The 70,748-nt window shown below is 39.6% G+C and overlaps 1 protein-coding gene across 4 annotated transcripts; it reads right to left on the bottom strand.

The window, feature by feature from the left end:
- Positions 1-26,327: 26,327 nt before the first annotated feature.
- LOC149770072 (uncharacterized) lies at positions 26,328-55,510 on the bottom strand. 4 transcript variants are annotated; one of them, XM_089949431.1, is made up of 5 exons: positions 54,816-55,510; positions 36,455-37,965; positions 32,252-32,323; positions 29,612-29,701; positions 26,328-28,691 (listed from the first exon to the last, which is right to left on the bottom strand). In XM_089949431.1, exons 2-5 carry the CDS (start codon positions 37,520-37,522, stop codon positions 28,563-28,565), a joined length of 1,359 nt encoding a protein of 452 aa, XP_089805557.1. In that variant the 5' UTR covers positions 37,523-37,965; positions 54,816-55,510; the 3' UTR covers positions 26,328-28,562. The 4 variants fall into 4 exon arrangements, with proteins under 4 accessions (XP_089805557.1, XP_089805556.1, XP_089805558.1 ...); XM_089949430.1 differs by having other exon boundaries at positions 54,839-55,510; XM_089949432.1 differs by lacking the exon at positions 54,816-55,510 and adding an exon at positions 51,857-52,143.
- Between the last annotated feature and the right edge of the window lie 15,238 nt (positions 55,511-70,748).

Genomic DNA, 70,748 nt, shown 5'->3' with positions numbered 1-70,748 from the left:
GTCTTTGTTTCGGAAGCAATAAAGGTAATTTCTAACCAAACACGTTCGTTCTCCAGTAGGGAATTTAAATGTTACATACTGTAACTGAAACGTCAGAGTTTGTCTAGATGTTTCGTCTTTTTCTAAGCAGATTCCATGTAACAAATGTTGGTAATCCTTTAACTCGTCTTCCTCAATACGTTGCAGTAAGTGAATCTCCAAGTAACCAAAATTACGAACGTCTAGCCCATCATCATTCATATACTGAAAGTATTCAACAAGGTCTGACCAGTGAAAAAATTTCTGACGAATCAGTCCTCTTATACCATTCAGGTACCAGTGGTTAAAGATCTGGTGACGTAACGGATGCAATTGTTCTTTACGTTTCACTTGTATTTTCACCAACTCTCGATAAATCCTTTCTCTCAACTCCTCAGGCAAGCCCAAAATGTTCTCTTGTAAAGTATCCATAAGTATATACACTGTTTTTGGAATCGCTGGGTGGTGGCCAATAGCCTCGTTTAACTTTGTGCCTAATGTAATATCCACTCATAATCAGTCTTCTTGTACTTTGGAACATAGCATAATTTAAAAACGGACGAATCACTTTGAGTTTGCGTTTCACTTGTATTTTGATCAGTTCTCGGTAAATGCGTTCTCTCAACTCCACAGGCAAAGCACGAATGTTCTCTAGCAAAGTATCCATGAATAGGTCATACTAAATCCTCTTTGGTCTGACACAAGAAATGTACTCTTTGCACAAACATGGTTTTACTTCAGTGTCGAATTTAAATCGTTGAGTCACTAATCTACACATTACAATTCGTTCAGAAGTTTTCTCTTTCACCAAGTTGACATTGTGTTCAAGATGTTGGTAATTCGTTAACTCTTCCTCTGGAATTCGATGCAGTACGTTTACAATGATGTAACTACAATCGTCCATACCAAACCAATCCTTTTTAAAACTAGAGGATCGTTGATCAATGTCTGTCCGATGGAACACTTTCAATTGAATCAATCCTTGTATAGCCTTCAGGTACCAGTGGTTCAAACACCGGTGACGTAACGGATGCAATTGTTCTTTACGTTTGACTTGTATTTTAACCAGTTCTCGATAAATGCGTTCTCTCAACTCCACAGGCAAAGCACGAATGTTCTCTTGTAAAGTATCCATGAACAGATTATTATGGTAAGAAGTTACTTCAATGTCTCGGTCCCACTAAGGGTAAGTAATGACAATTCGGTGACCATCGAGCATGTTCAACGTAGGCCGAATCTTGCGGTTCCCAGTGGTGAAGTGACACACCGCAACTGAAGCACTTGACTTTATCTCCTTCGCCCAAGTAGAAAAATCCGGCTCTGGCTAATTCTTCGGGGGTCGGTCCTCCCAGATACTTAGGCCATTTTCCTTTGAACGATTGAAGACGATTTTCAAAGTCGCAGTATTCCGACAAACGCACAGGAAACGAATATTCGTCTTTCACAGGTTCGTTTCGATGAGGGTTGGGTGACAGGAACAGGAGTTTGCTCAGGGCTGGATGACATCCGTAGGGGGGTAGACGTGAAGGTGAACATTCCCCTTTAAAACGAAACCCAGTAAAATGTCCAAGAGGACGAGCAGCATCGCTTTCGCATCCCACAGGTTTGACACGCACAGCATCACTTTCCATGATAGGGATAGGGGCACTAAAGTTCCCATGATGCTTTACGGCATCGCTCAGGTCACAAGGTACAGCATCGTATCCATCGCAAGGCTCACAATCGCACTCGTCTGCAAACTCCGTTACGCAATTACAATGGTAACCACATGGACAATCGCAGTTTCCTTCCGGACATTTTCCGTCGCAATGTCTGGGTCTTATCCATCCAATATTAGTCACACTAGAGGAAGATACAACTTTTTTACAATCCCCAAACTGGAACGATGTCTCTTTCAAAGTATTCATCTTGTTCGCTCGGTCTTGGTAGTCCCAATGAACTATCGATCTTGTCTAGGGTTCCTTTTTTATATACAGACCAATACCGACGTGACCGTACGGTAAGGTGAAGTGATTGGGAAGTCGCACTCGCTTCTGGTATACAATTTGATAGACTTTTTCCAAGGGTCGACTGACGATGTGGTGAGTGGGTAAACGTACAATCTTGTTCGGTTGATAGGTGGTCACTTTAAAGTTTCCATCCTCTCCCGATTGCAAGGCTTCTTTCAATACCCCAAAGTTGACCACTCGACTGGTACGATAATTCAGAGTCAATCCTTTCACTTTGCATGTCGTCTGCACTTCTCCTTGTTTGTCCCGGTATTCGTAGCCGTAATTTTTGGGACCGCCATTGACGAAACTTAGAATCTTGTCGTCGGGATGCTCGTCTGTCCAGGCTCCTAAACGGTCTCCTTCGATGCTAGGGTGATGTTGAATCGGGTGATGGATGTAAATGCAACTGTCCGTGTCAAAGTACAGGACGCGTTCTTCTAACAGTTCTAAAGCTTCGTACAATTTTAAGCGAGCATGAGCTGTCACGTAAGCCGCAATGATGACATTTCCAAAAGGGTCGTCTTGTACAAAGTCCAGATCTTCTTCGTAATTGACCAAGATCAAATTCTCTCGAACGACGTCCACGTGTTTCATGTATTTGGTTTTGTCGTGAATCATCTGGAAGTAGCGGGAAGGTTCTGTCAAATATTCCGTCTTGGGTAAACACGGTCGTTGTGCCATTTTACCCCACAAGCAATTTAACATCACTTTGGCAAACGATCGCCTGCCTTCGTTTTTCTCGATGTGGTCTAAAGTGATGCCTTCTTGTTCGTAGTATTTCTCTTTGAATTTTATTTGGTCTTCGGGAGTGTGACACCAGGAAGGATAGCCGCTGGCTTCTTGCTTCAGTTTCAAAAAGGCATCCACGTAGTCAGCGAAAATGCCTTTCTGACTGGGATCACCCTTGTGGTATTGTTGTGTCTTGGGAAAGTGACAAATTTCGTACACTTCTAACAGTTGGTATCCCATGTCCAGAGCTTTGAACAATTCTACGCTGACCCAGGTTCCCGTCAAGGCCCGTTCTTCCTGGCTGTGATGACAAGGCTGGTCTTGGTTGCACGTTTCGGCACAAGTACGGCTCAAGGGAAACATCAGTTTGCCTTGACAATGGTGAGGTAAGACGGGATGGTATAGGTTCGTGGGAGGCAAAACTTTACACTTGATCAAGCCTTCGTATTGTCGAATGTTTTTCAGGTCGATGTGTTCCGTTAACAATTGTGGGTGCCCTACAGGAAAGCGACAATATTTGCACACGTAGGGATACAGCGAACACACGTCCAAGTATTTGATTTCTTCTCCTTTCTCTTCGTCGGCTTGGTACAGCAAACAGGTGGCATTGGTCCTTCCTCCGTACAAACTATCCCTCGGGTTCAGCGGGTCCATGAACTGGTAACTTTCCACGAGGCGTTTAAACTCGGGATCGGTTTTCATACGGTGATCGTACTCGTGTTCCCACATTTCCACCACTTGGTATCCTTCCTGTTCCAACTTTAGGCGCCGCTGACAAGTGTCCTGGTACAAGTCTTCCATGGTTCGTTGTAAAAACAGATTTTTAGTGCTACGATCAGGGTAACAGACGGGACATCCGTGAAATAAGCAACCGTTAAACTCGTACACGATCTTCGGGTTTTCTAAGTCCCAGCCATCGACCGAATACGTTCCGATGGTCTTTTCGCCCCCTCCGTTGCGGGCATGCTGAATCCACTTGTCTTCCTTGTCGCACAAGTAATGTAACCAACGTAGGGCTTTGACCGAGTATTGACGTTTGACAAAGTTGGTCGTTTGAGGGCTGATGACAGCCACGGTGTTTTCAGGCATGAATCGTTGTCGATACACTAGGGAACACGCTTTGGCAATGGTGCAAGCTTCTTTCAAAGGATCGACCCCTCCGTGTTCCATGAACAGTTCTCGAAATTTTCCACAGCAACGCCGTAAAATGTCCACGTCGGAACGACAATACTTTAGCATTTCTTCCTGAAAGTCGAAAGGGTCCGAGGCGTGAATCTGGTACCAAGCGTAGAAAGCTTCTCGTTGTTCGGTACGCATGTTGTCGGGGTCGTAATAGTGAGCCTCTGGTAAATGAGGTAGAACGGCATGTTGATTGGCTTCCGCATTGAAAAAGTGTGGAAAGTACCCTTTAGCCATTTCTGTCATTCCAAACGTTTTAGGCATTCGACTCAAAGGCATGGCCAAATAGCTCATCGAATCTTTAAACTGTACTTGTCCCACTTGCATGAAAATGATTTTGGCTCCGTTCAAAGTGACTTTAGGACGTTCGGTGCCTTGTTCCGTATAGTATCTGAGAAGAAACTGTCCATCGTATCCGGAGAAATTGTGAGCCATCACCGTGGCATGACGATGACAATCTCCGTAACGTTCGATGTCCTCTTGGCTCCACGTCTTGTCGATGGGGTCTAAGACCCATTGGGCAAAATCGGCTAACGTGTTCGGTCCCCGAAAGATTTTTTCACGCCCTCCGGGAATCTTGCTGCAGTGAGGGCAATGACTGAAGATAGGTTCTTGAATGCACTTCTCGCACGCTCGATGAGCCACGCAGAAATTAGGAATGTGAATGCCGGTCTCTTGCATGCATTCGAAATCGAAAAAGATGAAATTGCCTTTCTTCTTGTGACCGTCCTCTTTCTCTGGTGGGGGTTGGTATTTTTGCACGTAACATTGGTGTTCCAAGTCCACGATGTGGTGACAAATGTGACATTTTTTCTTTCCTCGACATACGTGTGCCTTGGCAGCATTGGTACATATGACTTGTTCACACGTAGGGCACAATCTCAGGAGTTGACAAGCACATTTCTTCTGTGAACCTTGCGTTTTCAGATGTTGTTGGTAACAGGTAGGGCTGACAAACGTGCGCAGACAAGTTGAACAAGGCACTGGTTCTTCGCTCAGACAGGGTGAAGAGGCCAAACATCCTGAGCATTTCGATCCACAATGCTTGTGTTGCTCTCGATTATTATAACCATGGTCACATTTCTCACAATAATAAACATATCTCAGGAATCCAGTGATACTGGTAATGGTATCGAAATGTTCATCGTGATGATAAAGGTGAATGTATTTTCCATCCTTAAAATCTTGGCCTCGAAACAACAGAGGTCCGCGCACTTCTTGAGGGTGCACTTTCAAGGTGTAGCGTGGAGCTAGGACATCTTGCAATTTTTGCATCTCAGGAATGCCACAGGGTGTGTCTTTGGACAGGCCAGCTTGTTGCAACAGGAGTTCTGCTTCGTTTCGTTGTTTGGCTCGGTCGGATCGTTGAATAGTGTTCCAGGTTCTTTTCCATTCTACCGTGTCGTTCTTGTTGGCATAGGTTCGTCCCACCACGATGGCACGGGCTAAACACATCTGGTCATGAGGGTTGTTAATTCGGACGAGACTCGTTTTGGTGTTGCGAAGGTCGTCCACCAATAACATCTTTTTGCGTCCTGTCCCTTGAGGAGGAGAGACGTGGGTCATGTCCAGTGTGGCTTTACCATCAGTGATGTCAAACTGATCATTAGATTGTTGTACGTGTTGAATCTTGTCCATGACTTTGGAAGCAGTCAATTCTGCAGGGGTGCTAAACTCGATCCAAACAGGGGATTTCAAACCGTCGTGTTGTATGGAAAGTCTCAAGCGATCGTCTTCTTTGGGTTGACATTGTCGCTTGAGTGCAGTGAGCAAAGAATCCCACACCTCAGTGATGAACACTTCTGCTTTCTCTAACGGCACTTCAGCCTTGAAATCTTTAAACTTCACTGTGTATTTGTAAGCCGTGGTTCTAAATTTTCTAGAGGAGCGCTTTTCCGTCTCTCGAATGGAATAGTAATTTTCAGGGTTAACTAAGGGTGGTGAACTTGGTTTAGAGGGTTCGGATTCTGGTTCACTCATGTCCTCTTCAAAATCACTGGCATGAATTTGTGCCAAGATTTCAGCCCTGGTACGAGGCGATAGATCACATTTCTGCCTCTTACTTTCTTCTTCTTTCTTCTCGAATGAATGGGATCGTTTCATCTTGAAAGCAAAAAGTCAAATGACTCAAGTTCAAACACCATAAACTACTTTATAGTCATGGCAGACCAGCGTATATAAAAGGGTGTGTGTCTTGTCCTTTCACTATTCATTTCACTCTCAAGCCGAGCACAACGATGGAAGAGACTAACCAGATGGAACGTTTCGTCAGAGCTTTGCGAGGGGTCATTAGAAAATTCTCTTCAGACCAGCCTACGGACTACTCTCCTTCCTTTAGAGATAAAAGTCAAGATACTTGCTATATCTGTCAGAAGAAAGGGCATTGGTCTTCAGAGTGTCCAGACCGTCAAAAAAGAAAAAAAACAGGGGATAAAAAAGACAAAAGTCAAGATACCTGTTATTATTGTAAAGAAAAAGGACATTGGTCTCCAGATTGCCCAAAAAAGAAACAAGAGGAGTCAGAAGAAAAGAGGAATTCTTCAGAAGAAGAGAGGGATTCTTCAGAGGAAGAGAGGGATTCTTCTGAGGAAGAAAGAAGACAGGTGAAGAAAAAGAAACAGGAGAAAAAAAGAAGAAGGGAAGAAAGCGAGGAGGAAGAAGAAGAGGAAAAGAGTGTGACGGTGAAGAAATTCAAAAAACGGAGAGACTAAACAAGGAGAAATCAATGAACTTTTTATTAAAGTGTTGTGTTGTGAATTGTGAATTGGATTGTAAAAAATGGAGAAAAGAATAAATGAATGATATAAGGTAAGAGTCTTTGAGTTTTGATTTTAAAATAAGAAGCTACACTCACGCACTCATACACAAACACGTACTATAAGGGTAACATGGGTGAGTTTTTTTTTTTTTTTGAGTTATTGGCAAATTGAAATTGTATTTCTTTTCGAGAAATGTGGGTGGCCCTGAAAAGGGCCTTTTTTCTTCATGGTGTAGGGGTGAGTTTAAGCAATCAATTTTAACTGCCTTAAGCCTTTGCCACGGCCAAGGCCTACTTCTGGACTGCGTAATGTTGATGATGATGATTGGGTTGAAATCACTAAGGGTGGTACGGTAGGCTTAGTCACAGGGTTGACGTGTTTGGCTCGGGAAGGTCGTATTCTCTTCGGTCGTGATAAAGAAGTCTGATACATTTGTTTCAGACTTCTTAACTCCGCTAAAATGTCCAACAGTACCGTGACCGTTTGATTTTCACCCTCTTGTTTCTTTGCTGCTACTTCTTGCTGTTGTTTTTTTCTTACCTCTTCTTCTTGTTGCTGTTGCTGTAGGAGAAAAGCCTGTTCCGCTTCCTTTTGTCGTTGTATAAATTTCTCCAATTCTTCTTTCTGTCTCTGTCTAAAATTCTCCACTTGCGGTAATGAAGAAGGTAACGAAGGTTCCGGAACAAATTCTTGCGAGGAGAGAAAATCCACAAAATCCCAATTCACCTCTTCTGAAAGTAAGTCAGGGTTCCCTTGGGCGGTCTCCCCTACTGGTGCATCCCACTGGATCGTTTTCTGAGTTTCCGTCATGTTGAATCACTATCGCATAGATTGACTGCACACAAGCGCTAGCGAATCTATATTGACTACGTGACGTCACAGACTGCTCTCTTCGGATTGGATGCGGGCTGACTGAATTCTGTAACGCGTGTTCGGATTGGTGAATGAACTCAATCTGTTTCAATCCTTTCTGTCCCTATAAATAAGCGCAGTTCACTGCATTGATTCACCTATTCTCAGAGCCTCAACATGTGGACCGACGTTGAATCTTCAACCCTTGTGTCAACAATGATGTTCAGGACGGACATGCTCATGTATGTCCGATCCAAGTGGACCGTTGTCCACAGGACCAACAGCAGCCTGTGGATAAGAAGAGTCTATATAGAGAGACAAGGTTGCCTCAAGAGGACTCTGATGTATGGCCCTGCTGTAAGACGAAGTTTGAGGAAAAGAAGATGTCGCAAATGCCCTTTATGTTAAGGGCATATTAACATAAACCAAAGGCCCTTTTCAGGGCCAGCCATATTTCTCGAAAAGAGATAGCCTTTCCATTGCCTACCCCTTTTTAAAAATTTTTTTTTTAAATTTAAAAAAAAAAATCCCATGTTAAATTCCCCTTGTACGTAGAGTGACCCACGATTTATTCCCATGTTAAATTCCCCTTGTACGTAGAGTGACCCACGATTTTTCGCCATGTTAAATTTCCATTGTACGTAGAGTGACCCAGGGGTCCCTGTAATGCTAATTCCCATTGTACGTAGGGTGCCCCTATTCACTACTAATATCTCTTTTCGTATGCCGACAAAGCAACCTTATTTACCGCATATTGTCTACTCCATGATGGTACGACCGTCTTATAATACTTTCTTGATAATTTACAGCCAGGTTATAAAGATAATCCCTGTATATCTAGTATTATAAGTTCATTTTTGATCACGTGTTTCTTTATCCCCTTGAAGCTGTTTATTGCTACCACACATTTCATCTTTGCAAAGACGGGAAACGTACTTACTCATTTCAGGCACACTAGATATATTATATTTTATGTAATAGCTGTGTCATAAAAGTGGACGGTGTGTGATTTCAAAGGTTATCAGTATCATCAAGAATGCTTAAGGAATCTGTAGGTCTCAGTAAGAACCCCGATGTATTATAATATACTTCCTTTAGTGTGTTCGAGTAATATTCACACGTTCACTTCTTTGATAACTCTAACACTGTAAATCCCCCTAAACTTGTTTGTTAATTTTATTTTCTTGTTCGTTTAACAAATTAACATAAAATCTGTATATATGAGTGTTTTAATGCAAGTGATAAATCTATTGGTATTTGTAAACCTTCTTTTCACCAGTGCATAATTTTATATTAATTCTTTTGCGCTGATTTTTTTCTTCGTTTCCCCAACACAGAATTAATTGTGAGATTAACGAATTCTCTTCAAAGTCATTGGTTGCTTGTTTGTTTTGTTTTCTTTCACATAGTCGGTACAGTTGGCCTATAGTATGTGCAGTTTCATATTTTTTATATAACAGTAGTATATGGGGCCACCCTAGCGACAATGGGAATTAGCATTACAGAACCCCTTGGGCCACTCTAGCGACAAGGGAAATTTAACATGGAGAAAAACCCTGGGTCACTCTAGCGACAAGGGGAATTGAACATGGAAATTGAACATGGGAATGTCACCTGGGGATCAGTGGGAATTAAACATTGATAACGTCATAGGTTTATAGGGTCAAAACCTTTTATAGGGTGAATTGTATTTGTAGGGACAAAGGGTTGATAGGGACAAACATAGACATACAGAAACAAACAAATACACATTCAAACACACAGAAAAGAGGACAGAAATATTCTAAAGAAAGACTCACAGATAGAATAGAGACTCGATAAAGAAAAGTCTGTTGTATGGGTTCAAAACATTTATTCAAGTACATATATACATGGGCTTTCTGGCCTGTGCTTTGGTCTAAGCACTATCCATTAAATACATAAACATTTGAACATAAAAGAAACATATTTACGAGTTGTTTAGTTATTGACTCTAGTAAACTAATGTTTAAAATTAACGTTCACTCCTTTCTAAAATCACTTCATATGCAACGAATTTACATTAAATGTTCGTTTATAAGAAAAAGTTAAAACAAAACAAGTAACAAACAATCAAATAAGAGAAAGATCGTGTTTGTCTCTCTATCCGTTACACACGTTGTTTAAAATCTGGTCAGCTACCACTTGTGTCCCAGCAAAGATGTTTCCGATCTCGTATTCCCTGTCAGTCGTAAATCTGCCGTTACGTTCATCGTGCTAGGTACACTTATCGGTAAGCAGATCAAGAGCAGTGATCGTCTTCTTCCCATGGAGGTACAACATATGCCATATGAATAGTCACTTTTCCATCGGTGATGTCAAATTTTTCTCTCACCGACCGCACATCTTCAATAGCCCTCAAAAGTTTGGAAGAAGTTATTTCTGCAGGTGTGCTAAATCCGAGACATACAGGCGAGTTCAAACTGTCGTGATACATAGATAGGCTCAAACGACCTTCATCTTTGACTTGCCAATGACATTTGAGTTCCTCTAACAGTGAGTCAAGTAGATCCGTAATGAAACCTGATACTTCCTCGGCTGGAACGTCAGACGCGAAGTCTTTAAATTTCACCGTGTAGGTGTAAGTTGTCGTTCTAAATTTTCTCGAGGTCGCTGTCTGGGTCATTTGGATGCTAAAATACTCCTTTAGGTCTATTGAATCCTTTCCCTTCTTGAACGCACTTTGCTGTGACGGTATGGTGGTGAAAGAGGTCAATGATGTTTGTTCCTTCTCTTTTTTCTTCTGCGTAGAGTTATTCATCTTTCTCGTAGCTTGTCCTCGCAATGAAGTGTCGTTCTTGGAAGTCGTCCCTTTTTATACTGGGTGATATCAGCATGTCCATAAGGTAAAGTTTTGTGGTCTGGAAGTTTCACTGGTTGCACGTAGTTTGTCATGGCATTAGTACATAACAACTAAGATGTGGTATTGCATTGGTGATGTGATCGTGAGGCATAGAATCACACCCGAGTTTCTCGTTGGACTTGAGTCTTACGCTCTGTACTTGCTGTTTGAAAGGATTCATTTTTGTCGATTGGTCTTGGTAGTGACAATGAACTATTGGTCTTGGACGTTGTCCCTTTTTATATGCTGACCAATATCGATGTGACCGTACGGCAACGTAAAGTGATTGGGAAGTCTCACTCGCTTCTGGTACACGATTTGATAGATTTTTTCCAGGGGGCGACTGACGATGTGGTGAGTGGGTAAACGTACAATCTTGTTCGGTTGGTGAGTGGTCACTTTAAAGTTTCCATCCTCTCCCGTTTGCAAGGCTTCTTTCAATACCCCAAAGTTGACCACTCGACTGGTACGATAATTCAGAGTCAGTCCTTTCACTTTGCACTCCGTGTGCACTTCTCCTTGTTTGTCCCGGTATTGGTAGCCGTAATTTTTAGGACCGCCACTCGCGAAACTTAGAATCTTGTCGTCGGGGTGTTCGTCTGTCCAGGCTCCTAAACGGTTTTCTTCGATGTTAGGGTGTTGCTGACCCGGTCGATCGATGTAGATGCAACTGTCCGTGTCAAAGTACGGGACGCGTTCCCCTAACAGTTCTAAAGCTTCGTACAATTTTAAGCGAGCATGAGCTGTCACGTAAGCCGCAATGATGACATTTCCAAAAGGGTCGTCTTGTACAAAGTTCAGATCTTCTTCGTAATTGACCAAGATCAAATTCTCTCGAACGACGTCTACGTGTTTCATGTATTTGGTTTTGTCGTGAATCATCTGGAAGTAGCGGGAAGGTTCTGTCAAATATTCCGTCTTGGGTAAACACGGTCGTTGTGCCATTTTACCCCACAAGCAATTTAACATCACTTTGGCAAACGATCGCCTGCCTTCGTTTTTCTCGATGTGGTCTAAAGAGATACCTTCTTGTTCATAGTATTTCTCTTTGAATTGTATTTGGTCTTCGGGAGTGTGACACCAGGAAGGATAGCCGCTGACTTCTTGCTTCAGTTTCAAAAAGGCATCCACGTAGTCAGCGAAAATGCCTTTCTGACTGGGATCACCCTTGTGGTATTGTTGTGTCTTGGGAAAGTGGCAAATTTCGTACACTTCTAACAGTTGGTATCCCATGTCCAGAGCTTTGAACAATTCTACGCTGACCCAGGTTCCTGTCAAGGCACGTTCTTCCTGGGTGAGCTGACAAGGTTGGTCTTGGTTGCACGTTTCGGCACAAGTACGGCACAATGGAAACATCAGTTTGCCTTGACAATGGTGAGGTAAGACGGGATGGTATAGGTTCGTGGGAGGCAAAACTTTACACTTGATCAAGCCTTCGTATTGTCGAATGTTTTTCAGGTCGATGTGTTCCGTTAACAATTGCGGGTGCCCTACAGGAAAGCGACAATATTTGCACACGTAGGGATACAGCGAACACACGTCCAAGTATCTGATTTCTTCTCCTTTCTCTTCGTCGGCTTGATACAGCAAACAGGTGGCATTGGTCCTTCCTCCGTACAAACTATCCCTCGGGTTCAGTGGGTCCATGAACTGGTAACTTTCCACGAGGCGTTTAAACTCGGGATCGGTTTTCATACGGTGATCGTACTCGTGTTCCCACATTTCCACCACTTGGTATCCTTCCTGTTCCAACTTTAGGCGCCGCTGACAAGTGTCCTGGTACAAGTCTTCCATGGTTCGTTGTAAAAACTGATTTTTAGTGCTACGATCAGGGTAACAGACAGGACATCCGTGAAATAAGCAACTGTTAAACTCGTACACGATCTTTGGGTTTTCTAAGTCCCAACCATCTACCGAATACGTTCCGATGGTCTTGTCACCCCGTCCGTTGCGGGTATGCTGAATCCATTTGTTTTCCTTGTCGCACAAGTAATGTAACCAACGTAGGGCTTTGACCGAGTATTGACGTTTGACAAACTTGGTCGTTTGAGGGCTGATGACAGCCACGGTGTTTTCAGGCATGAATCACTGTCGATACACTAAGGTACACGCTTTGGCAATGGTGCAAGCTTCTTTCAAAGGATCGACCCCTCCGTGTTCCATGAACAGTTCTCGAAATTTTCCACAGCAACGCCGTAAAATGTCCACGTCGGAACGACAATACTTTAGCATTTCTTCCTGAAAGTCGAAAGGGTCCGAGGCGTGAGCCTGGTACCAAGCGTAGAAAGCTTTTCGTTTTTCGGTACGCATGTTGTCGGGGCCGTAATAGTGAGCCTCAGGTAAATGGGGTAGAACGGCGTGTTGATTGGCTTCCGTATTGAAAAAGTGTGGAAAGTACCCTTTAGCCATTTCTGTCATTCCAAACGTTTTAGGCATTCGACTCAAAGGCATGGCCAAATAGCTCATCGAATCTTTAAACTGTACTTGTCCCACTTGCATGAAAACGATTTTGGCTCCGTTCAAAGTCACTTTAGGACGTTCGGTGCCATGTTCCGTATAGTATCTGAGAAGAAACTGTCCATCGTATCCGGAGAAATTGTGAGCCATCACCGTGGCATGACGATGACAATCTCCGTAACGTTCGATGTCCTCTTGGCTCCACGTCTTGTCGATGGGGTCTAAGACCCATCGAGCGAAATCGGCTAGCGTGTTCGGTCCCCGAAAGATTTTTTCACGTCCTCCAGGAATCTTGCTGCAGTGAGGGCAATGACTGAAGATAGGTTCTTGAATGCACTTCTCGCACGCTCGATGTGCCACGCAGAAATTAGGAATGTGAATGCCAGTCTCTTGCATGCATTCGAAATCGAAAAAGATGAAATTGCTTTTCTTCTTGTGACCATCCTCTTTCTCTGGTTGGGGTTGGTATTTTTGCACGTAGCATTGGTGTTTCAAGTCCACGATGTGATGACAAATGTGACATTTTATTTCCTGAACATACGTGTGCCTTGGTACTATTGGTACGTATGCCTTGTCCACACCTAGGGCACAATCTCAGGAGTTGACAAGCACATTTCTGCTGTGAACCTTGCGTCTTCAGATGTTGTTGGTAACAAGCAGGGCTGACAAACGTGCGCAGACAAGCAGGACAATGCAATGGTTTTTGCCCTTCGCTCAGACAGGGTGGAGAGGCCAAACATCCTGGGCATTTCGATCCACAATGTTTGTGTTGCTCTCGATTATTATAACCATGGTCACATTTCTTACAGTAATATCTGTATCCCAGGAATCCGGGGATGGCGGTAATGGTATCGAAATGTTCATCGTGATAATAGACATGAATGCATTTTCCGTCCTTAAAGTCTTGGCCTCGAAACAACAGAGGTCCGCGCACTTCTTGAGGGTGCACTTTCAAGGTGTATCGTGGAGCTAGGGCATCTTGCAATTTTTGCATCTCAGGAATGCCACAGGGTGTGTCTTTGGACAGTCCGGCTTGTTGTAACAGGAGTTCTGCTTCATTTCGTTGTTTGGCTCGATCGGATCGTTGAATAGTTTTCCAGGTTCTTTTCCATTCTACCGTGTCGTTCTTGTTGGCATAGGTTCGTCCCACCACGATGGCACGGGCTAAACACATCTGGTCTTGAGGGTTGTTAATTCGGACGAGACTTGTTTTGATGTTGCGAAGGTCGTCCACCAATAAGACCTTTTTGCGTCCAGTCCCTTGAGGAGGAGAGACGTGGGCCATTTCAGTGTGGCTTTACCATCGGTGATGTCAAACTGATCATTAGATTGTTGTACGTGTTGAATCTTGTCCATGACTTTGGAAGGGGTTAGTTCTGCGGGTCTGCTAAACTCGATCCAAACAGGGGATTTCAAGCTGTCGTGATCTATGGATAGTGTCAAGAAATCGTCTTCTTTGGGTTGACATTGTCGCTTTAGTGTGGTGAGCAAAGAATCCCACATCTCGGTGATAAACCCTTCTGCTTTCTCCAATGGTACGTCGGACTTGAAATCTTTAAACTTCACCGTGTAGGTGTAAGTCGTGGTTCTAAATTTTCTAGAGGGTCGCTTTTCCGTCTCTCGAATGTGATAGTACTTTTCAGGGTTAACTGGTGGACTTTGGTTTGGAGTGGGCTCTCTATGTCTGGTCGCAGACGTGGAAGGTGTTGGTTCAGGTTTGCTCATGTCTTCGTTTTGAGCGAACACTTCTTTTCGTGTGTGAGGCGATACGTCACTTCGCTGCCTCTTACGTTCTTCTTCTCTCTCACTGAAATCGTGCGATCGTTTCATCTCGATTGCTGATTCAGAAATGATTTAACCAAGTTCATTCTCTCCATATATACCCGCTCTACCTCTTGTTGTGACAATGACTTGGTATATTTCACAAGGGCAAGTGAAAGCCAAGCATATAGGAGCCCAACGACAGCGGTGCGTCTTAAACACCTCATGCATCTTGATGACCCTTCGATTCAAACCCTACCACGAAAGAAAAAAGTTGCAAGAAAAAAACCCAGACAATTGGTGTCTTCAAGAGAGCTAGAGACGCCGGCACTGTGTCGCTGGGACACGTACGTACTCCAGAAAACTACGCCACCCGACAACGTTGTCTCCTTCTCTCAGTCACTTCTACTTTGTCGCTGAATACATTCTACCAACCCTGTTTTAACACTCGTTTCTTCATCTGATATTTTTTAAAAATATACTAAACGCATTTTTAAAAGAACTACCCTTTTTCGACAGCAGTGACGGCGTCTCCTCCTGCTGTTACCACTGTTGCTGCACAAAGATGATCTTTCCTTAAGATCAAAATATGAGACAAAGCAAGTAAGTTGTGAAGTTGAGCGGAGGTGTCTAAACAACAACTGTCAAGCCCCTATGTTCCATTTCTGTTTGTGATAATAACTTGTGATACTTCACATTTTCTAAAGTGGAAATCTTTACAAACCGTACAAAAGTTATATGACTTTGGCTTCTGACAGTTGTACAGACTCTTCACTTTATAAGTGTCACGAGAAAATAGTGTATCCAAGTTTTACCATTTTCCAAAACACCCACACACTTGCAACGTGACCAGAATCTGTACTTCTTTATTTGTGGATATCCAACAGACCCGTCCCAGCATATATAGCTGGTTAAGAACTGTAGGAATATCACCTCATTTTTTTCAGAAATATCAAAGCTTTTATGTGTATCTTCCCTGTTCCACCCTTTATTAGTGCTTAGGTATATTCCCTAAAAACACAAACAATTTGGAACAAAATTAAATTTTGAATTAAGGTTTCTCTCTGTTTATACATTTTTTTTCAAGTTGTTGGTACATGGCATATGACATCCAAATACTTTCTCAAACTGAGAGGTATTTCTACACATGTCATTGCCTTTGTTTAATTCGGTTTTGTTGGTTAGTCATCGTTAATCTTTAATTCTATTTTTATGATGTATTTCTTTTTTGCTAGAAGATTTAATTTATTTATGTTGTTTAGTCTGTTGCTGCAAAAAAGAAAATGCATGTATCTATAGCAAAGTGTTTAAGTTTGTTCAGTTTTTTATTTCAAGCTCTACAAAAGGTACCAAGTTTGTCTTGCAAGGGGATTGAAACTTTAAGTTACGCGGACGTGAAGGAAAACATACCTTTGTTACTACAATTTGCTGTCTTTGTGTTCGTTCTAATCATGCTTGCCTTATATCTTTTTGTTTTAGGATCATATTTCTTCTGATGTAAATACATACATCAATGGATAGACAGCTTGGGTTATCATCCTTGAGGTTCACTGTACTTTTAGTTTCTTTACTTCATACAAACCCCAAAATCACTAGCTTGAAGGGAAAAAAATAACAAAAAACTGACACCTGGTACTGTAACACATCTGTCTCTGTTGATGTGAGTGTGCTTGACAAAATGTTTGAGTAAGATTAAAAATGTTTGTCTGTTTCAAAACTCGAACCAGTACTGTGGCCGTTTAATATTTTCATGTGGCAAGAAGAAATGGTACAATACGCAACAAAGGGATTGTACATTTACATTCCAATCTGTCTGCACTGCAATGGTAACAACGCTCTTGCGTTGACATTATTTTGCCACACTACCTAAGAAAAAAACCCAGACAGTTGGTGTCTTCAAGAGAGCTAGAGACGCCGGCACTGTGTCGCTGGGACACGTACGTACTCCAGAAAACTACGCCACTCGACATGGGCGACTCATGGAAATTATGTTAGTAAAATCACTGAAAACATAAAAGAACATATAGAACATAACAATCACATCCATAGAAAAAATACACCCTTTAAAAAATATCACAAGAGTGAACTGAAGACGCATGTGATTAAAGAGTGACCACAGAAATGTACATCCAAACAAGTCGTGATATATTTCTTAACATGACTAACATAATTTCCATGAGTCGCCCATGGCGTGATCATTTGTGAGACTGGCATTCACATTCCTAATTTCTGCGTGGCTCATCGAGCGTGCGAGAAGTGCATTCAAGAACCTATCTTCAGTCATTGCCCTCACTGCAGCAAGATTCCTGGAGGACGTGAAAAAATCTTTCGGGGACCGAACACGCTAGCCGATTTCGCTCGATGGGTCTTAGACCCCATCGACAAGACGTGGAGCCAAGAGGACATCGAACGTTACGGAGATTGTCATCGTCATGCCACGGTGATGGCTCACAATTTCTCCGGATACGATGGACAGTTTCTTCTCAGATGCTATACGGAACATGGCACCGAACGTCCTAAAGTGACTTTGAACGGAGCCAAAATCATTTTCATGCAAGTGGGACAAGTACAGTTTAAAGATTCGATGAGCTATTTGGCCATGCCTTTGAGTCGAATGCCTAAAACGTTTGGAATGACAGAAATGGCTAAAGGGTACTTTCCACACTTTTTCAATACGGAAGCCAATCAACACGCCGTTCTACCCCATTTACCTGAGGCTCACTATTACGGCCCCGACAACATGCGTACCGAAAAACGAAAAGCTTTCTACGCTTGGTACCAGGCTCACGCCTCGGACCCTTTCGACTTTCAGGAAGAAATGCTAAAGTATTGTCGTTCCGACGTGGACATTTTACGGCGTTGCTGTGGAAAATTTCGAGAACTGTTCATGGAACACGGAGGGGTCGATCCTTTGAAAGAAGCTTGCACCATTGCCAAAGCGTGTTCCTTAGTGTATCGACAGCGATTCATGCCTGAAAACACCGTGGCTGTCATCAGCCCTCAAACGACCAACTTTGTCAAACGTCAATACTCGGTCAAAGCCCTACGTTGGTTACATTACTTGTGCGACAAGGAAAACAAATGGATTCAGCATGCCCGCAACGGACGGGGTGACAAGACCATCGGAACGTATTCGGTAGATGGTTGGGACTTAGAAAACCCAAAGATCGTGTACGAGTTTAACAGTTGCTTATTTCACGGATGTCCTGTCTGTTACCCTGATCGTAGCACTAAAAATCAGTTTTTACAACGAACCATGGAAGACTTGTACCAGGACACTTGTCAGCGGCGCCTAAAGTTGGAACAGGAAGGATACCAAGTGGTGGAAATGTGGGAACACGAGTACGATCACCGTATGAAAACCGATCCCGAGTTTAAACGCCTCGTGGAAAGTTACCAGTTCATGGACCCACTGAACCCGAGGGATAGTTTGTACGGAGGAAGGACCAATGCCACCTGTTTGCTGTATCAAGCCGACGAAGAGAAAGGAGAAGAAATCAAATACTTGGACGTGTGTTCGCTGTATCCCTACGTGTGCAAATATTGTCGCTTTCCTGTAGGGCACCCGCAATTGTTAACGGAACACATCGACCTGAAAAACATTCGACAATACGAAGGCTTGATCAAGCGTAAAGTTTTGCCTCCCACGAACCTATACCATCCCGTCTTACCTCACCATTGTCAAGGCAAACTGATGTTTCCATTGTGCCGTACTTGTGCCGAAACGTGCAACCAAGACCAACCTTGTCAGCTCACCCAGGAAGAACGTGCCTTGACAGGAACCTGGGTCAGCGTAGAATTGTTCAAAGCTCTGGACATGGGATACCAACTGTTAGAAGTGTACGAAATTTGCCACTTTCCCAAGACACAACAATACCACAAGGGTGATCCCAGTCAGAAAGGCATTTTCGCTGACTACGTGGATGCCTTTTTGAAACTGAAACAAGAAGCCAGCGGCTATCCTTCCTGGTGTCACACTCCCGAAGACCAAATACAATTCAAAGAGAAATACTATGAACAAGAAGGCATCTCTTTAGACCACATCGAGAAAAACGAAGGCAGGCGATCGTTTGCCAAAGTGATGTTAAATTGCTTGTGGGGTAAAATGGCACAACGACCGTGTTTACCCAAGACGGAATATTTGACAGAACCTTCCCGCTACTTCCAGATGATTCACGACAAAACCAAATACATGAAACACGTGGACGTCGTTCGAGAGAATTTGATCTTGGTCAATTACGAAGAAGATCTGGACTTTGTACAAGACGACCCTTTTGCAAATGTCATCATTGCGGCTTACGTGACAGCTCATGCTCGCTTAAAATTGTACGAAGCTTTAGAACTGTTAGGGGAACGCGTCCCGTACTTTGACACGGACAGTTGCATCTACATCGATCGACCGGGTCAGCAACACCCTAACATCGAAGAAAACCGTTTAGGAGCCTGGACAGACGAACACCCCGACGACAAGATTCTAAGTTTCGCGAGTGGCGGTCCTAAAAATTACGGCTACCAATACCGGGACAAACAAGGAGAAGTGCACACGGAGTGCAAAGTGAAAGGACTGACTCTGAATTATCGTACCAGTCGAGTGGTCAACTTTGGGGTATTGAAAGAAGCCTTGCAAACGGGAGAGGATGGAAACTTTAAAGTGACCACTCACCAACCGAACAAGATTGTACGTTTACCCACTCACCACATCGTCAGTCGCCCCCTGGAAAAAATCTATCAAATCGTGTACCAGAAGCGAGTGAGACTTCCCAATCACTTTACGTTGCCGTACGGTCACATCGATATTGGTCAGCATATAAAAAGGGACAACGTCCAAGACCAATAGTTCATTGTCACTACCAAGACCAATCGACAAAAATGAATCCTTTCAAACAGCAAGTACAGAGCGTAAGACTCAAGTCCAACGAGAAACTCGGGTGTGATTCTATGCCTCACGATCACATCACCAATGCAATACCACATCTTAGTTGTTATGTACTAATGCCATGACAAACTACGTGCAACCAGTGAAACTTCCAGACCACAAAACTTTACCTTATGGACATGCTGATATCACCCAGTATAAAAAGGGACGACTTCCAAGAACGACACTTCATTGCGAGGACAAGCGACGAGAAAGATGAATAACTCTACGCAGAAGAAAAAAGAGAAGGAACAAACATCATTGACCTCTTTCACCACCATACCGTCACAGCAAAGTGCGTTCAAGATGGGAAAGGATTCAATAGACCTAAAGGAGTATTTTAGCATCCAAATGACCCAGACAGCGACCTCGAGAAAATTTAGAACGACAACTTACACCTACACGGTGAAATTTAAAGACTTCGCGTCTGACGTTCCAGCCGAGGAAGTATCAGGTTTCATTACGGATCTACTTGACTCACTGTTAGAGGAACTCAAATGTCATTGGCAAGTCAAAGATGAAGGTCGTTTGAGCCTATCTATGTATCACGACAGTTTGAACTCGCCTGTATGTCTCGGATTTAGCACACCTGCAGAAATAACTTCTTCCAAACTTTTGAGGGCTATTGAAGACGTGCGGTCGGTGAGAGAAAAATTTGACATCACCGATGGAAAAGTGACTATTCATATGGCATATGTTGTACCTCCATGGGAAGAAGACGATCACTGCTCTTGATCTGCTTACCGATAAGTGTACCTAGCACGATGAACGTAACGGCAGATTTACGACTGACAGGGAATACGAGATCGGAAACATCTTTGCTGGGACACAAGTGGTAGCTGACCAGATTTTAAACAACGTGTGTAACGGATAGAGAGACAAACACAAACTTTCTCTTATTTGATTGTTTGTTACTTGTTTTGTTTTAACTTTTTCTTATAAACGAACATTTAATGTAAATTCGTTGCATATGAAGTGATTTTAGAAAGGAGTGAACGTTAATTTTAAACATTAGTTTACTAGAGTCAATAACTAAACAACTCGTAAATATGTTTCTTTTATGTTCAAATGTTTATGTATTTAATGGATAGTGCTTAGACCAAAGCACAGGCCAGAAAGCCCATGCATATATGTACTTGAATAAATGTTTTGAACCCATACAACAGACTTTTCTTTATCGAGTCTCTATTCTATCTGTGAGTCTTTCTTTAGAATATTTCTGTCCTCTTTTCTGTGTGTTTGAATGTGTATTTGTTTGTTTCTGTATGTCTATGTTTGTCCCTATCAACCCTTTGTCCCTACAAATACATTTCACCCTATAAAAGGTTTTGACCCTATAAACCTATGACGTTACCAATGTTTAATTCCCACTGATCCCCAGGTGACATTCCCATGTTCAATTTCCATGTTCAATTCCCCTTGTCGCTAGAGTGACCCAGGGTTTTTCTCCATGTTAAATTTCCCTTGTCGCTAGAGTGGCCCAAGGGGTTCTGTAATACTAATTCCCATTGTCGCTAGGGTGGCCCCATATACTACTTATAACCGCACGTTATAATTTCACTTTATGTGTTTCTGATTGCTCCAAATAAGGCCATACAATTATTGTGCAGTATCCTCTTTATTGTTTTTCTGCGACAATGGAAAACTTTCTGAATCCCGCCTCCCGAAATGTTTTGTTTTGAATGAACTTTTTTTTTTTACCGCCATTTTTTTTTTATTCGACTCGTGAAAGGGAATTGGAGGAACATGGTCTCGTCTGATTCAGTATGGCCAATTTAACCCCACAGGAGTTTGTTATGTCATGTATAACATATCATAGCATGAAAAATGGCAAAAAAAAAAAAAAACCAAGACAAGAGCAATAACAACAAGTAAAACTACGGGTATTGCTTAGATGAAAGCGAGGGTGGGGGTGGAGATGGAGAGACGGTATATTTGTAGCATGGAATCCACCCTATATACAAGCATGGTTTAAATGTGAACTTAGCGAAGCAAATAAATTCACCTTTGTTCATAGAAGAATGTGGACATAAACCGGTCTCCCCAACTGACAGAATGTTATCCAACCACAGCATATTTTCTGTACAGATATATGGATCTCCGTGGATATGCACTTTTTTAAAATATGAATACCTTACAGTCGTACATTTCAAAATTTTATGAAGGTTATCACTAACATCAACATTGCAAGAAAACTGTTTCGGCAGAGTTGTATAATTACATTTGCCAATATACTAGATCTCGACACTGTAATCTAGAAATACCAAGTTTTAGTTTTGTTATGCGACAGGACTTCCGTTGTTAATTCGTCTTGAGTTGAAATTTTGGCCCTATCTCCATAGTTTTAAAATAACCTTGGTGACTTCTTTTAACTTCAAGGGATATATACATTAACACAATGCCAAGTTTTATAGACTGTCAGTTTTAGAATTTTGAGACAGAAAACTTTTTGATTTGGTTCACTATTTTTTTCCCCATTTTGTTACTAGCATCGAGTGAAACTAAGCTTCAAATTCAGGCATAATTCTTTCTGTATCTCTAAGTGAGAAAGAAATTTGAGACCGTCCAGATTTACGGAGTGCTTTCGGTGAAATTTAGCGATCATGTTCGTCAAAGCTTAAAACATGCCTCTTAAAATTGCTAAACCCATACTTATATACTAATGTATTACATTTTTTTTCTTTCGAAATCCGACAATTTTATGATTTTTCATAAACACGTTATGTATTGTGTATTGCAATTTGGTCTGGTGATGTCAGTTAAAAAAGGTGTGGTCAAATTTGGATATTATAAGTTAAAAAATAAATGACAGGAGATAGATATTGTCGATTTTGGACCATTTAGTAAACTATTAAACTAACACTACTGTACTGAATTAATTATTATTAATTGATGTATTGACGCACTCAAAAATCAATTAACAAATGCTGCCGTCAATATTCATCTAGTTTAATTCATTGATCAGCCAGACTTAGTGCTATTTATAGATTCTAAAGAAATCACTAGACCAGTCAATTTCAGCAGTATATCGATTACAACCATGTGTCCGTAATATAAACGTATTTCAGTGATGGACAGGTAGTGACTAGAGTGTGCACGCAATCGACTGAGGTACACCTCAATCTCTGGAGGCAGTTTCAATAGTCCACGTAAACGCGCTGAAACTAGAAATTAAGGCGCACCTCAGTCTCTGGTTACAATTTCAACCTGTCGTGTAATAGTATGTGAGGCGGAGGTGCACATCAATCTATGGCGGCAGTTTCAACATATGTACAGAAATGTGATAATGAGGTGCACCTCATTCTTTTGAGAAATTTTCATATGACATGTAATGGTATGTGAAACTGAAGTTCATCTCAATCTCTGGAGACATTTTTAACCTGCCATGGAAGGCATGTTAAACTGAGGCGCAAATCAGTCTCTGCCATATAATGCCATATGAAACTAATTTGCACCTAAATCTATTCAAACCGTTTCACTGCATCGTGTAATTCAGCAACATCCATGCTGATCCGACGTAAGAAACCAGTAGCGGCTGCTCTATAAATTCGCGATAAGACAAAAAAAGCGATGAATAAAAAATGCTGCCACAACAGACTCAAATGACAAAGAAGATCAATACATTTAATTTAAAAATCACCCGAGTTAACAAATTTAATGTAGTTTTTGGCGTTAGTCAAGATCCTATTTAGTATATTTTTTTTTATACTTTTGTTGTTTATTGCCAGATGTGCTTTCAACCAGGTATATTATTTGGTGGTAAAAATATTTATACCACCACTACAAGAAACGCGTATTATATTATGACGTCCATCAGACCGTTCGTTACCAGTGTTATTTCCGCACAATGCTTTTAGTTGTTGACCATCTACATTAACAAATTTAGTGGATGTCTTGCACGTGATATAAAAAAGAAGGTGTTGAATTCGGGCTCAAACGTTAAAGGCCAAGGTTCATAGGCCTGAAAGAATAAAAATGGTTGTTATAGAATAGTTCAGTGCAGATGACTTGAACATGTGCCGGGAAGAATCGTATTTATTTTTGTGGATAAATGTAAACGATTATGGCAGCTGTGACTGTTTTCGCACATTAACTTCAGTTCTACATAATATACTTCAACATTAGAAGCATTAGAAGACTTCTGGTGAAAACTCAATGCTGATATAATCATCCATTCGGGATAATTAGTAATAAGAGTTTCAATGTGTTCATTGTGTCGTCCTATTTGAGGTGCGACCATTTTCATTCAGGACCAACTAGATATTAGTTAGCCTTCTTGTGAAAACACCATGTCGATATGACTTTCCATTTACACGAAGCAGCAACAACATTTATTTTCAAATGCTGGATGGTCATATTGGGACCATTTTGATTTAGTACTAACTATGACTTCATAAACCGTCTCTTGGTGCTCATATTAAATATTTGATCGGCAGACTTTTTATACAAAACCAAACAGAAAGCATAAGAAGTCTTCATGTAAAAACCCCATGCTAACGTAACTTCCATTCATGAGAAAGAAATAATAAGAATTTTAATATGGCTGCTGTGGTGGCCATAATGGATGTCAGAGGGGCACTAATTTCAATAGGAACCAACTAGACATCATAAAAAGTCTTTTACTGAAAACTCCATGTTGATATGACCATCCATTCAGGTGGAGTAGCGATAAAACATTTACAGTATGGTCGCCGTGGTGGTTATATTCGATGTTCGGGCGGCAACATTTTCATTTAGGACCAACAAAGCGTTATAAAAAAAAAAAAGTCTTCCGGTGAAAGCCCTATGTCGATATGACTGTCCATTCAGGGGGAGTAGACATAGCAAGATTTTAAAGGTGTCAGTTGTGGCCATCTTGACGTCATATATAGTCTTTAATGAAAACCCTATCTTGATATGACGATCCATTCAGGAGAAGTAGCAGAGCTGGCGGTAATACTGAAGTGCGAGCAGCACCATTTTCATTTAGGACCAACATGACATTATATGAAGTCTTTTGGTGGAAGCCTCATGTTAATGTAACTGCGGAGGTCATATTGGACATGAAATCGACACCATTTTCATTTAGTACCAACATGATTTAATAGGTTTTTTTTTATATAGTGCAAACCTCATGTTGATATGACCATCCATTCAGTAGGAGTAGCGATAAAAATAGTTTGAACATAGCAACAGTGCCCGCCATATTGCGTACCTGTTCGGCACTGTTTTGATTTGTGTATACTGACACATTGATCAATATTGCTGCTGATTTAAGAAATGATGAATTGAAAAGAGATGTCTCTTTCAAGAGATACTGGTAAATGCCTGTTTTAAATTATTCTATTTTATTAACCCCGGAGCATTCCAGCATGAGGGGGTTATGTAAAGATTTGAACGTTAAAAACAGGTGTTAATCTATTTCATATTTATCTGTTCAAATTGATACTTCCTTTCAAAAATTTTTTTTTTAAAATTCAAACATCAAAAATAAACAAAAATAGATTTGTTTACACGGATTGTACTAAGCTGACCTAGCATGAAAGCATGCCAGCGTCTTACTCAGCAATGTCCTGCGTACTTGTGTGATGACGCTGGTATGTCACGTGATGCATAGCATTGTTGTTGGTGACATGCGCGTGCCTGTAAAGGAGGCATCTGGACATAGGACACAATTAATTTTACTATATGTTATCTACATTGGTTTCTCAGTACTGACCTTTCCACTGTGTGACAATCAATACAAATCATATGCTAATCTAAACTACCTTCAAAGATGACTTCACGGTGAAGTTCTCGTCAAAGGTTGACCTGCTCTTTTTTTAGATGCTGAACTGTCAACACATCACCATGTACACAGAACACACATTTCACTTCCGGAGCATCACCAAGGCCTTATTACTCACTGTGCACTGTCGCCGAAATACACACATACAACAACACCCTGAGCTCATATTATGAAGAATAAACAGTTACCTTTAAATCCCTACCAAAAATGCATAAATAAAACTCTTCTATCACCACCAAAATGAGAGAGGAAAAAATGTTCTAAAAATAGACTAGAACTACATTCGTGGGTACTGAACTGGAAGTATTAATTGTGAACCGATTCCATCTATTGTACAAAGTTAAAGTTTCTTTTTATGTTTATTATGTAGAGAGATTAAACATGTTCATGTTAGGATGATATTGTAATCCACCATTTGATGCGTGAGTAAGAAAATTATTACATGTAAGTTTGGATAGATGCTTCAGCTTCACTCTCACCAGACTACATCACGAGCATTTTGATCGCTTCTAACGCATTCGTTTTTATCGCAGCTTATAGAATCAGTTGGCTGAAGTGTTTCAAAATATCAAAGTCGGTCAAACCAGCTCAGATAAATAGCCACTACTTTACTGTCTTGAGGGTGCTAACTCGTTTTCACAACGCACTACTCATATCCAAATTAGAGGTAAAAAATTACCTTGATTCGCTTGTTGCACAGAATGGCTGCATCCGATCTTAAGCATTTTGTTTCTAGGTAATTGTACTATAAGAAATGTTTCAAGAAAGTTGCGTAGTGCACAAAAGACAATGAAGCAGTGGCTATTTATTTGATATTCTTATCTGAGTGATTATGATTTCTTCAGACGCTTCAACCAAGTGTTGAAAATCGCTGATTCGTAAAACCACTAGCAAATAGCCCAATGTTTTCTGCATTCTCGTGATTTAGAATGGTGCGACTGAGCTTACTTTCAGGAACACTATAGTCTTGCTTTTTCAGGAATTTCCTATCAAGCAATATCAAATAGCTTTCTTGGACTGAAAGGAGAATATAACGCCGTTTAACTAATACGTTACTTTTAATTTCATGAGCAAAACACGATTTACAGGAGAGCAAAATAATCATAGAGTTTACGAATAATATGTTTAGAATGATTTTGAGATCAGGACATAAAAGTGTTGTGTATTCTAAGTTACATAGACAGAAGGTCAGGTGAGTTTCTGGCATGCCTTTGTATGGGCGAGTTTTCACCATTGATGCTCTGTCATTTGAATATTGCTACTGTGAAGAGGCAAATTTCCGGCGATCTAACAAGAATCCATTAGTTGAGACCAGAGAACCATTAATTAGATTTATGTAGACAAGCGCGTATCATATCGCCATACTACCGTGTACGGTAATGTCCTTTAGAGGGCGAATTTGATTCTTAATTAAGCATTTGTCTATACAGCAGCCAGACGGACTATTAGGGACACGGTAAACTTAATTTTCATGGTAAAGTTGTCACAATTGAGAGAAATCGCAGAAACTCTGCTACTCAAACTACCAGGTCAAGCTGACCCCGCCTCTGAAAAAAGGCGACAGGGATATTTGATTCTGATTGGTTATGTTAAATAAGGGGCGTGTTTCCCACATAAAATTTTCTGAGTTTTAAAATTGTCACATCGGAAATTTTAATCAGTCTAAGCTTTTCTACGAATGGAACCAGATCAGGCTCCGAGGGATTTGCAAGAAATTCCTCGTAAAAGAACTGTTGTCCAAAGGGGACTATTGTCGAAAGGAACCGACGAAATAATTTGCCGATTAGAGGGAGGAACGTTGAAAGCAAAGGGAGAAAATAGCTCATGAGATGTATAATCCTGTGACGTATGATGTGACGTTACCCTGAGACGTATACTGAGAAGTATAGAGAGAAGTGCAGTGGGAAGTACCATCCTGTGACGTAATCCTGCGACGTATTAATTTCTGAAACGTATTCTGAGAGTATCCTGAGACGGATGGTGGAAAGTATCATCCTGAGATTCAAGGGTCTGAACAGCTACAGTGGAAGCAGAACAAACTGAGGACGAGCAGGTTATGCAATCGTACAAGACGTTGACTCCGATTGTTCACTCGATCCTATGATGAACTAAATCTATCAGGAAACAGATCGGCTGTTTTATTTAAATCTATTTGCATTTTCTTTGTATTTCGGTGAAAGTTTAAATTTCTAAAACAGAGTATATTTCTGATGTAACGAATTTTCACAGTGTTTTTTTTTTGTAATTGATTGAATTGTTTGTTTACATGTACGGGGGCTCGTGTTGGTTTGTTCTATATTTCTGCTCAGATCTCTATCTACTTCACCTATAAGTTTCACCACTTATATTTATATTTACTCGAACCGGGCAATAACATCGAGGGCGGTCAACCCCTAGATAACGAAAACCAAATTTGGCGGGACACCCACCAGGGAAAACACAACATCTCCCCGCTTTACAGCTACCACGAATATGTGCCAATGAGCCCACTAATAACTGACTAAAAATACATGATACTTAAAACACATTGTTTTTCAAAAAGTACTTAACCAGTTTTACCAAATGTATTATTCACATTCATCATCCTCGTTATATCCCATCATTAGTTTGTAGGCATGTGTATTCCCAGATGAGTTTGGCCTTTGTTTTCATGTAATTTTACATTAGAATTTAATTTTGGACACGTGAATTGTAATTTCAATTAAATTACTTTGCAACATTAAAAGTAAAGGGACAAAAAATTGTCTACCAGACATAATCTATAAAATATATTTCGCGATGGAGCCCACATAAGACAGCAAATACAGTACAATACACAAGTTTAACTGTCTTAAATACAAGATATACCATATCAACGTAATAACCACACAGTACGCCTAAATAAATTAACTGGGTAAATGACGATGTGAAAACAATATTTCATCATATACCTGCTGGAAGAGTTAGCTCCCTTTGTCTATGATGACAAGGAGGCTGGGTGTGGTTATTAAGGCATGCGCAATATCACGTACAATAATATATTTTTAAGTCAATCATTAATTTGCGAAGTTTCTTTCTCAAATATAATGCTTGTATCACAGTCGCAAAATTTAATGCAGCTTTAATTATTTGCACAGCTATACTACTATTTTACAACATAAAACGGTTATATCTAAGCAGTTGTTTAATAATATCTTATGCTTATTTAGAACCTCAGTACCGTTATCAGAGTGCATACAACACTGCAAAGCACATTGTAATCATTATTCGTATGACAGAAAACTTTTTTTCTTCATCACCCTGCGTCGATTTGAAGGACTGAATTATTTTCTGGCAATGTTCCATTGCAGCAGCACGCACCAGAACCCACTGGAAGCTTGAACTGGAGTAATAGAACAAAATAGGTCACAAGCATGCCTCCAATCTGAAAAAAAAGAAAGAAATCAAAATAACAGATTAGAATGCTTATTCATTTGTATGTGTTTAAACTTTTGTTGCGTGCTGAACCGAGACCAATAACATAATCAAACTAGAGGCAAGCAAACTTGTCCGTATAATATTTACAATAATACGTACAAGGTACAGACTGGTCTATATAATACGTACAAGGTACAGACAAACATACTGGTCTATATAATATTTACAAACTAAAGGCAAACAAAATTGTCCATATAATACATTCATAAGGCTCAGATGAGAACTGATGGCAACACATGTGTCTGACAGCGCTTTAAGTGAAAACACATTCATGTATTTAGTAACAGATTAGAACTAGTTGAACTTGTAATTGCAAGAATTAGTGGATTTCTCTCCAAGAGTGGCAATTTCCTTTGGGATCTTCGATTTTATCCTCCTTAAAAATCACTCGAACTCAACTTTCAGACTACCTCATATACGTGTAAACTCAAAATATAATGTCAGATACGATACATACAGACATGCATATAGACATAAATCCATCCATTTATCTATCCATCCATACATATGGAATCATGCGCACATACATACACACAATACACACACACACATACACATACATACATACATACATACATACATACATACATACATATGTGTGCATATTTGGCAGGTACATATTATGAGATGTAATTGTAAAGGCCTGATCGATTTGATTAGTGTCTTCTTTCTTGAAAATCGTTTTATTATTTGGCTGTTAATATCAAATTATAAAACTATTTCCAAGACAAGAAATTCGGTCTTTCATTTTTGATGTTAGAAGGTCGAGAAGACTGAAAGGAATAGGCAACACAGTCATGCCTCTCAGCTGATAGAACAACTTATAAAATGAGTTAAGCCAAAAATGATAAGGCAGCTTAATCATACCGTGAGAATAGTCGGTCTATCCACTACGAACATATGGAGGGCTGATAGTCCGATCTGCGTGCCAGTCAAACGACTCAGAAACAGAGTTATCTGGAAAAGAAGCAAATCCGGCATTAACCATCTCTCTCTCTCTCTCTCTCTCTCTCTCTCTCTCTCCACCCCTGCACCTGTTCGCAAATGAAAATACGCCTGTTTGTAAAGCAAAAGAAAGAGAGGGAGAGAGAGAGAGAGAGAGAGAGAGAGAGAGAGAGAAAGAGTATTCTGCTTTAAAAAGGCCCAACTTGACCCACATCTCTCTAGCACATGTAAAATGTAGTTCTGAAGCCACCTCGACTTAGCATCCAGTATATTAAGAGTTCAAAGACTAAAATAAACATTGAGCTAGGGGCGGGATTTGAAGCACCTTTATTTATTCACCCTACGATAACGGGTAAATAGACGAAAAACTTTATTTTCGAGGCAGGGGGTTGGTCCCTACGTCAGATAGGAGCAGAAAAGCTTTTTGCCCCGCATTCGAAAAGGAGTTGAAAAGCTTTTTACCTCGCTCCAGACAGTTTGATTTTTAATCAGTCACTCGGATTTTAGGATAAAGGAAAACTTAGGGCTGGAAAACGACGAGGCTACTGGTTAAGCTGCTCCCAAAAAGAGGATAATTTTGAAGCGGCTCTAAGGGGCGATCTCCGCCTAAAGAAACGTGAGAAACCTGAATAATATGTTGCGGATGAGTCGTTTCTGAATTAGATGGTCTCTCTGGTTAAAAAAAATCTTTAAATGAGTGAATTATCTGTTGAATAGTTTGAGGTAGATATATTTCGAGACGATGTTGTTGGCAGTGGTGATAAGGTGGATGCCAGCATGGTCTGATATTCTTTTGATCCCTTGCTGTTAGGACGGTAGCACAAGAAATGTTGTACGCCACGTCAATATCTTCTTGATGCAACGATGCTTCCATTCAGTTTTTGCATTTGTACATTTTTCATTTAATAATTTTTCCTTATTTAAATGTTCTTAAGCTCTAAAATATATATCTGAAAGTTAGTTCTTGAGGATTTATGTCATTGCTCTTCATCAAACACTCATTTAATTAAACCCTTGCCATATTACAGAATAACGCCAGTCTGAGCAAAGTACTAGATTTATCTTGTCACACAATATACAGATTCTGCACAAATGGTCTTTAGTAACACCTGATTATCCCCATACATTAGCTGGTTTCAATCTGCATTCAATAGATTCAGGTAAAACACGGATTGCATTTTTTTTATATACAAAAGCTACAATGAGTAGTTCCCCATTATTCAATAACTATAAAAGGAAATAACGGTCAACAGTTTTGTACCCAGTCATAATTATAAATGGTGTCAGAGGCAATTCTCAATTACCTGTGATCACATAAGTTAGGCCGTACCCAAAAATTGCTTGCCGATTCGTAAGAACATGGGGCCTTGCGATCCAACAAGTGGACAACCTAGATATCCATCAGGTGTTTCTACATTCTAGTATATCCGCGGTTTATACGTAAACTATTGCCGGTGTCGCAGATTATTTTGATAAGTTAGATAATTTATATATAATTTAATGGATGCGATAAATAGTTGTAGTGCCATGTTACACATAGACCAAACAGTCTCAGTTATTAACACAAATAACAAAAGCAGTCGATATGGTTGTTCACTGGGCTCCGCTAAGCTCAAAGCAAATCAGCTTCGCCAATTGTCTATATAGACCGTCTGCTCCAGTAATTTCACCGTCTTATAAATTCTTAGCATCGTTAGTTGGTCTTGGTTTGAGTCATGACATGAACAATTAATGACTACAAAACGAGGAAAAACCTCTTTTTTTAATTGTAATTTAAGTGTCAATTCATTTTCTTAACCAAACTTGCTCAAAATGTAAACTTAAGATGTTTGTGATAAAATGACGAAAATCGCATTCTTCACGGGATGGCGGAAAGAGCGAGAAGGAACACCACATTCAGACCCGACCCTATGATGTGCGGGGCCCAAAGCAGCAAAAGCGATGAGAGGGGCCCCAAGCAAAAAAAAATGCATTGCCTGAAAACGCGGTGCCCAAGGCGGTTGCCTCGTTCGCCTCGCCCAAGGGCCGGGCCTGACCGTATTTGCTCGTGTATAACGCGCAGTCAAATGCGAACAACATCTACCTCTATCTGTCGTTTCGTCATGCGCCCTAGCCTGTTTTGGCCTACTGCTCCTCCAATCCGCAGTGGCATAATACACCCCCAATCTTCTGAAGCTAAATGCACCCCAGACTTCTATGGCTAGATGCGCCCAAATCTTCTGTACCGAAACGCGCCCCATTATACTGTGGCTAAATGCGCCCCAGTCTTCCGTGGCATAATATGTACCAGTTTGCCGTGGCATAATGCGTCTGTAATCAGAATCTACACTGCCAGTTCAAATCTGAATTTCAAGTGAACAGCACTGACACTAATCTGTCGGCACGTTACTAAGGACGTATTTGGGTTAGCTCCGCTAGCATTTGCACTCTAAATATGCGCAAATAGGAAAATCGAATGTTCGCTAATAAAAATCCGATTTCAAAATCACGTACTGTTGTTTAAACAGAAATGAGGTAGTGGTGTGTAAGTTTCCATACATACTAGCAGTCGGTAGGCGTTACCTGTAAATGCAGATCTGTTATGGAGTGTCTAGATGCACGAAGCCTATAGATATGTCCAAGGGCGGAGTGTGCCTGCAATAGACAAAATGTAAAACACAGAGGAACCAGTTTTTGTTTTGGCAATATACTATATTATTCGCACACCATCCCGTTTGTTTGTATCCCCATACCGACTTTAAACACAAAAGGCTCCAAGGATATAAAAAATGCACAAAACTTTGTAATTTCATTCATTGATTTATAAGTTTTAACCTAAACTACTGCCAGGGGAGTCCCAAAAATGGTAAACTTGCTGGCGTTTCGAATCAAACGTGAGTTTCTTTAGGAACACGGTAACCATATTTGCATGAGCTAGTCGATGTTTTCATGCAACAGCTGTAATATAGTTGAATGTATGTAGAAAATGCAAAATAATATTGAAGAGTGAGCAAGAAGCCGATTTTTGGTATATTATGTATACCTTATATTTTCTGTAACTTCTGGTATATGATTTTATTTAATTTTCGTAATTTTTATTCATTGTCGTAAACTGTTTAGAATATTTTGTTACATATTGTGTGCGTAATTTGGCTCGGTTGAAAACACAAATCAGGTAGGATCTATAAATAGCTGTTTACCTACGTATTCACAATTAGTAATAATAATCGTACTAATAAGACTTAAAATAGCGCATATGGCGTATGGAAGTTTCGAGAAGAATTTCGTGGCTTCCCCATTGGTTGCGTGAGTTCATGTGAATTTAATACGTCGTGACTTAGTACGTGGTAAATCAATAGTGTATGTTGTCATATGGGGTCCATTTCGAAATACAGTCGCAATTTAAGGAGAAAGTTAAGCATTCAGTTTCATTCCGATTCCTGGAGTCATTCACACTTTTTGCGTTCCTAATGTAAGTCTGCAGACGCATTTAATGTTGTACTTAGATATTTTTCGAGATGAAAAATATTTTTTGGACTGTTCAGTGGTGATAGAAAGTGCTCATTATTTGGACAAACATATTATTCTGAAACTGTTATAAATTATTCGAAAGAATTCTGGACAACGCCATCTTGACAACTTCACGATTCTTTGAGGACCAATACATTTCCGGTATTGAAATTATATGAGACTTTTCATTCGTTTAGGACTTTCAAAGACTTTTGTAAGGACAAATTAGGATTCACTTAATTACGCTATAAGTTCCTTTTACATTTTTCATTTATCACATTAATAATTAAATTGTTAGTTGAGTTTTACAAACGTTTTGGGTTTGCTTCTTTTCTGTTACTTAAGTTTGTTACCACAGAGTCATAAGAGGTATAACTTTGATTTGATTTAAATCGCCTGAAGTGAATATAGATTGGGAAACATCCTTACTTGAAGACGAGTCCGAGTTACATGAGATAGGCTGATGTTTTATATACACCTCAGCTCTGGCCGCATTGTCGACGAAAGGACGCCCATGGTGAGATAATGCTGGCTTTATTCTATTTATATCAAGCCATAATTCCACTTTGGAAATACGTTGTATCGACCTTAAATCTGAGTATTTTCTACAGCTAAGAAAGATCGTATCCATAATTAGAATAAATCGATGTTGAGACATGACTTCAGTATGTGTAGGAGTTATCCCAGTAGTTGACGGGACAAAAAAACTCGAGATAGCGCGTGCGGTGCAAATAAAACGCTCTTGCAGTCCATTTTGGATGCAGTTGTAGTTTTCACGTAAATTACTTTTATATCAAAAGTTATATTTACAGAAATACCGCAAACCGATTCATTGGCAATGTGCCTCAGTAAACGTACCTGTAGGATCCGTACCACAAGATACCAGAATACCCGTTAAACCGCATATCCTTATATAATATATTATACATTACGTAGACGCTTTGGAACGTTTTATAGTATACTTTATCTGTTATAACAACGTCTGGATATAACGCTATAATGTCATGGTGTCTCTTGAGCAGCATTATATCTGAATTCATGGTATTTTCAAATGACCTTAAAAAACACGTACGCTTGTTTTGCATTTTTCTGAATTTGAAAGGTTACATTTCATTGCAAGATAGTGTAGAGCAGGAAAGTGAAACCTACGGCCCGAGTCTTGGCTTTATACGCCTATTTACATCATAAAGGGTGGCTTTGACAATCTCTTTTCCGCCCTTCGACCTCGAGGAAGCAAAACATGTCCGGTGTAGAGCTTAGGTAATGTTGGCATTTTTTTTTTGCAAGAAAACACAACACACTTTCAAAATAAATCGCAAATAAAATTTGAAAGACACAACACAAATAAAGGTCAAATAAACAGTCGAAAGAATAAATGAAGCATTTTAGAACCAGCAAAATATAAGAATTAAAAGTATATGATTTCATTTTGTTTGAAAATATAAACAAAAAGGAGGCTAGTATGTTTAATAACAATAGCTCATATTCCATGCTAATTTTATTTATTAATTTTCATTGTGTGTTTGTAAAGTTGATCAAGGTTTCATTAGGCACCAAAAAAAAAAAAAAAAAAAAAAAAAAATTAAAAAATAAATGAGGAAGGTGTTTCAAAATCATAATTTTTAATCCCGGGTGACACTTAAACACACGCGCGCGCGTTTTGCATTCTTAGTTTTACTGAAGCATAATCAGAATAAAATTTAATGGTAAATACAATCAAACTCTGTTTAACTTATGACTGAATTAATTCAGAACGTTTTCAAAGCCAAATGACAATTACATCCCCCACCAATATACCCACACAAAGGAATGAAGGTTGATTGCTTCAAAATATAAATTGGACTATGGGCTATGGTGTACTAAGCCTTTGTCAATAATTGACTTACAGGATGTGCACATCTGTAGCATTCAGCCCATACTAAGGAATGCGTACTAAAATTCCAGTCATTCATTCCATTGCAAATATTGTAACATATTTCAAGAAAATGCAACAAATCCTATGTTGATCTTGGGATAGGTTGTTTCCATGGTAATGTCTGATGTAAGCAAGATAGTCTTGCTGTATTTGAGCTTAACACTGATGTACCGAACTTTCTCATTATAAATGTATAAAAATGAAGGATTTAAAGAACTTAATTAGTGTAATAATACTTTGAATGGCATACAGCGGAAAAATCGTGGTGAACAAATTGTTTTTGTAATTATGAATCGTAGATGGATTTCGAACTAATTACTTAATGCGTGTTAATTAAAGCAGTTATTTGGTGCATATTTGAAGGATGCAATGCTGAAATGAATCCCTGCAAATACACATACTATGCACATTAATTTAACAGAAATTGTGTAGCTTCCAATTTATTTGAATTTTTATTTGGATGCAAACAAAACGTCATTACATAGCTGTTATTTTATTGTTTTCTTCACTAACACAATTTTTAAATAAAATTGGTCTTTGCTACTTAAATATTGATTTATTTGTAGAAATATATTCTAAATAGCTTAAACCTATCATGGGACGAGTATGGCAAGTAAGTCACTGTGTTTGGACCTTAAATTTGTGACCAGTGGCTTCGCATGACACTCCGCTTAGACCAGTGATTTGTAAGATGAATTGTACTATGCGGCAAACTTCATTAGAAAAATTCTTATCAAACTCTGCATATGCTAGTGTTTCTAAAAATGCAAAACAAAAATGTGTGCATACTTTCTCTTGTCATCAAGGTACCGCCATGCTACTTGGGCCAATCGGCTGTTATTGCATTTTATTGTAGTCTCTGAGAAAATCATTTGTGCGTTTCCTATGAATTTTCCTGGAGTTTTGTTACTAAGTTATTAGCATTTAATAGAAATCAACATTAAATCCTAAACAGAAAATAAAGTGTTTATGCAATACAGCCTCCTGGCTTTTGTGTTAGATGACAAAATAAACCGGTGTAATTCAGCTTTTTTTAAGGGGGTGGGGGGCACTGTCACTAAATATTCCAGCCATTTCATGTAAACTCACTATTTCCAAACTATGCAAAATAAACTATTCTGATTTTTGCTTAGGTCGTGTACAAGCCATCGTCTTCCAAAGCTAAGATAGTCTTGGCGCATCTGGACGTATAACTAATCCACTTGATTTAATCAAACATGTAGAGAAATGGAGAAAATATATAAGAAACGTAATTCTTGTTGTGATTCATAGTCGACAGTATGAGCTTAAAAAAACCTAAATAATTCGTGAACATATTAAATGTCATTTGTTTTTCAAAAGTTAGATGCTAAGCAGCTTACCTGCGCAGTGAGCCAAGCAGCTACGGAGGAAATGATCAGCAGGTGCATCAGCATGAAGGTCAACCAGAACAAGTTGATCAACAGTAGGGATATGTGAATGCCAATAGAATAAATGAGGGTATACATCACGATACAAAACATAGGGATATTTGCGGCATAAGCTGCAGCGATTATTGCCATATAGATCCGATTAAGAATGGTAACCAGTGAGCAAAGGTCTTCGTGACGTAACCGGAAGTCTTCTAGATTTCCCTCTAAGTGTCCTTCCTTCGAAATGGCAGACGATAATTCTTTTGTGAGTTTTTGGAACTGTAGGCCCAGTGCAATGCAAAGTACCGTGTATAGCGCAATTGGAAAGAAAGATGACGCTGAAATGAAAATTGCAAGACCACCTAACAAAATTTTAAATTGGAGTTTCGTCTCGTACAAGTTGCCATGGCGCCAAATGACTTCCAGAAAAATGTTCTCAAGAACCGGTACGTATATCAAGACGAGGGTGAATACCACGGAGTTTCCGATGATGAAAATCCATGTAGCCACAATCGTTTTTGTCAGAAGTGATTTGCAAAATTTGTCCAACCCAACGCCGTGACATATCTTGTTCCAAGTAGTGAAATATTCCGGGAATCCGTCTTGGCGATAGCAGTAGATGAATAGGACAAGCACCTTTATAGTACATTCTGCGCTCCAAATTAAGAACAGTACCTTTTGGAAGAACTGATGCTCATAACCCTCGCCAATATAGAATATGGTCACGGAACGAAGGACGTTTGCAATCATAAATACAGACACAAAAGCACACCACCCGACGACCCTTTCCATTTGCACTTTGCCATCGCGTACTTTTGTTCTTGCGAAAAATAGTCCAAATAATCGCATGCAGAGAAATAATGGGCGTAAATGACGATACAAATTTGTCTTTCTAAAGTCAGACTGACTGCCTCCTTGATCGCTCTCCATCACAACTTTCTCAATGAGAGTTTCTTCTTTAGCCTCGTGATTACTATTAAATATTTCACGACTTTTACTGTCACACAGATTAATAGAATTGTTGCGACATCGATACATAGCTTTCAAGATGCGAGATCTATACGTAACAAAATGCGTCCAAAATCGGTATATGTCCTAGACTCCGTGTGCATTCAAACCAATTAGAATTCCAGCTGATGGCTTTATTAGAACCTGAAATTCTGCAAGCCAATACGGTGCAATATAATCACAAATCCCATGTGTAGATGGTACACTTCGTCCAAAAAGGCCAAGCTTTGAACAAGTATTCAGTCTTTAGTATACTTTATATTGCACAAAAATCCGCTACAAAAATTGAAGTTGATGATAATATAATTTATTCTTCCTATGATCATCGACTTAGTTCCTTCATTAACCCTGAACAAAACATCCGACATAAGGTCTATATTTTACCAGTAATTATGTAATTCATCAAAGTAAATTTCAATCGTTGATTTAAAAAATTTCACAGAAAATCATTTGCTTCCATTGGTCGGCTTGCACTGAAATAAAAATTTACAGTTAATTATGACATTTTGTATTCAAAGTCTGTATGAATTAAAGGACATTGCCGAAGCTTCTGGGAATCTTCAGTGCAGGTTGATACAAGTGAAAAAGCATCGAATGTGTTTTACGGGTTATTTAGTTCTTATCTCTGAAGAAAACTGATAATTATTTTTTGTTCTTTATGTTCTTTGAAATCGTCATTGGCTATTTTGTTATCAATTTTGTATGTACACAGAGAAACTAAGAATCTAATATTGTGGATGGGTATCAAGAATCAAAGTCTCCTAATACGCACTCTTTCAACTGCTCCCATCCACGAATCAAAGTGTCTGTATACGCTCCGTTGAAATTGTTCCCATCCACGAATCAAATTGCCCCAATAAGTATCCTTTAAACCGCTCCCATCTACGTGTCAAAGTGTAATAATATGCACCCTTTAAATTGCTCCCACCCGCATTTTCAAGTGTCCTCATATGCACCCATTAAACTGCTCCCATTAACGTACTAATTTATATTAAAAAAATCGAAAATGCAGGCTGAGCAAATTCATCAGATTTAATCGTGATGTTGTTTCCGTGTGTCTCAGATTACAGCAAATAAACAGTTTTAACCCCAATTAGATATGTGATAAAATTTCAGCATTAATTCAATACAAATAACAGCTGTGCTTGATTTTAATTCTCAAACATTCCATTGATTTATTGCTGTTATAACAATGCTCGTTTGTACATGCAGTCCATGAATAGTCATCCACATTTGGCGTGGCAATCCTCATAAATGCCAGTCAATAAAAAATACTAATGGAAGGAATCCTTAATTTGTTTCCATGTTAATTACTTCATTTGGGGTCCATCGCCCAGGCATATAACAATTAAATTAAGCTCAACTCTTTTCAAGCAGACTCTTTCGTGGGTCCGTCGGACGTTTCGTAGTCTAGTTCAGCCAGACTAGCCATCATTCAGAACATCTCACTCGACGCAATTATTTACAAAAATAGATTCAAACTTTTGCCGGGTGCATACGTCCGTGCGCCGTCAATGGATGCAAGTACGACACATAGGCCTACATGAACAGTACTGTGAAACTGTAATGACGTCATACAACACTGACGGAGACCGTAACGTGTTAACCCTCATTATTCATTTTAACATATTTCTTGAAAGACGCTGATAACAATGACCCTCACCATTTTGAGTGATATATCAATTTAAAGTTCTTTTTGGTGAAAGTAGTTCCCAACATGGCCCACGAATGACATCTGAGGTTACATTACAAGTAACTGAATCAACGGAGGACATTCCGATTGAGATCTCCTAACTGTGAACGTGACTAAACATTTGACAAAGATGGAGTCATCAAAGTCGACTTGAACTCGACAAAGCTTATCAAATAATTGCATTAATTGCATAAATTGCATTAATTGCATAAATTCATTACTTGCTGAGTTGTCGTTGCTTTCGTGGCTGAGAAGCAAAAAATGAAATTTGTTGTATTTTTTTTTTGTTGTTGTTTATTCGCAACATCGTTTCCCTCCGTATTGCTCATTTTCTTATGAGCTTGAACATATTGCTGAATATAAAAAGGATTTTGTGGATAATATAATATACCCGTATTTCATGAATTTTTTTCGTACCCTTTAATTTTTCGTACACAATCCAGTTATCAAAATGATAATAATTTAAATGTATCATAATTTTTCGTACATATCACTTTGTATTTTTTGAAAACATCCACTAAATTATCTGATATAAAATTTTTACTAAGATTAAAAGGATCGAAAATACCGTAATACCATTTTGTTTTTACAAAATTTAATAATTAATTGTTGGTGAGAAACTGCAACAATTATTAATGCATAAGCATGGGCTCCCGTAGCATAAGTCAAGGGGGGTCACATACTGCAAATATATATATATATATATATATATATATATATATATATATATATATATATATATATATATATATATATATATATATATCATAGGGATTTAGTTCAAAACGCTAGGTAAATGTCAGCTTTAGTTTCAGACTGCTTACTATACTAACTCTCCCGCCGTGACTGACTGACTGACCTTTGCAAAAAAAATCCTGACCCCCCCCCCCCGCAAAAAATCCTGCAGGTGCCCATGTGCATAAGCTCTCTTATTGTCACTGCAATATCTACAGGTGTTTTTTAACAAGTGGACAAAGGACTTCACATACCACACTTTTAAGTATTATCGTTAATTAGTTCTCCTTATTAAGTCCGTCACCGTAACAAAACACCACGTGCATTTTAAAAGTGTTCGGAAGCCCTTTGAAGTTTTCTTATCCAACAAAAATTACATCTCAGTACAGTCTTATTGTCTCATGATAGTCATACAAACATCAAATTAAAAAAAACTTGTCTTTTTCCATCGTAAATTTTAAAGTCACAGACTCCGTTAAATCATATTCGTGTATATATGATGAACATTTTATTGCAAATCTATTCTACGATTTATACTATGTACCCCGCCATTATCTTTACTGGCGAGTTCGAATAACAAGTAATGCATATGATTGCTTGTCCTTATAACATATGCCTTATGGACAACAGCTTCAATAGCACATTGACACATTTTCATTTCCCTAAAGAGAGCCTATTTCCCTACATTCAGCCTCGCTGAATTGAGCTCTTCTGTCCATACTTGTCCTCAGTCTGGTTTGAACAGAATAACCAAAGCACTAAGCATGTAAATACTACTGCATAGCCCTATGGTTGTTGTGACAATGTGTGTGTGTGTGTGTGTGTGTGTGTGTGTGTGTGTGATTTTTATTTTTAACGTAGCTTTAACAATTTTCCAGTCATATCGCTACGATGTCTGCAGTGTGGCAGTTTAAAGTGATGTCTAGTACTGGGGCATCATGCCGCAGACATGTATCATCATGTCCCACCTAGTCACATTATTCTGATACCAGGCCGACCTAACACTAACCTCATAATGCTGAGCGCCTAGCGAGGCAGCTGTTAGTACCATTTTTAGAAGTCTTTGGTATGACTCGGCCGGGGTTCGAACCCACGACTTCCCGCATCCGGCGCGTGTGACAATGTACATCGTAATTAATACAAGAATGAATTGTTGATAATGGAACATAGTAGGGTCGTAATACATTAGGATTATCACAATTGTCAGGTAACTAAAAATAGTCTCTTTTTTTTCTCTCTTTGCAAAAGCTACAAATAAAAACCACCCTAAATAAATACGGTCTTGTACACTGAACAAATTTTGTTTCATCTCTCTCTCTCTCTCTCTCACACACACACACAGACACACACACACGCGCGCGCACACGTGCGCGCGCTCTCACACGCATTAACTTAAACGTGATTTCAAGTTCTTTATTTTTTATTGCAATTTGATAATGAGATTATTGTTGCTGTAAAAATACAAGCTGCGCCTAATTTCTTGACAATGTGGTCTCATATCGTTGCATACAACTTACCAATAAATAATACCCATAACTAATACATGTTCAAACCATCTTAATAATTTTGCCAACATTATACAACATAACAGCTACATATGCTCTAAATGAAGATGAGCTTGCTCACTGAGACATAATCATGTCTCTCTTTCTCTCGTTCACTAATAACAAAAAAAAAAACATTCTTTTTGAGTGCTTTTATTTTTATTGTAATTAGATTCCTGAGTTGAGAGCAGAATGAAACAGAAAATATAAGTTTACTTTGTACGTTTGTACCGTTAGGTTGTCGAGTAGCTTGTGTTCCGTAGAACTTGTTCAGGTAGGATCCCTTTATTCTTCGTACACGGTCAGTACCACCAAATGATAATTATTTATTTTACATATAATTTTTCGTACACTGAAATTAATAAATATTTACATGAAATACGATATAAATGAAACGAAACCAGCTAAAGGTTTTGTGCAAAAGATTTGTGATCGATCTTGGTCGGACTGCTGACTACCCCTGAATTTCAAATTATAGATTTTCCAGGAAGTAATTTTGTTCATAATTAACAAAAACGCTTCACCGATATTCATTTTGCCGCGCATAAAGAATGCCATTATAATGTTGTTTTTTTTTAAAAAAAATTGCCACATTTGCAATGAACCGAGACAGAGCAGAAAATAAAATTCCACCGATGAAGGCACTAACTATATCACATCCGAGGCTGATAGTGTGCGTTAACTAACCGTAAGGTAAATCTAAATTCAACCGAATTGTCAGTAAGATCCAGTCGAATGCAGCATAGTGCCAATTGTCATTGGTCGAATTCCATTGTTTTAACCGTCTCGTTCGAATTCAAAACACGCAAATACGTATTCACTCCATTGTCGTGCGTATATGCCTTTGACCGTACAATGCGAACGTTCGTCCGTAGATTAAATAAAGAATTGTACGAGTGATCCATTTTCACGGTATCAGTAAGTATCTCAAAATTTCTCCTATATTTGAAAGGATACTTCAGACAAGACCAATATTTTTGGCCAAATTTGAGAGAGTCAAAATGGATACAAAAATGTTGTAAGTTTAAAAATGAATATGTAGAAAAACCTTTTTTATTCTTGAAAATAAGGGTTGAGAAATTCCTCAATTAAGAGAAAATCATCTTGAATTCCTTAGAGATAAAAGCAAAACTTTAATATGAGAATTTAAAACATTATGAGGCGTATTATTTGAGATCTTCAGTGAAACTGGGGTCAGGATTGAAGGTTTTTCATACTAGTTACTTCATATTTGTTCACTTTACGCTTGTTTAAATTTTATTACGCACATGTTTTCACGTGTACAGTCTGTGGGGGTGTGTTGGTTGTCTAGGGGTGGGGTTCTTCTTATAGACTTTAACGAATTATGAGAAGTTCCCCTGGTCCTTATTCAGAAGGTCAATTCTGGACACTATATTATTTATTGACTAAATATATTTATGGCTACGAGCCCCCAGTCAGCAATGCCGACAGTTAAATTAAAAGAAATACAAAGATGAAATTTAAACAATAACAATTTAATAAATGAAATTTAAAAGAATTTAAAGTAATCAATGTCTCTCTTTCACCCAATGATCCCTTTGATCATCATTTGAGTTCACAGTGTGAGGAGATTTTTCCCTTCTTGAGTGCTACTCATCTAAATCTCTTCGTTCCCTTGTCTTTCTCTCCTTTCGTGATCTCCACTTCCGCTTCCTCTTCTATAATCCTTGTTCCTTGCCGTTATCTTGACTTCCGGTTCCTCTTCTAGTATCCGGAACCCTTGACGATATCCCTTGAGGTCACCCGAAATTCACTCGGTATCTCTCACCGTCACCCGAAATTCTCTGAACTTCTCTCGTCCCCCGAAATTCTCTGAAATTCTTTCGTCCCCCGAAAGCTTCCTGTTGAAAGGTATAATGCATTAGCATAGGGTTATAAAAATCTTCCCTCACACTACGTCACTGAACTGAACCATCAGTTTAAGGCGGGACATTTGGGTCGCGCATGCGCACACATCGAAATTCCCATACACTTCCGCCGCTTACAAAAATGGCGCCATAACACAATCACACAAAGGATTCAAATATCTACATACTGAGCCCTATCAGTATATACATACAAAATATTTCAAATATGATTGTACTAAAATATTACTACGATTAGTAATATGACTATCTATATATTTATATATATTTATATATATTTCCTACACAAGCGTACCAAATCCACAGTATTCACATTCAAATGGTGATAAACGGCAATCCGTTACTCAATGGCAAAATCTATCATTACGTAAACAAATTTCTTGTCTACCAAAATATAACTACGCAAAGAATTACAATATTAATTCTTATAGCGGCTAGCGAGCAATACAATTCTTCACAAATACAAATCGTCCTTTCAAAAGGGCGTAAACGTAATAATCCACGAAATAATATGCACACATATTACTAGCGAAAGAAGAGAACATTTTCGCCTCACAAAATAAGGTGTACATAGTAACATTATGAATAATGATGCAACGAATCAACATCGTAATCAATCGTAAACAAAAGTACTAGCTAAAGTCATGAAAAAAAATGCAAAATATTAAGGTCATAATTAACTATTCATACTTCAATACAAGTAAAATGTATACATACGACAAATTCTCTTCAATTAACAGCAGTCGTATCAAGCAGAATCAACGTAACATCAAACTTACCTGATCGAAGCTATTTCATGAATTTCCTAAATTCCGCCAATTTTTACGAATGGCTAACGGAGTGTGTGTCACTGCGACTCTTAAACACCAACTGACGAATTTCAGGCTTGTACAAGTCTTATTCCAGCTTCTCGAATCAAGTCCCACCTACAACGCATCCCGATTGGATGGCGACGGACTCTGGTCATTTGATCGAACTGTCAATCATAAAAATGTCAGTCTGTGTGTCCCCATGTACTGTCCAGCCTACCATTGTCGGCTTCCGGCTCTTTGAAGTTGTCTACGTCACGTGTTCCCATGTACAAAGATTCCCGCCAGATTTCCACTCAAGAGCTCAAACAAAGACGGGGTTACGTAAGAGGATTAGCCAACTTAGGCACTTGGAAAAACAAAGCTTACCTGGCTCCACTTACAGACTTATAAATACATGTATAATACAAGGGGTTGGGGTAAAACATCACATCCCCCCACGCTTGAGAATAAAATCAGGATTTTATTCACTCAAACTAAAAAAGCAAAAGCGTTACACGATATAAAGAACAAAATCAGCAAAATGAACTAAATGCTAAACTGAGTATGAACACGAAAATATAACAAATGATCTATATCATTTCGGCGCTTCTACTCATGAAATCTGCGCCTACGTTTTCAGATCCTTTCACGTATCTGATCTGCATCTGGTACTGCTGTAAAAACAGCGACCATCGCATCAATCGACCATTGGACAACTTTGCCTGCGCCAGATAGGCGAGTGGTTGGTGGTCGGTCTCCAATATGAACTTACGTCCATATAGGTATCGCTCGAACCGTGATATGCCGAACACGATTCCAAGACATTCCCTCTCCGATACTGAGTAATTCTTCTCGGCAGCAGACAACTTCCGGCTGCCGTATGCGACAGGAAAAAGTGTCTTGTCATGCTCCTGGAGCAGTACTGCTCCCAGTCCCGTGTCGCATGCATCGGTGCGCAGAACGAATTCTTTATCCAAGTCCGGTAGACGAACAACTGCGTCGGATGTAAGTCTATCCTTTAGCGTTTGGAATGCGTGCTCACACGCATCTGTCCAAACGAACTTACTCGGGGTCCGTTTCTTGGTTAGGTCAGACAACGGGCCCGCAATCGCGCTGAAATTAGCGACATACCTCCGGTAATATCCGGCCAGTCCCAGGAATGACCTCACTTCCGTTTTCGTGGTGGGGCGTGCGGCGTTTCTCAACTGCTCCACCTTCGACTTCTCTGGAGACAGCGTGCCTTGGCTCAGGGTATGTCCTAAATAGTCTAATGTCCTGAAACCAAGGTGACATTTGGAAGGGCGGGCTGTCAAGCCCTCCTGACGTAGCCGCTCCAAAACGTCAGCTAACAGAGCGAGGTGTTCACCCCATGTCTCTGTAGCTAACAAGAGGTCATCCATGAAGTTGTGGACACCCCTATCGCGCAAGGGCTCCAACAACTTCCGCATCATTCTGGTAAAGACGCTGGGCGCGTTTTGTACCCCGAACGGCATCACCAACCATTGGTATGTCCCGTCGGGAGTAGCAAAAGCAAGCTTCGGTCGGTCTTCTTTCCTTACCGGAATTTGCCAATACCCCTTGGACAAATCCAGTTTGGAAAAATATTTCGCTTTCGAGACCGAAGCGAAGATATGTTCGGGGTCAGGTAGCATTTCAACTTGAAATTCTGTCACCTGATTCAGCTTCCGGTAGTCGACGCAGAACCGATGGGTGCCGTCCTTCTTCTGCACTAAGACTACTGGTGAGCTGTACGGAGAGTCGGCAGGTTCGATTACTCCTAGAGCAATCATCTGCTCGATTTCTTCCCTTACAACTTGTCGTTTCGCGTGGGGCAAGGGGTAGGGTTTACGCTGAACTGGTCGGTCGTCCACCATCTTTAACCCGAACTCGACAAGCGTCGTCCTCCCGGGTTTTTCTGTTAGCACGTCGGAATATCCGGCCAGCAAGGTCTCTATCTCGTTCCGCTGCCCTTCAGTTAACATGGGGTCACACTCCACGTCCGACGGAGTCTCGGCCCTCGTTAATGGACAGCTCGGGACAGTGTTAGCACCTTCCGTATCGCCTTCGATATCCTCGGTGACTATCGCTGCGACAACAAAATCGCTGGCGGTCTCCCTTTCCCGGTACCTCTTGAGCAAATTGGCATGGTACAATTTCTCTTTCGTCGGTAGCTGTATCCGGTAGGTTTGACCTCCGACCTTCTTGGTGACGACGTATGGACCCCTCCAGGAAACTTGCAACTTGTTGTGTTCCTGGGGCAACAACAACAACACTTTGTCCCCTACCTCAAACTGACGTGGTTTTGCGCGCTTATTGTAATTTTTCGCCTGTTGCGCCTTAGCTCGTTTGAGATTTTCTTGCGCGAGAGAACAAACCTCTTCCAGTTTGTTGCGCAAGTCCGCGACGTACTGGTAGGTAGTGCGTACTTCCTCTACAGCGTGGTCGTCTGTCCACAGCTGTCTCAGTACGGCGATTGGGCCGCGTACGGTTCTCCCGTACAAGAGTTCAAAGGGAGAGAACCCCAAACTCGCTTGCGGTACTTCCCGGTATGCAAAAAGCATGGCCGGAATATACCGGTCCCAATCCTTGGGGCGGCCTTCGCACAATTTCTTGAGCGTGTTTTTCAAGGTCCCATTAAACCGTTCGACCAATCCGTTACATTGGGGGTGATACGGTGTAGTCGTGAGGTGTTTAATCGACATGAGACGATTCACCTCCGCCATCACACGACTCATAAATTGTGTTCCTTGATCGGTCAAGATCTCGTCGGGCACTCCGACTCTTGACCAGATCGCAAACAGAGCTTCCGCGACGGTTTCCGTGTCAATGTTACGCAACGCAACGGCCTCCGGATAGCGTGTAGCATAATCGACAACCGTTAAAATATATCGATTTCCGTGCGCAGACGCGGGTTTTATCGGTCCGATTAAATCCATGGCAACACGTCTAAATGGTTCATCGATAAGGGGCGTACTCCCCAAAGGGATGGGTCGCTGATCCGTTTTCGGTGCCATTCTCTGGCATTTGTCACAGGAGAGACAGAACCGTTTTACGTCTCCCTGGACCCCTGGCCAGTAAAACTCTTTTACAAGACGGTCACGCGTCTTAGCAATTCCCATGTGTCCACCCATGAGACTCTCGTGTGCAAGTTTCAGTACTTCGCAACGCTTTTCCTTTGGCACGACGACTTGCTTGAAGTGTTCGTTGTGTTTCCTGGCGTGGCGATACAAGATTCCCTTCTTGTAGACAAACTTCACCGCGCCGTTCGGAGTTTCCCTTTCTGTTCCCGCTTCTGCGTGTTTGTGCAACTGCGCCAGAGTTGCGTCCTCCTGTTGCAGCTTCCTTAACTCCGCTGGAATAACATTACTAACCGGTGTCGATGTAACTTGGATTGGCTTTTGTTTCGGCTGTCGACTCATGGCCCTGGTTTCAACAGCACTCACTGGCATAGGTGTGCAGGTTTCGGGGTTCGGCTGGGGTAACACATAACGGCAACCCAATATGACGTCATGTGATAGCCCCTCCAAGCAAGCAGCTTCAATTTTCCCCTTCACGTATGGTGAATCGAGGTCAATGACAGCTACTGGTAATGAGTCACGCGCGCAGTTCGCGTACTGAACTTCTATTACCTCCCCTGTATAGTCCTCCGGCTTGACATATTTCTTGTCGACAAGCGCGGGGACGCTGCACCCAGTGTCATACAAGATGGTGGCGCCTTCACCATTGACAGTTGCGGCCGCAAGGTTGGCTGGGTTGCGACTCGCTTCCGGCACACCTTCCTTCTTAGCTACGACATTCACCTGGGTCTGCCTGCCCTTGGGACAGTCCCTGGCAAAATGCCCCAGGCGCTTGCAATTAAAACATGTCGGCGGCCCTCGCCGACTTGCAAGTCCTGGTTTCGTGGGTGAGGCCTGTCCAGGTCGATAGGCGGCAGCCCTACCTGTAGGTGCCCCTCCGACCTTCCCGTCGCCCTGACGGTTACGGACAGCCGGCTCAACCTCCCCCATACGACGCGACTCAGAGGGTCGGGGTCGGTCAGCAACCCCGGAACCTCCACTCTTCGAGTGCGCCTGCTCGTATCGCTCCGCCATGTTAGCGATCTCTTCGAGCGTCCGGTGTTCTCTTTCTGCTAAGAAAACTGTCAACTCGCGACGGTAAGTACCCAGGACATGTTCCTTGAGTATTACCTCGCGTAGCCCTTCGTACGTGCGTTCGACTTCGGCCATTTTCATCCACTTCTCGAATAAACCTCGAACACGGTTGTGGAATTGAGAGTGGGTCTCTGTTACCTTTTTCACCGAGTCCCGGAAAAGTTTCCGGTAAGTCTCGGCGGTCAGCCGATAATGGCAGAGAAGCGCCTTCTTGAGGGCAGTGTAGTCATCAGCCTCTTCTGCAGTTAAGCCGTGGTAGACTTCCCGAGCTGCACCTTGCAAAAAGGCTGAGACATTAATGGCCCAGTGCTGTTCAGGGACCTGATGAGCGCGTGCGAGTTTCTCAAACTGGACGAGAAAATCGTCAATAGCCTCCTCCCTATCATTGAAGCGTGACATGTTGATCTGGACTATCCGGTGGTCGATGAAAGGTCGGCCGGTTGTTCCAGAGCTTGTACTGGCGTCGTCCCGTCCGTTGGTCCTAACTTCAACTCTGACCTTTTCCATCTCCAGAGTGTGAGCGAGTCTGGCTAGCTCCAGCTCTTTCTGGGCGTCTCGGTCCGCTGCTTCTCGGTCCGCTGCGATCTTGGCTAACTCTTGGTCCGCTGCTATCTTGGCTAGTTCTCTCTGGGCTTCTCTTTCCGCTGCTTTTTCGGCCTTCCATTCCTTGATCCTTTCTTCTATAAAGGTTGCCAGGCGATCTCCCTCGTATCCAAGATCTTCCGACCCCATGGCGCGGTATTCCTTTATCATTTGTCGTTCGGTAGCCATTATATTAATGTAAAGTGATACCTTGTCTCAAAATTCAAACAATATACAGATATTTGTAATACCAGTTTAAATACTTACCTGTCGACAACAACTAGTTTCGTTCAGGTAAGATATTTGTTCGATATCTGCTTCACACGTACTGCTATGAATGGAAGATCTACAAAGCCTGCACATATGACAATAAAAATACAAGATGAGAAAATCACAAAATTTCAAATACAAAGAATGGAAAATATCTCACACTGTTCACTAATACTTCTACCAATAACTTTAAGTCCCAAAATAATATATATGTCTAATTCATATCCCGGACGAAGCGCCCACTGTGGGGGTGTAGTGGTTGTCTAGGGGTGGGGTTCTTCTTATAGACTTTAACGAATTATGAGAAGTTCCCCTGGTCCTTATTCAGAAGGTCAATTCTGGACACTATATTATTTATTGACTAAATATATTTATGGCTACGAGCCCCCAGTCAGCAATGCCGACAGTTAAATTAAAAGAAATACAAAGATGAAATTTAAACAATAACAATTTAATAAATGAAATTTAAAAGAATTTAAAGTAATCAATGTCTCTCTTTCACCCAATGATCCCTTTGATCATCATTTGAGTTCACAGTGTGAGGAGATTTTTCCCTTCTTGAGTGCTACTCATCTAAATCTCTTCGTTCCCTTGTCTTTCTCTCCTTTCGTGATCTCCACTTCCGCTTCCTCTTCTATAATCCTTGTTCCTTGCCGTTATCTTGACTTCCGGTTCCTCTTCTAGTATCCGGAACCCTTGACGATATCCCTTGAGGTCACCCGAAATTCACTCGGTATCTCTCACCGTCACCCGAAATTCTCTGAACTTCTCTCGTCCCCCGAAATTCTCTGAAATTCTTTCGTCCCCCGAAAGCTTCCTGTTGAAAGGTATAATGCATTAGCATAGGGTTATAAAAATCTTCCCTCACACTACGTCACTGAACTGAACCATCAGTTTAAGGCGGGACATTTGGGTCGCGCATGCGCACACATCGAAATTCCCATACACTTCCGCCGCTTACAAAAATGGCGCCATAACACAATCACACAAAGGATTCAAATATCTACATACTGAGCCCTATCAGTATATACATACAAAATATTTCAAATATGATTGTACTAAAATATTACTACGATTAGTAATATGACTATCTATATATTTATATATATTTATATATATTTCCTACACAAGCGTACCAAATCCACAGTATTCACATTCAAATGGTGATAAACGGCAATCCGTTACTCAATGGCAAAATCTATCATTACGTAAACAAATTTCTTGTCTACCAAAATATAACTACGCAAAGAATTACAATATTAATTCTTATAGCGGCTAGCGAGCAATACAATTCTTCACAAATACAAATCGTCCTTTCAAAAGGGCGTAAACGTAATAATCCACGAAATAATATGCACACATATTACTAGCGAAAGAAGAGAACATTTTCGCCTCACAAAATAAGGTGTACATAGTAACATTATGAATAATGATGCAACGAATCAACATCGTAATCAATCGTAAACAAAAGTACTAGCTAAAGTCATGAAAAAAAATGCAAAATATTAAGGTCATAATTAACTATTCATACTTCAATACAAGTAAAATGTATACATACGACAAATTCTCTTCAATTAACAGCAGTCGTATCAAGCAGAATCAACGTAACATCAAACTTACCTGATCGAAGCTATTTCATGAATTTCCTAAATTCCGCCAATTTTTACGAATGGCTAACGGAGTGTGTGTCACTGCGACTCTTAAACACCAACTGACGAATTTCAGGCTTGTACAAGTCTTATTCCAGCTTCTCGAATCAAGTCCCACCTACAACGCATCCCGATTGGATGGCGACGGACTCTGGTCATTTGATCGAACTGTCAATCATAAAAATGTCAGTCTGTGTGTCCCCATGTACTGTCCAGCCTACCATTGTCGGCTTCCGGCTCTTTGAAGTTGTCTACGTCACGTGTTCCCATGTACAAAGATTCCCGCCAGATTTCCACTCAAGAGCTCAAACAAAGACGGGGTTACGTAAGAGGATTAGCCAACTTAGGCACTTGGAAAAACAAAGCTTACCTGGCTCCACTTACAGACTTATAAATACATGTATAATACAAGGGGTTGGGGTAAAACATCACACAGTCCAAAAACTAAACGTTAACGTTTCATCCGTTTCACAATCTCAACACTTGACAGTTGACAAAAATATGAATATTTCCGAAGTATCGTAGAAAAAATCTCAATTTGAGGAAAAATTTAATAGAACAGGGACCAGAGAACACTCTTACGACTTTATACATAACGCATTTTCTTTAATACAGTTGAGACATAAATTCTTGAGTTACTTCTACACTTATTTCTACACTTATTTCCGAATAGTAACATTTTCACATGATTTTTTTTCGGATGGAAATGAAAGAGCTTCTCTCTTAGCAAATGATCTGGGCAACTAGTACAATAAATTATAGATCGTCATTATATCACTGCTAGCAAACAGCGAGACGAATTTTCAACGCTTGGTAGTACATCGTATACATTTTTTAGATATTGTCTTCTAATAATATCGCATTAAATCAACGAGAAGTCGATATTTTAATTTTCCTTTGCTTTAGAAATCAAAATTTCCCAGTTGTATCCTTTAATATCCTTTGCATAACATAGCAGATGTACACAGAGTTTGCATAGAAAAACCTTAATATCATATGCACTTGTGTAAGACAATGTTCATTTACAGAAAATCACTGATAACAAAAATAAAAGTTGAGGTACCTGCAGTTTTCCATCATTCATCCTCCAGCTTGATTTATTCTAATCCCCTGGTAATTTTGAAAAACAGTTTTGCAAAGCAATAAAGGCAGGCATATGATTGATAGACTGGTTATGAACGGCACATTAACAAATGAAAAGTTATTTAGCTGACATTGTTTTGTCCAGAGACAGAGACATGCTAACCAGTTCTGCCAGGTCTAGGCACGATGCGATCCCACATTAATCTAGTCGAGAGTCAGGCACGTGGTTACATGATGAATTCGAAAAATAATGGCAAATTCAACAATGTAGTTTTGAGCTTGTCAATACTTCGCACGTAAGGCTCATCCAAAACTTAGACGAACTAATCCGTCTAGTGCGTAATTATTCCAATGTGTGATCTGCCTGTACAGTTAATCTTTCTCAGAAAGTAAATGTTTCCTAAATGCTAATATTAATTCCTAATTATAACTAATTATAAGCACAGTTACACTGAGCAATCATTCGATTAAAGATGTTGACACGTTTAATAAGGGATGCACAATAAGTATTTGGTATACGAATATGCTTTCACCTACCAGAAAATAGTTCAGTTTATACAGCAAAGTGATGATGGATTTATAACTTTCGCGGATTTGGTATTTTGATGCCGAAAGTTTAAATATTTGATAGTGTGAACATAATGTATACGGGAAGAGTGGATCAGAACGGCTATACGTCATCTGTACTTTAAAAAAAAATATATCTGTTTATGAATTTTTGTAGTTTTCCTAAATTTGCCCAATACGCATATTACACCAGAATTAGTGTTTAATGTAAATCAAACCAGGTTAGCAATTAAAATTCGATGGGCATTACGTGATCAATGATTCCACGTGAAATTTGTTAAACATTCGCCGCAAAAGAGCGAATCTCGCAACCGCCACGCTCGTATTATGCAACGTCTGTACAACGGAATAAGATCTTGTGCACACAGACTGTTTGGAAAAGGATCCAAGACTTAGGAAGAAATCAGATAAAGCAGCTTTAAACATCCACTAAACTGTTTATGAGTGGGCAATACATTTCACGTTAATTCTAATTTTTTTCGTTGCTCTGTTTAGCTGAATAATTAATTTCAAATCAACATTGTTGCATTTTGGTCTCATTTTTTAAATGTGACTAACAAGTTTTATACAGAAGTAACTTCACAAAGATACTGTATAAAATCCATCGCTGCATTTGAACAACTGTGAAACCTTTCACGTGAACAAAAATAATGTTAGAAATAACAGCCTTTTAGAAAGCCACTAATTTAGAAACGAAATTTTAATGTATTATTTTAATATAGAGTTCAAGTTTTTGAGTAATCTGCCGAGAAATCAACCGCATTAAAGACAATTGAAATGAAAGGAACAGAACCCCAACACCGTAGTAGTTTTAACTTCAGAAATGTCATGGATATGTAGCAAGACCTAAGTTGACGAAATTCGGACAATTTAATTTGCTTCCAACGGTGCCCTGCAGAGGCGGATAGGAATGGGGTGGGGCGGAGGAACAGGCCCCACCCCACACCAGTAGTCACACTCTTGCGACAAAAGAATAGCGCGAAACAAGCGGAGTGTTTTCTAGAGTAAATATTCATAAAGGTAGATGGTTAATATTATGCCCTGAAACGCTTAAAATGCAGAAGCTTCAAGGGACTTCGCCCCCTAGGTCCCCAACGGGGGTTCTGCGCCAAATACCCATCGACTACTTGTTTCCGATTCCCTCCAAACGATGTTTCATGATCTGCCCCTGCCCTGAATAAAGCATCTATATGTCAGTTGTTGAGACATTAAGACTGACTTTCCGGTTTATATACTAGTACAACTTATACTGGCTTTCTTGCTGGCGTGTAGGACTCAAGATCAGATGGGCTAGCATGAGGTATCCTTGAGCAAGACGTTTTACTCAAACCGCCTCGCCAAGATATAACTTTCATGCGTTGATGTGTTATAAAACACAAAAACCCTGAAACCAACAGCAAACCTTGTGATGTAGAAACATAAAACTTAAACGCGTGAGTAGTAAAGCCAACCGCTCCGATTATCTGAGTTTACTTTTAACAAAGAAACAGTACTTTTAAATATTAGTACCTCAATAAAATAATTATTAGAACTTCCTTTTTAATAACTTTTTACAGGAATTTCACTTTGCAAATATTTATATTAAAGGATCAAAATTGTAATTTTCTCTACCCCCAGAGAGTACGATATTTAGTGGTGAATTAATTAAAATAATTGTATAACTTTTGAATAAATATACTTTCATTAAAACTTTAAGACCTTTAAACTATATTCTTGTTATGAATCTTACTGAGGGTGGATGGCAAAATACAATTCAGTAATCTGAATTTAGTTGTGTTCAGAGACAATAAATCATATTACTGGACGGTAAAAGCAAGTGTGTGTGGGTGATTTTGATTTTTAACGTAACTTTAAAAAATTTTTCAGTCATACGATATCTGCAGTGTGGCAGTTTATGGTGATGCCTAGTACCGGGGCATCATGTCGCAGACATGTAGCATGATGTCCCACCCAGTCACATTATACTGACACCAGGCCGACCAGTCCTAACACTAACCTCTTTATGCTGAGCGCCAAGCGAGGCAGCTATTAGTACCATTTTTATAAGCCTTTGGTATGACTCGGCCGGGGATCGAACCCACGACTTCCCGCATCCGAGGCCACCGGAGCGGTGTGTTAAAAGTTAGATAAGACTATTTAACAAAATTGGCTATTTTCTGTGAGTATTGCCTTCATTATCTATGTTAAACAATTAATGGAATTTGGTAAAACTAGGATCTAATTTATAGTTTCTCGATATCAGCGTGATTCTATTGTGTTTAAAGAGTTTACATTAAAACATAATGATATTCATGCATTACACTGAAGAGCTCAATCTAACATACATACATTCGTACGTAGAGAACTTACCATCGTACGTAGAGAGAACTTACCTTCGTACGTAGAGAGAACTTACCCTCGTACGTAGAGAGAGGCTTTGCGTAGCTATCCCGCACGTGGCTGTTGAAGACGCTATTTCCAGATAAAAACTGCTGCTGAATTTCCCACCTAACTGCTGATGTACATTGTCTGATTGATTCATATTTCATATGTAATGTACCGGTGCTAATATTCCATTGAATAGGAAACATTTTCATGGCAGGTGTCCATTCTGGCATTAGGTTGGCATTATCAATATCATAAACTAAAATATTTTGATCAGGTTTCCTTTCATATCAGTTAACATTCTTCCTAGGTCAATTGTGAAATGAAATATGAATGCAATCCCTGCAGGAAGTCTTGATTTTAGAAATGTGATCGCAAGTTAAATTGCGTCTGGGCTGATTCATGCATTTACAAATTGCGAACGTTAAGTCCTATGCGTATGCTGAGAATTATTCAAAATACATTTCTTTCTTTCCAATGATTTGAAAAAAAGCCATTAAGTTTATCTCTCTCCGTTTATCTTGTGGCATCAATTAAGTTATCAGTCTAAAAACACATAATGCAACAATCTCAATATCATAAGTGCGTACTCCAGAAGCTGCTGCTGTTTATATATACTTTATACGAACGGCTGTAGCATCAATGCTATTTTCTGATCCAGCAGTATAATGATGGATGATTGCAAACCACTTTATTCTGGTACTGAGGACTACTTAACAACGAGGGCTTTACCTTGGAAAATATACAAGTATGCTATTAAGATGGAAGTTCATGGTAATTGTCAACAATCCTTCAACCACTACCTACTTTTGCTACTTCGCCTATTGTATGATTTAGTTTAGCAAACAAAATGAAGCCGTACTAAGCGACAGCTGAAGAAGAGAGAAAAAAAAACAACACAAGAGATAGAAAACATGGAATAAGGAACAAAGATGCCAGCAGTGTGCATATAAATATGAGAGTGATTCAGGGTATTCGATAACTTGTTATTACACATCGGAAGTCATTTCAGGGTATTCGATAACTTGTTATTACACACCGGAAGTCATTGATGGTGAACGGTTTAACTATAAATGTCATAGGGCGATACTATACGCAATTATGAAGAGAAAAGATGAAAGACATGCAATCATATGAAAGACATAAACACATTTACTAGCACAGTCACAAGCGAAAACTGAAACAGAGTCAGATTTGTTACCTATTTCAGGCATGACAGAAAATATGACCTACTTCGTTACATTCAATGTATGCAGCCACCAGTACCTTCGAGAAACAAATAAATTAAATATTAGAATCAATCTGCACAAATTAGACTGGCACATTAAAAAAAGTTCGAGAGAAGCCTCGTGGCCGGACAGATTTATTTCCCCATACACACCTTCAACAACGTAATTTTGATTGGAATTGCCAATAACTCAGAATGGAACACATAAAATAGGAACTCCAAAGGAACCTATTGGATTCGCTGGCTGCGAACGATTAAAACCAGCATCATATATCAAGAAGAATCCAAAGTAGATTAATTCTCATGCATAGACAGCAAGAAACTTTCAGTAAAAGTTACTATAAAATTTTGCTTCAATTAAATTCGCTTTCTGAAACCTATGATATGAATTTCCTTTTCGTGGATCGAAATTTGTTTCAAATGCATTCTTTAAATGCATATTTTTATTTTCGTTTTAACTTTTACCGTGCAGTGCTTAATGTTTGGCAGGGCTGGTGGGTTAGAAGATTTTATCTTTCTAATTTCTGCATTTTGACAACGTTGCTTTTAATAGACACCAATACCGTCCTGACACTGTTAAACCATACAGTTACAACTACTTTATTAATCGCTACACAGTTTTGTTATCGTTTATTAAATTTCATGGAAATGTGTTGATTCTTGAGTTGTTATGCAATTTATTTTATTAAATTTCATGGAAATGTGTTGATGCTAGAGTTATTATGCAATGTGTTTTATTCCATTTCATGGAAGGTGTTGATGCTAGAATTGTTATGCAATTTACCTTTCAATTATACAGTTATTTGTTCATTGGTAGAATTGATTGCATGCGATCCAAATGTTTGTATGTGTAGGATTTCATAGGGTTATATGAAACAACTATCTTTGTTTGTTATGATGATACAGATTATCGTGAGTTAACGATACTTACCTAATTATATCTGATTCTGTGACGTTTGAATAATATTGTAGGTTAAGGATTGCTGTGAGTTGCAATCTGTGAATTTCAAGCAATAGTAATCGAACATGTAGTAGCATATGTAAAAGAATACGGTAATATTCGATAGACGCTCGCGTGGTAATTTAAGACCTGCGTCTTATTATTGTTAATAACATGGCTGCCTAACATTTGTCCTGTTTACAGTACATGAGGGTATTAAACTCTGAAGGCAAAGGTGAGAGAGACCAAAACGAGAACAATTGTTTCAAGAACTCTGGCGTAGAGTCAAGTTTAGTTTTCTTTTAATGCAAACATCACCATCGAATTAAAATATAGAGAAATCGATTCAGTACTTAGTATTAAAGGATATCAATATTCTGCTATTCCTCCAAACATAACTTTCCGTTTTAGCTCAGTGCGCAAGTACTAAGAGCAAATATATGAAAGATGTGATGTTAGTTGTCCTTGTGTCAGGCAATCTTGCTTGCATCCAGGGCCGATGCAAGAGGAACCTATGCGAACCTTCCACCTTGCGCCCCCCCCCCCCCCCTTCAGGGAAATGCTTATTTAAAACTGACCAATGGTATCAAGACACGTTCGGCTTGATAATTTATTAATTTCATTATTTAGTCTACATATTCAATGAAAATAAATTAATAATATGACAGTGTGTTTCGTTTTTTGGCAATCCACACATTTTGGCGCCCTAGGCGGCCGCCTAGTTCGTCAATTGGGTTAAACCGGTACTGCCTGCATCACATTATTAACCGTTCGCAACAAAGTTCTTGATCTACATCAGCTTGGTTCCCTAGTCTTCCGGGGCTATCCTCAACTGATAAAAATACAGTACGGACAGGATGTTCTAGACTGACACTGTCGGTGCTCGATTGGAAAACGCGATATCGAGGTTGAGGTTTTCGTCAAATATAATGCATCCAATATTTGAACATCATATAAAATTCCCTTGTTTCACATCATCTGAAGACAGAATGTTATCGGTATGATTTCACTCTCAGTGCCTGCATCAGTTTCTAGCTGTTAGTAGTGACAGTTGAACAGAACATTAATCCCAGCATTCTGGATATTTGATACCAGAGACTGTCAACAGGTTCGATTCTGTTGTTTATCTTCCCATGGCTAACTGAGCCTGGACCAGTTAATGTACACAAATACATTCTGACGGTGGTTGATGATACAACGAGATATCCCGAAGCTTTTCCTCTAAAGGATATGGAGGCAACGAGTGTAGCTAGAGCACTGATTGAGTTTTTTTGTTTCGCCGTGTTGGTTTTCCAAGGCTCATATTATCAGACAAAGGGACCAACTTCAATTGCACCTTATTAAAACAACTGTATGAGCTAGTGGGTATCCGTGGATTTACAACAACACCTTATCACCCACAAGCGAATTGAAAGGTAGAACGTTTTAACGGGACGTTGAAGTCAATGTTGCGGAAGTTCTGTACAGACAACAAGAATAAATGGAACGAGATGTTACCATATTTGTTTGCATGCCGCGAAGTCCCACATAGGGAAGCTGGATTTGCACCCTTTGAGATGTTGTACGGTTGGCCAGTTAGGGGGCCAATGCAGATTTGACAAGGCTTGTTTACGGGAGAGGACGATGTAAGGAAGTCAGCTGTGGAGCATGTTGTGAAAATGCGTGAGAAGTTGGGTGACATCGGGGCTCTTATCAAAGATAAACAATTGAATCGCGAAAGGAAAATCAGGGCAGTGTACGATCGTCACATGAAGACAAGAGAATTTTGTCCAGGGGACGAAGTCCCTATTCTATTGCCGTCAAGTTCGTCCAAGATAAAGGCACAAAGACAGGGACCTTATCGTGTGGTCCAAAACGTAATTGATTTTATCTACAAGGTATCTATTACGCCCGGTAGGCGCATTACGGTAACCTATCATGCAAACTTACTGCGTGGGTACAAGCGTGCTGTACAGCTGAGACGCAGGCGGACGAGAACTATGGTGTGGACATTGATTTTTCACCAACAGCTGGTGAAGAAGACGCTGGCGTTAAGCTGGGGTAAACTTGACAAAAGAGCAAAGAGAGGATATTATAAATATTGGCAACGAATTTCAGGATATTCTAAGCCAGACAATGGACAGTGAAAAACATGCGGTGGCCTATCTAAGCCGGAAACATCTTCCGCGCGAGAGCAGAAATATGCAGCTATCGAGAAGGGATTTCTTGCGATCCTGTGGGTGATTGATTCGTTAAGGCATTACCTGTCAGGGACAACATTTGAAATCGTGACTGACCATAACCCACTGACATGGTTAAATCAAATGCAAAGCACGAATCAGCGTCATCTTAGATGGTGTTTGGCACTTCAGCCTCACTTCATTCTAAAGCATAGGATCGGAAAAACAACATGGGATTATCGCGCATGTAACTGAAGTATGTAGGAATTAAACGACGAAAGATACTGGCGTGCTTAGTACACTTCAAAGGCGCTGAGAAGCATACCGCAATAGCTCAGGATTCCTGAATTTTTCGAATTTCATTGTGTTCTGTTTTTGGAATCATAAGGAATTTATGCGGATATAGGCGGTAACCAATTTGTTGGATTTCCCCTATTAGATGGTCACTGATGGAATTCAATACTCTATTACAAAAGTTAATAGTAGTGACTCTAAGCTTTATGCATTTTAGTAGTAACGTAAGCTTGATGCAAGTTTTATCATTTTACTGATGTACCAAGCCAGCAAATTAATTATAAAAAAAATATTGGATAGAAAACATAAAGTTTTCTCTTAAAAAGGGAGGTGTTATCAGTATGATTTCATTCTCAGTGCGTGTATCAGATTTTAGCTGTTAGTAGTGACAGTTGGCCCAGACCATTAATCTCAGCCTTCTGGAAATTTTATACTAGAGACTATCAACAGGTTCGGTTCTGTTGTTTATCTTCCGATGGCTAACTGAGCCTGGACCAGTTCATGCCCTTGAATAAGACAAATGTTGAATTAATTAAAATCCCTTAGAGGAGAGTGGGAGAGCAGGCAGTTATGTAGCTGGGCTTGGTACTGTAAGCAACACTGGTTTTGGTGTTTGTGAAGATTTTAGCTTTATTTTACATAAAGTTGTAGGACCCTTACTTGGTGTATGTGTGTCCTTTGAACCCGAATATAACGCAGAATATCACATATTTCAAGACCGCTGAATATATGAGAACCGGTTTAATTGGAATGATATCATTGTTGCATTTAAGAAAATATAGAAACCATACATAGAATGTACATTCGCAAAGATATATTCTAATCGGCTTCCTCTATGAACGGCCTACTCGATTGGATGCATTTCTGAAACCTGGCGGTACATTAGTAGGTGTCTAATATCAATAGATACCATGTATGGGATAGGTATCTCATCATTTAATCTCTGTACAGAAATAGGTCTATCATTAAATATTCGCTTTACTACTTAACAGTGGATATATTACTGCATTTTAACTCAGTGGAAGATATTAGACACTTTGCACATAAGTTGCAACGTGTTTGTCTGCATCTATATATATATATATATATATATATATATATATATATATATATATATATATATATATATATATATATATATATATATATATGTATATGTGTGTGTGTATATATATATATATATATGTATATGTATGTGTATGTATATATATATATATATATATATATATATATATATATATATATATATATATATATATATATATATATATATATATATATATATCTTGTTATAACTAGTACAAGTGGATAAATTGGATGACTCACTATGTGCACATCCCTATATAAATTACTATGGATTTCACCTTCCCACCTCACGCACCAGTGTATTCTGATTCAGAAGGCGAAGCCCAATGAACTCACAAATGTGAAAAGTCAATTCTGATTGTTTGAAATAGAAAACCCAGTCTCAGAAGAAAAAAAACTCAAACATTTTATGCCTAGATTCGTTTCCGAGATATATTGGCAAAATGCTGTAGAACAATTCTGCCGAAACAGTTTTCTCGGAATGTTAATGCAAGTGATAACCTTCAAAAGATTTTAAAATGTACGACTGTAAGGTATACATGGTAAAAAAACGTGGGATCCATATATTGGCACAGTATTCTATTACTCGCTTGACACTGCACTGAACAAAATTAAGCAAACCAACTGTTTTCACGTAAATCGTTCACTTTCCACGTTAAAACAACGACATCTTACAATGCTAAGTCACATATCTGAAACCAGCCGTATTTGGATACATATTGTAAAAAGTTGTTTATCTATATTTTAGTCTCTATAGATTTTTTCTTCCAGAATAGATTTCACTTCTTTTCCGGTAAAAGTCAAAAAGCTATTGGCACTTGTGACCACTGCTTGGGTCAACAAATGTTGCTGATTTTTTTATTATTATTAATGATAACCAAGTACGGAAAAAAACTCTTTTCGAGTCTCTTCTACTTTCAAGTTTTGACAAAAAAGGTCGTGTGATATAGACACCACCGTCAACACTACCTCCCTAATGTCTTTTCTATAAATTAGCTGTTTTACTATAATGAATTCTACATATATTTCAGAAATACCCCTAAATATGTATTTGGTATCTTCCATTATTAAAAATAAGACTTCATCATTTGATCTTGTATTGAACAGAAGTGTGTACAGAATTGGTCAATAACCTTACCCATCAGTACACATTAAGAGACTCTCTTATTTCAGGGTTTTGCAAGTAAGAGTATCAAGGAATAAATATTAAAGTTACTGAACGTTCTGGTCGGCAATAGAGGACAGGGGCTTGAGGTAGGTCTTCATGGACAGGGAACTGGAGAAGGTATGAATATTCATGAGCTTGGGCGTGGCGATCTTGACTGTTACACTAAAGTATTATGTTCTGATTGTCGCAACCTAAACTTCAATTCACAAACTACATCCCGCTTCGGCTGTTAGAGAAGGAAATTTTCGACGCGACATAAATAAACAGTACTTCTCTTTCTGTTCTTAATGGCTTTTTCACATATTGTTTTAACAATATCTTTCTTTATCTTGACTGGTTCAATTTCTTATTTCTTCTGATAGTAGAAACGTTTACTGTATGTTTCGGCAGTTACATAGGTAAATTAAATAGACATTACTTATCTTTCTGTTCTTAATTCTTGGCTAGAGGATTACATTCTTCATTTCTTATTGTTACTCGATGGAAGTGGTCATTGTTATGCCTCATATTCCAAATATTTTTGTCAACGCGGGTCGAAGAACTTTCCGTTCTTTATTATAACTTCATATGATACGAGCCAGGGAGTATCAAGCACTTGCAATTATGAATTTACGTTGTTTATTTTTTAAAACTTTCTTTCATGAATTTAAAAGTGATACCATGTGATTAAACTTTTAATTTAATTTTATTTCCTCATATAATCTTCCATCAATATACACTCTTTGATTCAATTACTATAATGACCCTGATCGTACATCGCCGATCGAAGGACTTTCCTGTGCAGAATACATCACTTGGTACGTGTTACTAGCTTTATTTTCATTCAATTTATATGTTTATATGTATATTCATTTTATAATCATATTTTACTTTTATACATAAATTAAAAACTGATATCATAAATGGGTTCTGGTACCTAGGGGAAAAGGGGAGGTGGTACTTACACCACCTCCCCGGATTTCACCTTTAAACATAATTTTCCGTTCATCCTTGAAACTTAATTGCCGACCAATACACATTTGCCCACACACCCCTCGAAAATATTCTGCGTGCGCCCTTGATACCATGAAATTCAAGATTTGTAATTAAATAATTTTTTGGAATAAAACTTCCATCAATATATATTATTGGATTTTAGAACTACAGTTATCATGATCTATTATACTATACATTACAGGCACACACATCTGTGTGTGTGTGTGGGTGTGGGTGTGTTTGTGTGTGTGTGTGTGTGTGTGTGTGTGTGTGTGTGTGTGTGTGTGTGTAAAATGGAGTTTGAAAATATGTTCATTTTCTGATGAACTTTCTTTTAGATCATAATCCAGCAAAGTCCTTTCCGATATCACGATGTCTATTGTACAGTCATTTACTTTGAACAATTTACTCGATCTGTCCTGTATACGATCTGTCGAGTATACGATCTGTCCTGTATATGATCTGCCCTATATATCTCCGCATATGAGGAAATAAACCTTCTCCTGTATGAAACAATATGGCATCCAATGACAGCTCAGTTTTGAAATCACATTGTTTCTCAATATAATCTATCGCTTGACACAGCCCGGTCAGTTTTACTCATCTTAAAATAGATAGCACAGTCCTGTTAGTATAAACAATACTCACCATTTCATTCAACAATCTCTCTCTGTCTCCCTCTGTCTGTCTGTCTCTCTCTCTCTCAGTTAAATGTAATACTTTTGTAATTTCTTTACTTTAGAAAGATCATCGTTTCTGAAGATAATATATATGTTTGCACAGCCAAGTCCGTTCAGTTATCACCATGTCAAAGCAGAAAGCACAAAGTCTAAACAATTTCCTCGCACTTCTGTCAGCAGATTTCTTCACATGAGATAAGTTGAAAAGACATTCAATGGCTGTTAAAATATTAGTGATTCATCAATAGATCTCCCCCCCCCCCACACACACACTATCTTATTGTTTTTGTTGTTATAGGGTTTAAAAGCCATTTTTTCAGCATAAGATAGGCTATACATAGCGGCCAGTATCAGAAGTGAAGAAACACCCGGGAAAACCCCGGAAAGATCCACCGACAAACGAGAAGCTACCGGCAATCTTTCTCACATACACACACTGGCCGAGCACAAGACTCGAACCCACGCAGACATAGGTGAGAAGACAGTGATCCGTAACGGTGAGCGCTTTATACCACTCGGCCACTCGGAGCCCCCACTCCCCTTTTTTTTTTTAGTGACTGCTACATTTTCATTGCCTAATAATTATCGATTCCGATAGACTTTAAGACATTACTGATTTGTTTGAAGTCGTTTAAACTTGATCGATAAATGGACACAACTCACAGTTTAGGAACAAGAGGGACTCTTTATGTCTGTCCAGCCTTTTATTTAATTTTTGTTGTTGTTGAGTTTAATTATAGTAGCGTTCGCACAATTGTGCATGTGCCACTTTTTTCTGACTGCACCGCAGCCTGCTAGTTGTTCCTGGGGAAGGGGATGGTGCCACCTCCCCCAGGCTTTTATGGATTCAAGGAACCCTGATAGTTTGGCCTCAATCTGTGGGTCCATAAAGGTCCCTACAGTTGAATGGTTGGCTGTCATTAGTGGGAAGGAGAGCTCGGGAATGGTCCTGCTTGCTTTACATCGCTGGTTTCTTGTTGCATTTGCCTTTTTTTTTTTTTTTCGAGATTTTTTTTTTTTTCCAGACTTTATTTTTTTTTTCGAGATTTTTTTTTTTTTTCGAGATTTTTTTTTTTTCCTCTTCAAAATGTTCTAAAAGGAGGGGGGATGTTCTATGCTGTTTATAGAGGTTCTTAGTAGATATCATGTATGAAGAGAGATTTTCAAGATTATTATGGTATTAGTGGTCGAGGTGTTTAGGGTGTGTTTCCTACGTTATGTTATTTATAAGTTTTTAGATATTACCTCTTTAAGTTATTTATTAATTGATGTTTTTAGAGATTGAATGTTATTTATACTTTATTTAGCAAGAGACCGGAGTCCTAGCCGATTACACGGTTCGTTAAGGACATCTAGGACAGGAATCCTAGCTGATTACTCGGTTCGTTAAGGACATCTAGGGCATCCGATTTTGCGGTTTCCTTATTTTTTTATAGGTGCTTCGTAAGTGAATTATTTATTAATACTTTTATAAAATTGAATGATATGTTACGGTTTTTTATGTGGTGGCTTCTACATTTATTTAGCTAGTTACTGGGTCTTTTGGTTTTGTGGGGATAGTAATTATATTTTGTTCCTAAGTCCTGCTGAGTCTATGAATTGATTTATATTTTTATATGCTGATTGTTTATTTTTATTAGAGTCCATAAGTAACTCTGGGTATGTGTGTGGTAATCCAATCTCTTTTTGGTTTTTGATAAATATTTTCCTGCGAGTTGATATTTTGGGCATATATTGAATACGTGGTGTAGATCTTCGGTGGTGTGGCAGTTAATGGTTGCTGGTTTGGGTCCTATAAACCTTCCAAAACTGCTTGCTAGTTTAGTTTTTCCAGTTATTATCCTGTTTATGGTTTTCTGTTCTAAATAGGTACCCTTAGGTAGCTGTATGTTCCTATCTACGTTTTTTTGGGTTTCATGGTGATTTTTCCCTTTTGTGGAGGAGTTCCAAAAATCTTGCCATGTTTGGTCTATATATGTTTGTGCGAAGCTTATTGCTTCTGTAGAGCTATAGTTAAGCTTGATAGAGTTTTGATCTCCTAGTTTGGTTTTTGCAACTTTGTCTATTGTTTCGTTGCCAGAGATTCCAATGTGCGACGGTATCCACATGAGCTCGACTAATTGATGTGCTGTGGTGATATCGTCGATTAATTGGCATACTCTGTCGAGGAATTGTTCCCTAGAGTGTGTATTGCGATTTTGGATCGATTTGATAACGCTTAGAGAATCGCTTATAATGACTGCTTTAGGTATTTGGTTGTCTTTGATCCATTGCAGTGATTCAAGTATAGCCCAGAATTCAGTGGTGTAAATGGAGCAATAGTCAGGTAATCTGGATCCCGTTTGTATATTGAATTCAGGGATGACTATTGCTGCTGCTGTTCTTGGTGGGTTGTTTGTTTTTGATCCATCGGTATATATTTTAACATAGTCCGGGTATTTTTGGTTGATTTCGTTTACCAGTACAGGTTTTAGTAAGTTTTCTTGTCCTTCTTTATTGCCTAATTTGGTAGCTTCAATGTTAATCCTTGGTGGTTTTTGTAACCATGGTGATTTGTTCTGGTCTGTATTGTTTGTTACCTGTTTTTTTAGTAGAGGTATCTTTTCTCTTAGTTCAAGGATTACTTTGCCACTTGGTGTGATAGGTATGATTTTGGGTTTGAAGACAACTTTACACTTATTTATAGCTATTTTGGTGTGATGGTTGTCTGGGTGGGTATCTAATCGAATGGAGTATCGGAGGAGCAGTTCTTGCTAACGTAATTTTAAGGGTAGTTCTCCTGTTAGTGTTTGTAGTTCTTCTAATGATGTTGAGGGGAGTGTTCCTGTGCATAATAGCAAGGCTTTTCTCTGGATAGTGTCAAGTTTTTGTAGTACAGGCTGCTTAGCCGAGTTATATGCTTGGCAACCGTAATCCAGTTTTGATCTAATTAGGCTTTTATATATCGTGAGGAGGGTTTCCTGGTTGGATCCCCAGTCAGTCCCTGTGATGTTCCTGAGTAAATTGAGATCTTTGTTACAATTCTGGGTGAGTTGTTCAATGTGCTGTTTCCATGTGAGGTGGTTGTCAAAGAACATTCCTAGGAATTTTACTACTGTTACGTATTTGATTAATTGACTTTGTATATAGAAGTTTGGATAGACTAGGTTGTTATTTCGTTTGGGGGTGAATATGATTGCCACAGTTTTTTCATGAGATATTTTGAAACCCCATTTGTCCGCCCATCTCCTTATGTTGTCTAGGCTCTGCTGGATTTCTTTAACTACTGTGTTATTGGCAGGATTTCCATTCCTCCATATGCCACTATCATCTGCAAATTGTGACAAGTTTATTTTTCTGGAGGCTACATTGAGGTCAAGGTCGTTTACCATTAGGTTAAATAGTAACGGACTTATTACACTGCCTTGCGGTGTTCCATTTTCAAGTGAAAATTCTTCCGAATGGGTGTTGCCTATTCTTGTGGTAATTTTCCGGCCTGTGAGGAAATCGCCAATCCAGTTGAACAAGCGTCCAGTTATTCCAAATTGGTTTAATTTGGCCATTAGTCCATTGGTCCATACTAGGTCGAACGCTTTTTCTAGGTCTAAAAAAACCGCTATGAGGTTGCGATCGGTTTTCCTATGTGCGTTAAAAGCGAGTTTGATGTCTGTTTCCAATCTGAGAAGTTGGTCAGTTGTGGACCGTTTGTCCCGAAAGCCACATTGATTTATGGAGAGTAGGTTATTGGTTTCTAGGTGGTGTTTTAACCTATTTGCGATTATTGTCTCCATTATTTTGCAAATATTGTTTGTAAGGGAGATGGGTCGGTACGAATTTATGTTGTTGGGATCTTTACCTAGCTTGGGGATTGGTATTACTATGGCCTGTTTCCATTTGGTGGGTAGTTGGCCTTTATCCCATATCCTATTAAAGAGTTTGATTATGGCTATTGTTATATTGATAGGTAGTTTTTTTGTAAATAATGTAACCTAACTGATCCTTACCAGGGGATGTTTCGTTTTTGGATCGTAGGGCTATCTTCCATTCATGTACTGTGATGTCGCTATTTAGGTGAGATTCTTTTGTTCCTTGGTCTTGAAACATTTGAGGTTGGGTTCCCTCCATTAGTTTTTTGTGTTATTGGAAGTTTTTGGTGTGATTATTGTTGCTACTCATGTTAGTAGTTAAGTGGGGCACATTAGGGACAATGGGACTTAGCATTAAAAAGACCCCTGGGTCAGATTAGGGACAATGGAAATTTAACATGGAGAGAAATCGTGGGTCACTTTAGGGACAATGGGAATTTAACATAGAGTTTGGGTCTGTCTAGGGACAAGGGAAATTAACATGGGGAATAGAGTTTGGGCTTTTGGGATTTTTTTTTTTTTTTTTTAAATTTTTTTAAATTTAAATTTAAATTTAAATTTAAATTTTAAAAAAAGGGGTAGGCAATGGAAAGGCTATCTCTTTTCGAGAAATATGGCTGGCCCTGAAAAGGGCCTTTGGGTTTATGTTAATGTATTCATTAACATAAATGGTACCGCATTGGTCTTCTTCTTGTCCTTAGGCTACGTCTCACTGTTGGTCCGTAAATCAGCACTCTTTTCAGGCATCCTTGTCTTTCTACGTAGATCCTACGTATCCACAGGCTGGTGTTTGTCCTGTGGACAACGGTCCACTTGGATCGGACATACATGGGTATGTCCGTCCGGAACATCATGGAAGACACAAGCGTAGAAGATTGCACATCGGTCCACATCTTGAAGCAACGAGAACAAGTGAATCAATGCACTGAACTGCGCTTAGTTATAGGTAGAGGCAGGATTGAAACGGATTGAGTTCATTCACCAATCCAAACACGCGTTACAAAATTCAGTCAGCCCGCATCCAATCCGAAGAGAGTAGTCTGTGACGTCAGTTGGTCTATATAGATTCGCTAGCGCTTGTGTGCAGTCAATCTATGCGACAGTGATTCAACATGACGGAAACTCAGAAAACGATCCATTGGGGTGCACCAGCAGGGGAGACTGCCCAAGGGAACCCGGACTTACTTTCAGAAGAGGTACATTGGGATTTTGTGGATTTTCTTACCTCGCAAGAATTTGTTCCGGAACCTTCGTTACCTTCTTCATTACCGCAAGTGGAGAATTTTAGACAGAGACAGAAAGAAGAATTGGAGAAATTTATGCAACGACAAAAGGAAGCGGAACAAGCTTTTCTCCTACAGCAACAGCAACAGCAACAAGAAGAGGTAAGAAAAAAACAACAGCAACAACAGCAAGAAGAAGTAGCAGCAAAGAAACAAGAGGGTGAAAATCAAACGGCTACGGTACTGTTGGACATTTTAGCGGAGTTAAGAAGTCTGAAACAAATGTATCAGACTTCTTTATCACGACCGAAGAGAATACGACCTTCCCGAGCTAAACACGCCAACCCTGTGACTAAGCCTGTCGTACCACCCTTAGTGATTTCAACCCAATCATCAGAAGTAGGCCTTGGCCGTGGCAAAGGCTTAAGGCAGTTAAAGTTGATTGGTTAAACTCACCCCTACACCAAAATAAAAAGGCCCTTTTCAGGGCCACCCACATTTCTCGAAAAGAAATACAATTTCAATTTGTCAATAACTCAAAAATAAACCCCACCCATTTTACCCTTATAGTACGTGTCTGTGTATGAGTGCGTGAGTGTAGCTTCTTATTTTAAAATCAAAACTCAAAGACACTTACCTTATATCATTTATGTATTCTTTTATCCATTTTTTACAATCCAATTCACAATTCACCACAGAACACTTTAATTAAAAGTTCATTGACTTCTTCTTTCTCCTTGTTTAGTCTCTCTGTTTTTTGAATTTCTTCACCGTTTTTTCCTCATTTTCTTCCCTTCTTCTTTTCTTCTCCTGTTTCTTTGCTTCTTTTAAATAGAATTGTCTTCTTTCTTCCTCTTCTTCCTCTGAAGAATCCCTCTCTTCTTTCGAAGAATCCCTCTCTTCTTCCGAAGAATCGCTCTCTTCTTCTGAAGAATCCTTCTTTTCTTCTGACTCCTCTTGTTTCTTTTTTGGGCAATCTGGAGACCAATATCCTTTTTCTTTACAATAATAACAGGTATCTTGACTTTTGTCTTTTTTAGCCCCTGTTTTTTTTCTTTTTTGACGGTCTGGACACTCTGAAGACCAATGCCCTTTCTTCTGACAGATATAGCAAGTATCCTGACTCTTATCTCGAAAGGAAGGAGAGTAGTCCGTCGGCTGGTCTGAAGAGAATTTTCTAATGACCCCTCGCAAAGCTCTGACGAAACGTTCCATCTGGGTAGTCTCTTCCATCGTTCTCCTCGGTTTGAGAGTGAAATGAATAGTGAAAGGACAAGACACAAACTTTTTATATACGCTGGTTTGCCATGACTATAAATTAGTCTGTGGTGTTTGAACTTGAGTCATTTGACGTTTTGCACTCAAGATGAAACGATCCCATTCATTCGAGAAGAAAGAAGAAGAAGAAAGTAAGAGGCAGAAACGTGATCTATCGCCTCGTACCAGGGCCGAAATCTTGGCACAAATTCATGCCAGTGATTTTGAAGAGGACATGAGTGAACCAGAATCCGAACCCTCTAAACCAAGTTCACCACCCTTAGTCAACCCTGAAAAGTACTATTCCATTCGAGAGACGGAAAAGCGCTCCTCTAGAAAATTTAGAACCACGGCTTACACCTACACGGTGAAGTTTAAAGATTTCAAGGCCGACGTACCCTTAGAGAAAGCAGAAGTGTTTATCACCGAGATGTGGGATTCTTTGCTCACCGCACTCAAGCGACAATGTCAACCCAAAGAAGACGATCGCTTGACACTATCCATAGATCACGACGGTTTGAAATCCCCTGTTTGGATCGAGTTTAGCAGACCCGCAGAACTAACCCCTTCCAAAGTCATGGACAAGATTCAACACGTACAACAATCTAATGACCAGTTTGACATCACCGATGGTAAAGCCACACTGAAAATGGCTCACGTCTCTCTTCCTCAAGGGACAGGACGCAAAAAGGTCCTACTGGTGAACGACCTTCGCAACACCAAAAAGAGTCTCGTCCGAATTAACAACCCTCAAGACCAGATGTGCTTAGCCCGTGCCATCGTGGTGGGACGAACCTATGCCAACAAGAACGACACGGTAGAATGGAAAAGAACCTGGGAGAACATTCGAAAATCGAACCGAACCAAACAACGAAACGAAGCAGAACTCCTGTTGCAACAAGCTGGCCTGTCCAAAGACACACCCTGTGGCATTCCTGAGATGCAAAAATTGCAAGATGCCCTAGCTCCACGCTACACCTTGAAAGTGCACCCTCAAGAAATGCGCGGGTCACTGTTGTTTCGAGGCCAGGATTTTAAGGACGGAAAATACATTCACCTTTATTATCACGATGACCATTTCGATAC

This window comes from Sinohyriopsis cumingii, unplaced genomic scaffold, assembly GCF_028554795.1.
Source record: "Sinohyriopsis cumingii isolate HCF-2022 unplaced genomic scaffold, ASM2855479v2 utg002725l, whole genome shotgun sequence".
Taxonomy (NCBI): domain Eukaryota; kingdom Metazoa; phylum Mollusca; class Bivalvia; order Unionida; family Unionidae; genus Sinohyriopsis; species Sinohyriopsis cumingii.
The sequence above is the reverse complement of the archived record's forward strand: the minus strand, read 5'-3'. Positions and strand labels throughout refer to the sequence as shown.

Coding starts and splice junctions, on each gene's coding strand:
- LOC149770072 (XM_089949431.1), bottom strand. CDS start 37,522: ATGTATCGATGTCGCAACAATTCTATTAATCTGTGTGACAGTAAAAGT. Junction 32,324..36,454: donor CTGCTTGGCTCACTGCGCAG/GTAAGCTGCTTA, acceptor TGTCTATTGCAG/GCACACTCCGCCCTTGGACA. Junction 28,692..29,611: donor ATAGACCGACTATTCTCACG/GTATGATTAAGC, acceptor CTTTTTTTTCAG/ATTGGAGGCATGCTTGTGAC.